At 36.9% G+C, this 72,089-nt stretch overlaps 1 protein-coding gene and 1 long non-coding RNA gene across 4 annotated transcripts; one reads left to right on the forward strand and one right to left on the reverse strand.

Moving 5' to 3' along the window:
• Positions 1-29,576: 29,576 nt before the first annotated feature.
• On the reverse strand, positions 29,577-32,983 carry LRATD1 (LRAT domain containing 1). The gene is made up of 2 exons (XM_086875840.1): positions 32,871-32,983; positions 29,577-32,302 (listed from the first exon to the last, which is right to left on the reverse strand). The coding sequence occupies exon 2, from the start codon at positions 32,263-32,265 to the stop codon at positions 31,411-31,413; it is 855 nt and encodes a 284-aa protein (XP_086731966.1). The 5' UTR covers positions 32,266-32,302; positions 32,871-32,983; the 3' UTR covers positions 29,577-31,410.
• Positions 32,984-33,156: 173 nt separating this feature from the next.
• On the forward strand, positions 33,157-52,019 carry LOC111925973 (uncharacterized). Of its 3 annotated transcripts, none has more exons than XR_002862617.2 (5): positions 33,157-33,699; positions 44,149-44,411; positions 44,526-44,715; positions 48,751-48,876; positions 49,749-52,019. It is a non-coding gene; the product is annotated as an uncharacterized LOC111925973 (long non-coding RNA). The 3 variants fall into 3 exon arrangements; XR_002862618.2 differs by having other exon boundaries at positions 49,752-52,019; XR_002862619.2 differs by lacking the exon at positions 44,526-44,715.
• Positions 52,020-72,089: the final 20,070 nt, after the last annotated feature.

Genomic DNA, 72,089 nt, shown 5'->3' on the forward strand with positions numbered 1-72,089 from the left:
CTGCTGAGAATTTGAACGCAGTATGACCATATTCTTTCAGTGCTGAGGAACAGTGGTCTGACCCAAAGATGCAGAGTACTGCTTCTGTTTCTGTTCCTGATTACTATCTTAATAACATTTAACAAAAAACCCTATGAGCATCTAGTAAAGATTCCTAGCACCACCTTTATAAAAAGACAATCTCCTAGCTGTTAAAAGTCTCATGTCAAACATCAAAATCCAGGTTTAAATTCCAAGACTGAAGGTAGACTGTAACATGGTATTTGAATATTTGTGCCTGCTTAGACAACAAAACAAGATGTAGATGCACAAAGTTCCAAGTAGTTTAGATATTCTAGGCCATGCAGATTTCCAAGCTCTTGAAGAAGATTGTTGATGTCCGTATTTGCTCTGATACCTCTACTGTATAATTATAGCATCAGCTGGACAAATTAAGGATTTAGAAAGAGGCCTACTAATCCCAGTGTGAAAGAGCTAAGTCTGTTCTGAAATCTATCCTGTTCTTTCTTAAATGTTTTATCTTAGGAAAAAAATCTTTCAACATATGTAGAACAAAAACACATTTCACAATATGCTTTTTTTTTAAAATGAACCAGATTTTCTGCTTTATAGTCAGGTCTACCTATAAATATTGCTACATACTTTTCATAGTTTAGCTTCTCAATTCCTTCTGTTTCTCAGATTGCCTGCCAAAATGATGTGGTGTATGTACCATAGAACAGAAAATAATTGATATAATCTGATTGATATTGTTTTAGCTGATCTTGAAAATCAGCGCATATTAATTTATTGTGATTATTTCTAGTAAAATAGATTAAATATATTAATCTCTTTTCCCCTAAAACTTAATTTCCCAAAAGAGATCATCCTGGACTGAGAAAATAATTTAACATATTTAAAGAGATGTTCAAATGACTTTATTATTTATTTCTCCTCCACTGTGTTAATGAACTGTTTCTTATGTAAATGTAAGATGCTGGAGCTACACTGGAAACCTTCTAAATCTTTGTCTTTCCTTTGGATGTAGGGAATGAGGGATTTTGCTATTTCTTCAGAGATTTGGTTCATGGATTTTTGCGAAGCAAGACAGACAGCAATCTTAACTCTGGTGCAAACAAACACAGACTTCCTGCCAAGGCTTAATACAAGATGGCTTTCTGATAGTTCTACAAGTTGCAAGCTCCTGGACTTGAGGGAGAAAGAGAAGTCTGAGGGAAACATGCATAAGAGGTGAAATTCTGTACCAATCACAAGTCCTCCCGTGCTGGCTGAGGAGCTCTGCGTAGAAATATACCAGCATCCACTTTTAACCCAGCAAAATGTAGGGCTACTTGTACTGACAAAGCCATGGGTTTGAGCTCAGCTATCAGGAAATATTTAAGAAATACCCTCAGAGAAGTGTCTGGAGGTTATGATTGTGATTTGAACTTGCAAAGTGATCAATATTGCAAGTAGCTGGAAATAGCTGAAAAACTAAATCTCCTAAAATAGAAACCTAATTTTTAAATTACTCAAGGTGCCTGAGCAACCCATAGCCATATCTCTTTTCTACCCATATAAACATCTGCTGAGTTGTGAGCAGCACAACTTGTGGCCAGCCTAAGCCTATTTTTAATTGAAATTCGGTATGATTTTTAGAGTTAAGCCTTTGTTTAATTGCAGGTTTACAAATTCTCCTAAGACTCTTTTTTTTTTCCAAGGTACAGACAGAGGAATGGCACTGCCATGATGACCCTGACTTTGCACCATGCTCATCATGACACACTGTATTAGCTTGCATGGTAGAATTAATGCAACATGACCTTATGTCATAGTGAATGTCACAGAGACATTTTTTTTCCCTCCTTCATTCTGGGAATAACTGTCAGAAATAATCTTTTATTGTGTCAACTACTCAGACACTTACATCCACAATGGTATATTTTATAAACCACCATCTTCAAACAGTCCGGCACTTGACTCTGGGACTATTTTCTCTAACCTTTAGATGTTTGCAGTTGTCGTGGTTTTAAACTAGTAACTAAAAAACTACTTATTTTTTGTTGTGAGATATGGATTAAAACAAGAGCAAAACAGGCTTAAGACTTAAAAGGAATAAAGACAGTTTATTAACAAACTACAAGAATGAGAATACCAGAATAAACTTTCAGAAAACCTCCTTATCTTTTACATCTTAACTATTTCTTTGTACACATGACAACATAGAGACAAATAACTTTAGGACTTTGGTGGTTAAAAACAGTCTTAATTCTTGCTACAGTCTTTCATCAGTCTTTGTAGAGAAACAGAAGTGTCTTTCTGTTAGCTTACGGAGTTTCTCACGAGAAAACTATTTTTCATCATAGTTTTCTATTTCTCTAATGCCAGCTGCCCGGAAATCTGTCATTAGATCTTCTCCTCCCATTTCACATCTCCAAGGTGTGTATGGGTCACAGAGTTTAGGAATCTTATTTTAAGGATAAGTTATTCAAAGGCAGAAGTCTTCTTCATTTGTCTCTGTGAGCCTTCCTGGAAAACAGTTTTCTCTTTGCCCTCAAAGCTTCAAAATCTTCACTCAACTCAATTCCAGCAACTCACAGTATCACAAGCACTCTCTCTGTCTCTCTTCTGCTCAAAAGTTACACTTTGAATATCTCACTCCTCCTAATACTCTTATCATGAATTAAAGGAGTCTTTTTATACTATTATTGTCCATCTCCATAGCTTTAACAGAAAGATATTTCAGCTGTAAAGCATCTCCTTATTCTCTCTTTCTTATTTAAACTTAACTCTTTTCTTCACTGTTTTTGGTGGTTCTGTGATGTCTCCTCTATGTTGATTGTCTCTCTCTCTCTGTCTTTCTGAGAAAAGGAGTAATCTGTATGTTTATCCAGGTAGTAAAAGAATTAAAAGCTTTAGGAAAACTGCAAGAGTTCATGGTGTTAAGTTTCAGTCTAGCAGCAAAAACTGAAAACCAAGCTCGGCTGGCCAGCGCTGCTTCTCTTCTCCCTCCCCCCCCCCACCCCGCGGCCTTGTAGGCCTGGAGAGGGGGGGAGGAGGCCAAGACAGAGCCTGCTACCTTGTCCGAAGCCGGAAACCAAAGAGAGCAAGAGAATTCTGTCTGTACTTCTTAAGGGGGTGTTTACAAGTTGAATTCACTTTTTAATGGTCAGATCTGCTGTCAGTTCTTGAAAATGACCGATAATTGGTCAGGAGGGAAAAACTCCCATCAGCCACCAGCAGCTTCAACTTCCTCTCCCTCCAAGCTGTCTTAAAGGTAAAGCTACCCCATGACAGCAGTGTTTTCCCAAATGGCTGTATTTTATTTACCTCACTAAGTTGCAACATTCAGTGCCAGTAACAAGCTCCCCTGATTACTTAACCAATCTGTGTCATACAGTAGACTTCTGTGTTGTGCTTTCAGTTTTTTTCCTGGCCAGTCCAGAAGATTTGGAATGTTGTCTTCTGGCAGATCATTATTTCAGGATGTTTGTTCTCCAGATCAAGAGGATGTTTAAAAGTAAATTTCTTTTTCAGTATCCATATGGCTGATTTTCTTTAGCATGTGGAAAATTGTTGACAATTCTCTGAGATCTTAAATGGATAAGAACAGCAGTACATGGACTCAAGAGCAATCCTACAGGTCTCTAAGGAGAACTTCAATGAAAACATGATTAAAGTAAGGAAAAAAAACCCTTCCATTTAAAAGTAAACTTTTCACTAAAAGATTTGTGGGGTTTTTTTTGTCAGATATCAGTATGAAATATTATAGTCAGTGAAAATTCAGTGGTTTTGTGTCCCCCGTCCTACTGTACTTTGCTCAAGTAAACTGCTCACATGAATATTAGACAGCTGATGATTACCTAATTTTTGTGTTGCGAGGAATTTCTTTTCCAGTAATTTGACTGATACGTCAAATACTTGGTGCAAAAATTTGGCTTTCATCACTCCACTGAAATAATGCCCCCCACTGCAAAAATATTCCTATTTTGGGACCACTGTAACTCCCATTAGAGCCATTTATTGAATTAGAGGAGAATAAGTAATATTCTCATGATGACCTTTTGCTCTGGAGTACAGTGAGCTTATGTCTGTCACTTCAATTAATTTATTGCTGAGATGGTCCTGTTGAGTTTGCTTCAGTGTTTTCAGTAAAAAAGAGCTTGCAGTTTATTCAGGAATTAGTCCATTCAGTGTGTAATAAATTTATCCCTTCATTCTATAAGTGAAACAGTTTGGAAAGCTTAAGAACATATTTGGTTCATTTTTGAATTAGGAAAGAAAAAAAAAATCAATTTTTCTTAATTAAAATGATGAAGATTGATGTTATCAAGTTCATCTGATAGAAAGAAAGGTGAAGGGATTATGCCATGCTGCCCAACTTTGGAAACCTTGAATTGTTTTCTTGGTTAAGACAAGAGTCTCCACAGTCACAGGAGAAAGATGGATTCCTCCTTAAGTATGATGACTTGTGAATTCTTATTTTCCATGTTTTCAGTCAGCCTTTGGATGAACACTTTTTTGTGTTCCCTTGACAACGCTAGTGACCCCACCAAAAAAAAAAAAAAAAAGGCAAAAAGAAAAAAGAAAAAAGAAAAACAGTATTAGAAATACTGGAGGCATTAATCTCCTTGGAACAGTGTTTGACGTAATTGCTGAAGTGGATTTTTAGTGTGGCCCACTAAAAGAGTCTTAAATAGTTATATATGTTGGTTTTGTTTTCTTATGTATTTATTTATTTCTATTCACTTTTTTAGTGTTGGTCTGTGCTTTAAGAAATAATGTGTGGAGGGCTCGTGATGCAGCTGCACACAGTGTAAATACCAAGTTTTCTGTTTTGCTTGCATTTTCTTTGTTAAAAAAATTTCTTAACTTTATATTTCCTTTTTGACTTCTTTTAAGCAGGCATTTCCTTAAGAAATATCTACAATGACTCCAAAAATCTGTCCTCTAACTGATAATAGCTAATTTAGAACATATCATTTTATGTAGTTTTCCCCATGTTTTTTACTTTGCATTTGTCAACTCTGAATCTTTTATATCTTTTGTTACTCATTCATTTCTGTAACTCTGTAATGCTGTAATCAGCATTAGCATTGGCTTTCTTCCTCTATGATTGTTTTTTGTTCTGTTTTATTGAAATTATTTTCTTAATTTAAAGTTACTTATCTGTAACTGAAACCTGTTTCTGACCAATGATAATGCATTTTTCTAAGAACCTTTTTTATCAAGTATATTATGAAAAGCTTGTAAGAGCTTTGCGTATAAAAGTCTGAATGGATCACCCATGCTCATGTGCCATTTCACTTCATCACAAACTTAATAGCTTTGTGAGGCACAGCTTTTCTCTGCAAGAAAACCATTTAATTATTGATATTGAACTCTGTATGTCATATTTATCTATATATCTATATATCCTCCTACTTTTTCAACTGTCTGATCCTGCACCAGCTCACTAACCTTTTCTTAAAGATAATTTTCTTATTCTATTACCAAATTCAGCTACAAGAAAGTAAAAGTTACCAATCACCATTAGAGTTTCACATGTCTAAATATGAAGTATTTAATCATAATTAAGTTAATTTAGAACTCTTGAGTGATTCCATGTGGTTCTTGAAACTTGTTTATCTTCAATTTATTAATTGAGTCTGAATTCAGCTCTACATTCATAAAACATATAAACAAACTCCAGTCTGTGAAATTCTCTTAGCTATTTTTAGTGTATACTGATCTGAAAATATATGTAATTTTACCAAAATATCCAGTGAATGCTTTTTCTATTCTTGATCCCATATTTGTACTATAGACCCTATATCAGGCTTCATAATTTTTTATTAAATTTCAAGTCTTTGACAGAATGCATCTCAAAATCTTTACATTTCATTTTCCAAATGATACATTTTTTTTGGGGAAAAAAAGCATCAGACCCTAATTTAGGCACTTATCTTCGGTGCCCTACACTGGCTGAATAATTTCCATCTATAAAGTAATTAGAAGCCAGAAGCAGGAGGAGTGGATACAAGTGCTTTGGATCAGCTCAGCAGAAGTAACCTTCTGTTTGCTCAAGGTAACCAGAATAACCAAGTGCATAAAGGCTTATGCAATGCTGTTATAAACACTCAATGTAGGATTCAGTTACAGCTGTATATGTTATTTATTTAATCAAAAGTACAGTTTCTGCGTATTTTTTGCACAATAGAAAGGTAGAAAAATAAAGTTGTTGCTGAACTCAAACTCATTTTGTAGAAGCAGGAAGTAAACACTTTGAAATCTTTCAGTGATGCTTCATAACCTGATTTTGAGGCCTCAGTGATCACAGCCTTGATCTATGAAATGTAATATTGACAGTGTCAACTCAAATAGTTCAGACTGTGGAACTTATTTAGGTCTTTGTTTAATAAGGGAAGGAAAAGTAATTTGAAGAACAATAGCTAAGACAAAGACAAATCTGTATTAACTGAGAAATCATAAGTAAAAAATGAAAAGAGTGTATTACAACTTTAAAGCCATTGTATGCATGAATTATAAAACTTGTATAATGAAATATACATACCTTCATGTGTACATAGCAGATAAAAATGGATCCCAAAAGGATCTTTACAGTGTAGAATTTCTTATTATTTAAGTTAGGAAACTTCAACACTATCCAGGTGTGGAATGCTACTATTTTAACTCCAAACCCAAGATTATCTATTAATCTTCTCTCCCAACAACAACTCATTCTTTAAAATGCCTTAAATAAAATTAAATTTTAAGTTTATTCAATAATTTAAATGTGAGATCAAAATTTTGTGCATGGATGGCTAATATGCTTCAGCAAATAAGGAAGAGGCTATCAGTGTGCTGTAATCAGCATTTGTGATGTTTACTCAGACAATACAATTATGATTTATTGTCTTGTTATTTCTGTCATGTCATCTCTTGAAAGTAAAAATAATGTGTCTGGTGTCTGAGTTTGGCAGTGAATGACCATAAAGAGAATATTACCATGCTCCTCAAAAACATAATTTCAACACAAAATCCAACCTGCTACTGTACAGAACACAAACATGGCATTTTTCCAGATATCTATAACATACATATTGAGGAGTGGCAGCTGTTAAATAAACAAGCAGCAAATGTGTGAAGTGTCATTTATCACTAATTGGAAAGCATTTGCAGAGCAATGGATTTGAATTATTAGCAACAAGCTACAACTGAACATTAACCAAAAAAACCTAAAAACGGGGGAAGGGCAGAGACAGAGAGGGTGAGAAAAAAAAATAAAAATACAAAGTATAAGAGAGAATAAGAAAGAGAACAATTCACTGCTTTATAGGAGCAGTATGTAAGAATTACAAAGGATAGATATGGGGACATTTCTTCCATTAATTTTAATCTTTTTTTCTTTCGAAAAAAAAACCAAAAGGAAAGTTGCCTTGCCAGTGTTATTTTCTCCATTTGCACCTGGCCTGTTTGTTTTTTCTGTACCTTGCCTTGCTAATGTCATGACTTGTAATCCTCCATTCAAGGACTGCCACAGAGTGCTGGTCAGCTGTACAGCAGCCTGCTGCTTCTTGTCTGAAATGAGACTGCAAATTCCTCAGGACTGCTTCCTCATGCTTCAGATTTTGTGTCAGCACAGAAAGACCCTGGGCCGTTTGTGAATATGAGTGATATTCAGGCAGTGAATGAGAATAAAGATTCCAGGTAGTTAAAGAAAATTAGGGAAGGGATAAATCACACTCTTCTTGAAGACATCTCTCCATAGCTTGGTGGTTAAGGTAGGAGAAATAAATTAGTTCATACTTGCTGGAGCAGGCTCGTGACCCACCTGAGAGTAGAGATGTGGATCAAGAGCACGATGGCTCAGGCTTACAGGTTCTGCTGCTCCTCAGGGTGGTGTCTACATAAAACATGGATTGTATTTGCACTTTCCTAAAGTAGCTCATGCTTTTATTCTCTGTCAAGAAAACCTGGATTTGTTTCAGCTCTTGCTCTCTATGAATAAAATAACTTCCAAAATGATTCTAAACATAGATCCATTGAGAAGCTTGGTAATGTGAATAATCCTAAATTGCAGTTTTCAGAGTAAAAAAAATATTCCAGAAGATTCTTGTTATCTTTGTATACTATTTTATGTATACTTTTTTGTTTATGTTCTCTTCAGACAAAACATTAAGAGAAACTTTGAAATCATATAATTCAATTAATTTAGATCACAAGAGGGTCTTAAAAACAGTGCTTTTACTGTGCCATCTCTGATTTATTGGCAGAAGGAAAAACTAAGTGCAAGGCTAAAAATCATGTTGGGTAACATCTTACACTATGGTGAGTTGATTGAAGTCAGTATGATTACTGATGGATGTGATTTGGCTTTCCATCAGCGAGAGTAAAAATATCATCCTAAGAAAAGAGGAATGCAATTTGTCAATTTTGAGATGTGAAAATTTTTAAAAATTCCACTTGTGGTCTTTTTTCTTTCACAAAGCCCAGTGTGTAGAATCTCAAACAGTCCTTTTGGGTGGAAAATTAGCATAGAACACATTAGCACAGGGAGCTTTATTCTGCTATATCATTAATGAAGTTTTACTTTCTATGCTTTGTGTCTGCAAGCTTTGTGTGACAGCTGAACTCTTGGTTAATACAGCAGGGATTGAAGCAGGAACCTCAAGAGCTAAGAACATGAAATGCAACAGCTGGAGCTCAGAAAGCAACCCTTTGTAGCTGGGGGCTGTAACACTTGTGGTGTCTGTGAATAACTCAACAGTATGCTGCTATTTCTTTGACTATTCAGTTCTATTTTACTTTGAATAATTTCAAACTAAACTTCTTGTTCAAATATTTACACTCAAATACCTTATTCATTTTTGCTTGGAGTTTAGATCTTTGTAAATGGCAGACAAGATTTTCAGACAAAAATGGCAGACACACATAAATAATTTTCTCTGATTTCCAGTAAAGCTTACTCTGAGGAGATGAGGTACTTGTAACTTTAGCAGTGTAAAAATCCAAACCAAAACTAACACAAGAGTCAACTAGGCTAGCTTCACAGCCAGTGGAGAGAAGCAAGAAAAACTGTTCATATATCTACTTTATTTGCCTGTTCTAGTGGAATGGAAAAATTCTATAAACTAGAATTCTAGATTCTCTCTCCTTTGGATGAGAGTCCTTCCCACCTGCAATGAGTTTTAGATTCTGAAATATGGATGTTCAGTGCTGTTTGAGACACCAATTCCACTTGGCTTCCAGCCATCACTCCAGAAGAGAGTAGATTTTTGCATAACGTTTTTGTTATGTCTGCCAACTGTGGGCTGATGTCTTAGATACACTGCAACATTTGAAATATCAGTGCACAGCTATGATTAGGTACCTGAATTATTCCCCTGACTATAGGCGATGAGGACTGGCAAGGGAATTAGCTACACTTTAAATCCTAATTTCATTGACATGACTAGCAAAACTGATTTAATTTTAGTTGTGCAGGTGCAGACCATTACCTCCCATGAGCCTCAGATTAACAAAAAATACACCTGAGCAAACATTTTAGGCATAGAGCAGAGATTTTGCAAATAATTTTCATCTCCTTTGCTGGAAAACACTAAGCATCAAAGATAGTTTTGCATGATTATTTTTCAGCAGAAAAAAAGGACTCCTGAGTAAGTCTACCAGCTGGGCTTGAGCATTATGAGTATTAAATAACCAAAAAAAAAAAAAAAAAAAAAAAGGAATGAAAGACAAAACAGTTGGCTCAGAAGATGAGTGAGTAGTGAATTGGGCAATTTTTACATCTCAAGTTGCACTGCTAGGAATATCTTTACTTCTAATCAACAGAACAAAATCATATAGTTTTAAAAAGAAATGTGCATGATTGCATTATACAATCTTTGCCTCTGCAGTATTATTATGGAAAGTTGTTTGCTTTGTCTATTAAGAAACTGTAAAGTGCCTGATCCCAGTGAAATGAATAGATAGTGGAGGGAATGAAATCTCAGAGCTGTTCTCTGTTTTGGAGTTTAAGTCCCTTTCAAAAGAGGTCATGTCTACATAGACTTTTGTTTTAGGTTTTTTTTTACATTCTCCATAATATGATACTCTAGTATTTTATACAAGAATATTTTGAGGCATAAGGAAAAACTTTTGTACTTAATGTACACATTATAGCAAAACCAAAATGATTCACGTGTTAGTAAAAAGGTTTTTGAAAATGTTTTAATGTTAGCAGCTTTGTGACATGATCATAAGAACATGATCAGAAGCCCTTCTGAGTCTAAAGGCTGACTTATGCAGCATCTTAGCTGAGTGACAGCAATGCAGCAAGGCACAGTGATTTACACATTTCCAGTGGTAGATGAAAACCATAAATAAATGGAATTCCCTTGAAGAATCATTGTGTAAATAGTGATCATATATAATTACAAACAACAGTTCTCCAAAATCTCAATAGATCTATTTCCATCCTCCTAGAAAAATAAAAGACAGAAAGTAGTTTACATCTAAGATCCACTGGTTTCATAAAATAGCCCAGTCTTCTCTGTAGATTAATATGCTATTTCACTGAAAATAGAATCAGTGTATTCCAAAATTACAAAGGCTAAAAACACCCACCAGATTCATACAGGAAAAACAGCAGGTTTGCAGAAGAGTCTTAGAGCCTTCAAGCATTTAATTTAAACAGTGAATGTGTGTGTTGCTTTGCCTGTCACCAGAATCTGTTGTTTTTATGATGATACTTTCCATATTCAAACAGTTCTAAAATATTGGATATTCATCTTTTCCCTTCCACTGAATTTTTATGGGTTTTTTTTCATATAAGTTACACAGAGAGGATTCTTTCTCAACATGCAGTAATGATATTAAATCTTCATAAATGCATAGAAGAAGAAACAGGACATCAATAAAAAGTACCTGAAGGAGAAAGAGTTTTGACAATAAACAAATTTTTAAAATTGAAACTAAATCACTAGTCTCTAGCCAGACACTAACATGAATCGTTGATCAGACACATAAGTCTCCACGTAATTGTTTTCCCTTTAAATTCTGCAGACATAATTCAAGTCTGGAAGAAAAACACTAAGATATGATTCCCTATTGGGCTTCCAAGGCTCTTTCAAAGTCTTGGAGGGTTTAAATTGAGACATATCTGTTGAATTATTGTCATGTGAGATGCAGAAACCCCCTTTGCAACCATGAAGATTCAGGTCTCTAAAAGAGATCTCGTGGATCTCTCCACACTCGGAGCCATTGGCAGTGGCCAATGTAAGCTATGTCCCACAGGTCCAGATGTTTGTGACTCACCCATCAGTCTGTCTTCTGACATCAGACTGGAAGGGATGATGAGAAAAATAGTTATAATAATGATCTTACACTCGTTGTCTTACTGATCCCACATGAATTTACAGAAGCTCTAGATTTTCCATTTTCTTCACAGTCTGAGACTGATATTTAACATCTTCATAGGCCAGATATTAAAATCTTAATATCTGAATAATATTTCTGCCTAATTCTTACTTCATGACTTAGAGCTAAATCTATAAACCTCTCCCTTCCTGAGCTGTTTAGCCCTCTAACATTCTGGCAGCAGATCAAGGTTGACACTTGCCTGGAAAAACAAGAACTGTGTAACTCCCAAAATGGGCAGTTCTCTGAGCACAGATGGATGAACAAAGTATAAAGGAAGTCAGTGTTGAACATTACAAACTTCCACAGTCTGGCATGTTCTTTAACTTCAGTGAAAACACTTTCTGATTCCTCTGCTGACAGGGAAACATTTTACCTGCACCAGATTCAATGACTGGAGACAGCAGTGTCACATTTAAGTGATGCTCAGCCTGTGTGTAGAGCAGCTCACAGGCTCTCCTAACGGCTTTTTAGCCACTACCTCTGACAGCATCATTCCCACTAACACATAAAAGTAAGTTATCAGCTTTTGCATGTTGTGGGCTGAGCTCTTTCAGTTCTGTAGCTATTAGTACTGCCATTATGACTTTTAAAAAAACTTACTATGTAATTGTGGATAATGCTGATCAGAACAAATCTTTATAAGATGAAGTTCTACTTCTATTTACCTCCCTAATGACTGAATTTCACATTATTCTGCTGTCAATTTGCTCCTTAGAAGACTGTGTTTTTAATTTATTTATTTTACTGCTTTCATGAGTGCTTAAGACAGCCTGATTCAATTGCCAGTCAGTTTAGTGATAATTACATGTTAGATGCTATAAATGGACACAAAGAATATATTTTCCTAAGAATCCAGAAGAAGAAGAAAAAGAATAAAAAAGAGCAGGCTTTGGAAACACTTGTAAGCCACTTGTCTATTCGTACCAGCTGTTTGACACTAGCACTCTCCTTGAAATCATTTTTAGACTGAAATCACACAGTGATGCTGCTTCTGAAATGTTAATGTTTTTATGTCTGAGGCAAGACTAGATTATTCTCCCCTGAAGTTTTTGAGCAGGCAGTTATGTCCTTGCCAGCACCACCAACATTTTGAACCCCTATTAATGACAGAGTAAAAGAACTGCTTTCTGTCTCATTTCTTTCAGGGAATAAATGCTCCTTGTGACTCACGTGGTCTTACTCCTCTTGAATGCAGCTGTCTTTTTCTCATCAGAGTTGAAGTAAATTTACAAGGGTGCTTTAAAAAAACAAAAAAAAAGAAAACTGAAAAGCTGCTTATTCTCCAAGCTCACTATGTTGTCCTTTTTCTGAGAAACGCCCATTGTTCAAAAATGATATTCCCCACTGAACTTAAAAATTATATATACAGGGAGGATGTTTTGAAGGTTAAATGGAATGAAAAGTTTTATCAGTGTGGTACATAAAGATCATAATGTGCTATTTGTTAAAGTTTTTTCCTGGGACAAAATGTGTCATGCTCTCTCTGGAATACATGCAAGATTTTTCCCATGTGTTTGGAGCCTAAGAGCCCCAGAAATCTGTTGTGGAGAGCCTGTGGCTTTCTGGTGGTCCATAAGTATAATGAAAAAGTCATTATATACCTCTAGTATGGGTTTGGCCACTTCTCACCAAGCAAGGGTTCTTATCATCACTTTATCTGCCATCACATCTCTAGCCCTGTCTGACAAAGAAAGCTGAATTTAATTACAGCTGTGTTGTACAACTCCTGGTTGGTGGGATTGTTGTAGATACCATGAAGGGGTGTCTGGAGAAGTGACCCTATGGATCATCAACAGAGGAGCAAAGACTAAATAACAGGAAAAGTAGAAAAGAACAAAACAGTGACTCTATGTCACTCCTTTACCAGCACTTGGTGAGGTTCTTTGTAAGCTGACATGAACAGAACTGGCCAAGGTTGTGCTTTTCTGCTTTGGCAACACACTGAATGCCCCATTGTGCCAGTCAGCATCATTTGCTACAGTCAGAGGAACAGTAAAGGAGCACCTTTGCCCCATTTTTCTCAGCAAACCTGTTTAATGATAGTTCAAAACTTACGCTGCATTTTCTCATGGCCAGCTTGTTCCTTCAAAGCACCACAAGATAATCCACATATGTATCAAGCACTAGGTGAGTATTTGAAAGAAGAAAATAAAGACTCATTGGCTTAAGTGAACCTGTAGAAGACCAGCCTAGATCAAAAGAAGCAGCAAGTAAAAATTTTGGTTGCATGCTTAGGAGGCAGAGAAACATGTAAGAAAGTGGCAGCAGATATTAAAATACTGTATGTAATGTTTTGTAAACAGAAAACCTGACATTTCAGATGGTTTTGTAGTAGACCTGGTAGAGTGTTACATAGCTGATCACAGAAAATCATTCAAATTAATGTGAAAATAAAACTAGCAGTTTACTGCACTCTTATTTATGAATTTTTAATATTCTAATTGCTCTGTAACACTGAATTATGTCAGCCATTTGAGACTGAAGCCAAACAGCTTATTTAAATAAATGAAAACCTGAAATTTATTTATTGCTTTCCTCTGAAAATGGAACTTCAAAATATTTTGAACTGTGGGAGAAAAAAAAAATATTTATCTGGAAACAGTTTGAAAGTTTATCTGTATTTTACTAAGATTTTGAATTTAAAATTTTACAACATGATGTGGCTGATAGACTCTGAGGACGAAGAAATAATTTGTTTAGAATGTGTAAGATAACTCTCCAAAACACTTAATGTGTCTTTTTCTTACTGGCCCTAAATTTGTGTCAGATACTATAGAAGTCCTGCTAAAAGTATTAATAATCCATAGGAGAAAAGTAAAACCTGGGAGAAATCTTTATAATTATCTCAAGAATTTAAGAATTATTAAGAATTTGCTTTAAGGAAGCAAACTTGCTTTTAAACCAAGGAAGATTTTAAGAGGTATAAAAAAATATCATAGAGTGTACAGGGAGCTTTACAGAGTCTTTCTACAAACCTGTATCCCAAATTAGCAAGGAATATTTGGAGCCTTGTATCAGGTAACCTGAAGGCACAAGAAAAGTTTTACTAAATGGAAAGACTCAGAAGACAGTCAAAAAAATTAGGCCTTGAAAAACCCTTAATAAAACTACAGATTTTCCCTTTAGCATGGTGAAAAAAAATAGGATAGAAAATCATTAGTAATATATTGAAAGTAGATTGGGAAATTCGTGTACCATAGAACAAGAATTGATTTTACATGACAAATGGAGGTAGGATATCAAAAAATGGTAAATTCTGAGACAGGAATTTGATATGAAACAAAGAGGAAATGGGTGTTTGTAAGTTCTCCAGAGTGTTTGTAATTATAATCAGTTTTGATGTTGTGGAAAGGATATTGTGCCTTTTTTTTTTTAATTGGAAGAGAAAAAAATAATTATCTGTATATTCTCTTACAGCCTCTGGTGTTGGTCACTGTAAAAAGATGCTTTAGTGAGTTAGAAAAACACATGGATTAATCTAATAAGAAAAAAATGCATTCAAAATCAAATGTTAATAATGTAAAATTTGTCTTTTAAGGTTTGAAATTTTAAACTCGATTTACAGACTCAAAAATTCATTGATCAGAGGAAAAAGGAGCCCAGTTTAGGGAATACAGTTGGACAAAGCATAAAAGTCTAATAACCCAGGGAAGTGCCTAGTGCTTATTTGTTGATTTGCATTGTGTACCTACAGAGGGAAACTGAAAAGATAAATTCCTAAGACTTTTATCTCACTGCCCTGAATAGTTTCTACCTTTCAGTTACACAGATATATAAAATTTATATTAAGCCATTGGTGTCACCAAATCATGAATAATTGCCACGGTCAAACTAAAACTCTAATTCTCTACAGTAGCTGATATAGACGTGCTCAAATTTTCATCTGACATTAACTTTAAAATGACCCTGAGAGAGTGCACTGTTTTATTTCTGCAGCAGAGGACAGGATTTAATTTCCCTTTTTATTTTCTCCACCAACCACTTTACCCACTGCTGCCTGATTCCCATCTGCTGTCAGTGTCTGAGGTAGCCTGTAAGAGTTGAGGCAAGACCTCCGGAGTAGTAAATTTATTAAAAATTTGTTTGTCCATTCGCAGATCTATTGGACTTTAGTAGGAAAAGCTGTAGATGCTGGGAGTCAAAAAATGGGTGTCAAGGCAGGGTGGGGAAGGTGGGGTGCAGGGCTTGGTTTGGGTTGTTTTTTCATTTGCTGTTGATATCAGTACTTCAGTATGCTAAGGCAGCATTGGAACAATCTACCCAAGGGTCAAGACAAAAGTCAGGATCATTTTTACAACCAAACCCTTTTCTTGTTTGGTTGGGTTTTTTTTCCCTTCTGGAAACTTCTAGAACTTTAAGATAAGTCACACATGCACACAGAGAAGGAGAAAATGAGCAACCTTGGCAAACTTAATAGGCAAAAGTGAGTCTCCAGTGTTAATATCATCATGCAAAAAAATAAGGTATTGGTAGGAAACCGTGTCTGATGACCATTCCACTTACGTTATTTGGTCCTAAAAGGTACATAAAGTTTCAAATAATTACTTCAGTAATTTTGGTCTCTTCATTAGAACTGGTATTGCTATTCCACCACTTCTACCAGGAAAACTTCAGGATAGCTTAGCATAAAAGTTACAGTTACTCTGCTTTTTACTTCTCTCCCTCCTGCCTCCTTCTTTCCTCCAGTAGAGAAACACTATGGTTCCTAATAATGAGAACTTGAATGCAGGTGTATGGAAATAAAAAATTCAGCTCTAATTTGATGTTCCACAATGGAGCAATGTCTTGATGCAAGTCATTCTGAGTCATGAGTTGTAAGGTTGACTGCAGAGCTGAAATCTGCTGCATTTTAGAGCCTGAGAAGCCAAGTGAGCTGACCAGGTAGATTATGCAGACCTCTGAAGAGAACTGTTGGATGAGGACTTACAATAGATCCCAAAATGTAGTCTGCTCTCATGTTTTCTGCTGAATCAAAGAACAGATGGTATGGCTGCTTCAGAATCTTAAGCAGGCACTGTGCCCTTCACTGTTACACGTTAAAGTTGATGGTAATAGGCAACTTAGCAAATAATTTATCTAAAAGTACTTCTACACATTTATGAAGAGTCCAGGACCTAGCATAACTACAGCAGATGTTTGTCCTTTTGTTTTTTGGTTTTTTTTTTTTGGATGTAAATTACTGTCGTGTGGTATAAAAAAGTAGAACATGTCCCAAAATCCAAATAGATTTTACTGTGCCATTGGTTGCTGCTTATGTCTTATGGAATAAAAGATACATCTTTGAAGATCATGTATGAATATTTACACAGTTTAGTTTTTGATACCATGACCAGAGTCACCAACCAACTACCGTTATTTGTCCCGATCAAGAGATAATCATATTTTCAGAACTTATGAAACAATTTGATCAGCCAAAGTTTAATATGATATCTAAAAGTATGAGAAAATAGATTTATTTTGGTTACCCATTAAAGTGTTCTAATTTTCAGATGCAAGCTGGAAGTAAAACTAATTATATCTACTTACAGCTGCAAAAGTGTTTTCATAAAAGTAATGACAATTTCTGAAGTATTTGGATTTTTATATGCATTTTCAAATCTTATTATAGAGTGTACTCATAATGAGTGAATTAATAATGGGTTTAATTTAATAAACTATATGCTGACTACTACATCTTTACAAGAATGGATTTTATAATTTTTTATTTCAAGATGGAATTTTTAAAATATATTTGTAAGTTTTTCAGTTATGAAAAAAAAAAAGTTCAAGCCTGCAAATAAAGACCTGGTGCAAATTATATTACTGTAAATGATATTTCAGTTTCAATCATGGCTTTATCTCAGATCATTTTTCTATCCTTCTTGAGGAATAACTGAAGCAGAGACTAAGGAATGGTGTTGGGATTTTTCAGTCACTAATTTTCACTTAATTTTCAGTCAACTCTGAAATTCATGAAAGGAGCATTTAAGATTGCTGCCTATCAGTTTTTAATCTGGGTATCCTTTACTCATCTGTCTTTCTAGATAGGAAATGTCATTACTTGATGGGACTTGATAAAGTGATTTATGGCATCTGATCAATCAGAGCATATACCATTACAATAAACTTGAATAAAGTGCAGTTGAGCAGTGAAGTAAGGATATACAAATGTCATTGTCTTGCATTGGTTGGCTATGAACTAAAATTCAATACTGAGAAACCAGGAGGTGAAGAAAAGAACTTGCAGAGATATAGCTAGAATTTTTTATTACTTAAATTCACCTTTGATACTTTGAACTGTGTAGTATTAGCACTTCAATATCTTCCTCATTTTAAGGAGTTTCGTGTTCTGTGCCATGGCAACTACAGGCAGACTATAGCCATGAAATTGAGTCTAGAGAGAGATTCAGAAGCAAGTCTGGCCCTCATTCAAAACCTTTTGAAACAGATGAAAGAGTGTCTATTGACTTTGATGGGCTTTGGCTTGAACTCTTCCAGCTTCTACAGGCAGCCTTGGGTTCTGATTACGGCTCCAGATGATGGCCACATATTTTATTCAATTGCTCTTCAATTACATGTATTGAACAGCACTGGGAAAAGGTCCAGGAATGTAGGACATTTGCCTTCAAGGATGATTTTATAACTGAATGCAAGAACATCACCCTTTTTTTAATGGTACTGAATTTTCTGTGATTCCCTGCACAGTGCCACACATTTTGCATTTGGGATATCATCCATCACACTATACCAAGGGTGGGTGACTATAAAGGTGAGGTAAGTTGGAATGCTGATGGACAAAAGAGCTCAGGAAATACTGTCCACATCAGAACTACTTCTGTAACCAGTCAGGCCTAGAGCAAAATTGCACTTCTCAAGTTGTAGCAAAACATTTAAAATTGCATTTTCATCAGATTCAAAACTGCATGACAAGCAGGGAAAGGCAGGACTTCAAGCACATCAAGCATTATATATAATACAATACATGTATTATATATTATAATTACATATTATAAGGAATTGTCTACATTATAAGGGACTGTCAGACCAAGAACAAGGTACCTGAGAAGTAACAGCTCTTCTGCTTTAGAAAGGACAAAGATGTGACTGTTTCTGTGGTTTTACAAAGTAATATTGTCTTTGAAAGTTTGTGGCCTTTCTCTCCACGTCTGTGAGTGGAATGTGCTGATCTGAGAACATGAGAAGCAGGACAAATGTTTTAGCACCTGCTGGCTGAGCACTCACCCGCAGGTCTCCAGTCTTGTCAAAGAGATTTGCATTGATGGAATATGAAATGTCATTGCCATCAAAACATATAAGATTATCTTTCCTTGGAAGAAAAGCAACAACTACTGTAACTTTGAAGTTCGAGGACAGGAAGGCAATTAGTTTAAAAGTACTAGACACAAATGGAGAAATGAATTTGATGTTGCATCAAATAGAAACTGGCAGTCTCAAATCCTGAAAGATGGACTTCTTACAGCACTTTTCAGTGACAAGTCCCCAGCTAGCGAACCGAGCTTGAACCACGAGTGGTTCACTTGAAAAACCATGTCCAATCCTCAAAAAAGTAACTATTTTTGCTATAAGTATATGGATTTCACAGAACATCTACTCTTTGTGCCACCATACCCTCATGAGCCACAGGCATCTCCATAATCCACATGCCACAGGAATAAAGCAGAGGAGATCGTGGGAGTTACATGAATTCTTTTAAATAAAACTTTGCAGATGATGTAAGAAAGTGAACTACACTATATGCTAAAGAAGATCAAACTACTTCCTCTGCTTGCAAATGACTAAACAAGTGTCTGGTTAATGAATAAATCATTGAACATATAAACAAAATATAGCAATTAATCACTTGAGGAATTACAATGTTATTAAGGGTATCAAACTTGGGTCTTCTGTCTGCCTTTAATTCTGTCTTAATTTTACCTTACTTCAGCTTACATTAGCTTAATATCAGGACCTCAGCTTTAGAATCTGAGATTTCTCAGAGCTCTGGTAAAATGCCTTGCATCACTTTGAAATAATTTTTTGTCACTGTTCTGAGAAACAGTTAAGGTAAGTTATTAATCTTAAAGTGTGCTAACTCAGTCACAAGTTGTTACATTTATTTCTTACAATTCAGTCTCCTGAAAGCAATCTGCTGTCTCCTTGCTGCACTATCACTAACACTATCTAACTGAGTTTTGAGGAAGACAAATGAATATACATCTGGCTGACTGGACATCCTGTCATCTATAGAAATTCAGAGCATAATAAAATCTTTACTAGTAAGGTTATCTAGCTAATATTCTAGAAGACTATGAGCTTTTTTTTCCTAGCACAAAGCATCCTTTCAAATGTAAACTCTATTATTTATCCATGTCTTTGTCTGTCTCCATGTCTGCTACCTGAGATTAAGGTAAAACCAATGGCAATAATAACCTGAGAGTTTTCAGCAAATACAGAATGTATCTATTCTTTTTTTTTTTATTTCCTTTTTTTCAACAGAATTTGCTGTAATTAGCATAAAACAGGAACTTATAAATATGTGCTGATTTTTTTTAAGACATGCTTGAAGATTTCATTAACAATATTTAAAATTTCAAGTCTTACGGAAATAATCTCTTATATCGTTACATTATGTACATTAGAACACCTCTCACATTGTATCACCTCAGAAAAGTTATAATCTCGTAGAACGAGACATCAGATTAACATTTTCTAAAATACCAGTGCTGGGTTCTCACAGTGAAAAACTATTCCTCTGGCAGGCCACCAGAATTTAAACTTGGCAGGCTGTAGTGTAGTATAAGGTTTACTTGTTCAATCAAGCATTCAATTAACTAACGTGTCAGTATGTTGGTCCTTTGTGAGACAAATAAATGGCAGCTAAAGTGCATTGAGCTGTCTGAATGGATAGTTGTGTAATTAATATTTGCTTTTAATTTATTGTAAGATGTCCAGATGCTCTGGCAATCAGTTCCTGGGAAATCCTTAAAATAATTGACTGAGTTCTGTAAACTTACTAGAGGGCAGCAGGTTTTCCTGTCTCTCTCTCTCTCTCTCTCTCTGTGATTAGAATTGGGCAAATGATTCAGCAGATCTTTTAAAATTCTTAAAATATTTTTATTAATATATTGTTTATAGTTCCAGCATAATTTCTGCGTAATTTAGTTTGTTTAATAACAGGGTTTATATATTATCTATAATCTCTCTCAGGCTGTCATTGTTTTGGGATCACATAGCATTCTCCAACTCAGCAGACCAAGATTTATTGGTTTGGCAGAGAAGAAAGGATGTAATTTCAAGAAAATATTTTGCTCAGTTACTCTCATCTTTGTGATCTACTCCAGTAGTTAATCTTAGTTGTGTAAACATGGAACAGAGAGAGAGAAAGGTATTTTCAGTGTGTGATTTTATTACATATGTGTTGATATAGGATGAGTTGTCCTCTGAGCATTGTCCAGATGAGTAACTTAGGCTCTATGTACAACTTTTATGTGAAAAACTGGAGATCAGAACCTTTCAGTGAGTTTTTATCCCACTTCACTACAATATGTAGACTAAGATTACAGCTATGCTAAACTAAGATCGTGGCTATGTTAAACATACCCCGTAGCCATTGGAGATCCAGGCATCTTCAGAGAATGACTTAGCTCAGACATCCTGTTCTCATTAACTACTGAAAAAGCCTCAGTCAATATTGATAATTGAAATCAGGTGAATCAGATCTTTATGTGGCAACTCTGCATTTCACCAGGGATTGAGAGAACACGGAGTGCTTCTCAGCAATCAGATGAGAGCTAGGTTGATTTGATATACTGCATGTTTTATATTTACACATCACCTGGTTGTTGCTGTTGGATATGATGTAGAAGTGTGGGATCTATGCAGCACACTGCAACGAGTTTCTAGGAATAGCCTTTATTTCCCTGAACTTTTCAGCCTTTTACAGGGTATTACACTACAGGTTTAACATGATTGCTAAAGGGAACACCACCTCTTGTCCCATTGGTGGGATAAGAGAAAAACACACTATGTGCAGTTGTACAGAACTGTTTTGAGAAAACGAAATTGTTTACAGAGATAGACCTTGAGCAAGAGCTGCTCCCAAGAGACTTTCCCTTGGGAACAGATCAGCCACTGACAGGCTGTAATTCTCTCAGGCTTAGAAAAATCAGGTCCACACCTGGTGACACTGACACCATGGGAATGGCAAGGACATTCCTAAATATCATGCCATTAGTGATCATTTGTCAGTTTCATATAATATTACAGACCCTGATGGGAGGTCCATTATGTGGTCCACTGTGTCATTTCCAACACTATTTTTTATGTCTGGTAAGTCACAGAATTGATTTTTATCTCCACTCTCTCTTGCATTTGCATCATGTGTTGCCCTCACTCAAACACTGGACAAAATGTCATTTGTAGAAGGATCATTCCCACAACTCTCACCTCTGGCTTATTTTTCCTCTGACCAAAGTTGTATTGATTTTTCTACTGCTGTCTTCCTGACTAGCAGTTAATGATCACACTCAATGTACAGATAATAGAGATGCCAGTATCCTTGTAGGGGTTAGCTGTGATCACACAGAGCTGTTCTGCAAAAGTACAAAAAAAACCCCAAAAACAGAGATCTCACAAGCATTGATCTATATATACACATTTATTTGTATAATAATGGAAACCTCACCCAGAAGGGGTAGATTAGTTCATAAATCAGATTTAAAGAATGCCTTTCCAAACTTTACATCTTGTGTTCAAGATATAGAGGGTTCATTTTCAAGACAAACTGCTTAGCAGTTATCTTTTTTCTTTTCTTTACATGTAGTACACTATGATAACTTGTATCTTTAAACATCCTAATATATTTAATATTTAGTATGAAAAAATATTCTATTCTATGTTATGTAACATTTATTTTATATAAATAAAAGCTTTTTAAAATAGTTGAGTAATATTTTCCAAGTTTCACATAATTGTCTTCAGTGTTCAGTTTCTATCTGGAGTCTGCTTGGGGGCTTTACTTTCAGCAGTAATATTTGACAATATTTGGAAAAAATCACCAGTTTGACAAGTCTTCAGTGAAATTCTGAGAAGCTGAGGTACCAAAAATGCCTAGTCATATTTGTAAAACACTGAACATTGACCAAAAAAAACTAATGAACAACTCTTTCATGTTTTTGAGCTATTCAGTCTAGAACTAGTTCATATAAAGATTGGAGTAGTTAAAGAACATGAATTGAGTCATCCTGCCAATATTGCAACTCTTTTAAACTTGAAAAGGTTTGTATTCCTTTTCCTTAGAATTGTTTGTTTCAGTAAAGCACACCTGATTTTTTTTTAAGTCTATGAAGGCTGCTAACCAAACAGTTCCCTAAATATCAATAGGAATCTTATCCCTATCTCAAGGAAAAAAGAAATATATAACAGTCTACAGATGAACATGAAACAAATTCTTTCTTTGACATTTTTGGTTCCTACTTTATTTCTTTTCTTGTTATCTTGGACATTATTCTTAGGAAAGTCATTAAAAGTTCAAAGGTATGTATGAGATTAAGGCTTTCAGGAGAATGAAATTGAAGATCGGTTTTCAGTACTGAGATCTCTTGCAGTATGCAAAAATTTGACATTTCTATTGTTCTTGGGGTACCTTATCAGCAGACAGTGAACTTTGGGTTCTACAGATTAAGAAAAGTTACTAGCATGCTGTGAAATGGAAAAGCAAAAGATTAGCCTCTTTATTCAGTGAATGTATGCAAGCTTCTAGCATGGCAAAATTTAAAGGGTATCATTTCTATAATTGGTGCTTCTAACACAGAGAAGCTTTATCTGCGTGTTTCTATCTGTATACAAAGCACAAGTATAAAAGAGCAGCCCAAGATTGCAGTTGAGTATGACTTTTCTTTTTAGAACCCTTTTTTTCTACCAGTCTTTTTTTCCGCTATTTCTTCAGCTTGAGAGATAAAGTAGGAAACTCTTCTACAGCCCTTAGCTAGAGCTAATGGCAGTATTCTAGCAGTATTACTGCCAGGATGAATCTGCATATTAACTAACCCTTCATGTAGGGGTCCAGCACCTGACACTCTTTTATATTGCCATAATTAAAATGAGTCGATGGGTCAATCAAAGTGAACTTTTCACTATTAATGACCTTTGATTACCCCTAACTGAAGAATCAATGGTATGAAGTCAGAACAGGCTGCAAATACTAATGCAAAAAGCCTGCCAGGTAGGCTGACATATCATGTAACAAGGTCTATGGCCAAAGCAGGACATAAAGCAGCTTCTGTCATATTAGCAGTTGTATCATAAAGTCTCTCATAAACAGGTCCTTGCATTCATCTAAGGTACTTCTGTCAGTGATGTCATACCTTGCCATCTAAATTTCTTAAAAGAAGCTGTTGCTGATGCTCTGTCCAATGTCTTAATTACCAGCAATGTTATGGTGGTCCATGATCTGTTAGACTGGATTGACCTTTAGTAGCAATATATTTACTTATTTATTTCAATAAAATATTTTTATTAAAGGGTTTCAGCTTTATAGATGAGTGAATTCTCTTAGTTCCCACAGCCTCTGGAAGTGACAGAAACCTCTGGGCAAGGATTCAGTTTGGGTAGTCCATGTAACAGTGATTTCTAGCCACTGACTAGACGTGTTCTGCCTATACACAGAAAAAGGCCTTGATCACCCACAAGTGGCTTGATGAGGACAAAGAATTTGGATAGGTATAAGATTCCACAGTCTTTTACCATGTGCAATAAAAACTTTGTGGATACAGAATAACAACAATTATAACAGAAATAACACAAAATAACAAGGCTATTCTATTTCTTGAAATGAAATCTCACTTTTCAAGGTCTCAGAAGCATGACAATCAGCCATCCAGTCCACAAAAACCACTCTTCAGACAGAACTGATTTTCATCCTCTACCATTAAGTAAAGTTTCTAGATGCTAGTATAAGCCTAACTGTGGTCCAAATAAGTCTGGTGAAAAATCACTAATGAATTCAATGGAGAGTGTCCAATCAGTAGTAAGTGCTTTCCAAAGTCACACCATTTAGCCTTTGAAATAAACTTATCAATGCAAAGAAGGATGAGAAAAATCAAGAAGTATCAATGCCAGCCACTTCTTTACTTTAGAGCAACTACACAACAATAGCTGAGCACATCTGAATAACACTACTTATTTCAGTGATATGATTCCAAAATATTACACTGAGTGGAAGCACATTCAAATTATGAAAAAAAACCCTTGTGGCACTATCCATTTAAAGATGCCAAAGAGAAAGATAGATGGATTCTTCATTGGATCATTCTTTTATTTATAAATACACAAGTCAGTAGCAGCATAGTTCATTCTAAAAGGGTACTTCATTATTGCAAAGTGTAGTGTTTCTTGATATTTTTCCTCCAGTAAGTAGCAATATGTCAAACCCCACATATTTAACTCACTTGTCTTGATGTCAGAAGACCATGGCATACCCTAAAGAACAAATATTTGAACAGTGCTAAAATACTGTCAGCGAAGTCTTGGGTACCCATCTGTTACACAGATAAAATACATACTGAAATGACTGACATTTGTTACCAATACGAACAAAACAGTCAGGACTTGTCATGTGTTTGTATGCGTAACACACGGGATGCAAATCTGCATGTCTATACAAGTACATCTATTAGTTTTATGTCAATATGCATATAAATTTCTGCCTAAATATTTACAATCAATTAGTATATTTTTCAGGCTTAGTTTTTGTATTGCTTCCAGCTGACTGAAAGGGCATATGGAAACAATAGGAACATATGGAAGAAAAGATCTGTTTTAAGACCAGATTGCCGTATGTTTACTCATATTGAATAACATACACGGAATATTCTTTCTGTGGCACAAAATAATCTGCTGTGAAGAAGTGTCACAATACAGAAGTTTGTATTTATTCACAGTTAGGTACCTGCAATTTATTTACCTGCAGTAGTGATGGTGTAACATCAGAACTAAATTTGGAGTTGGATTGTTTCAGTTATTTCCAAATTCTACCCCATGATAATTTTCTTGAATCAGGGTTACTCTTTTATTTACACAAACCGGGAACAAAATCTGCTGTATAGATTAACAAGAAGGCTTACTGAGGTTTCCCATTTATAAACATTATGCTGTTTATCAGCTTAAAAATGCGACTTTTCGAAATTGATTGCCAATGCCACAGCCACACTGTATCCAAGTAGTGTTTAAATTGTGAAAAATTGTTTGCATCTTAAGGCTGATGAGACACTGCATATTTTACCCTATTTTGCCTAGGCAGTAGCATGTATCTCCAGTGTAATGGTTTTATGTGTGAGGGGTGCACAGTTACTAACCCTCTTCCACCATGGAGAAGAGAAAGAATGGAATCTCAAACTTAGCTCTGAATATCCTCCTTGAACAGCTTGAAGTTTAACTGAAAATTCTTCCACCCTTTCCTGCTGTAGCCACATCGGTTCCAAATTCCACCTGAGTTCCTGTCAAAATAGCTGGAGATATTGGGTCTACAGCACTAAACTCCAATTTTTTATTTGTGCCCAACAAATATACCCACACAGACACACAAGACGAAGTCCAAGGGATGTTTGAAAAGCATTAACCCACTTTACATAGGAAAATGCCAATTGCATAGATGATTACTGTATGTACAAGTAAGAAAATGTAATTAAGGCCCTTATGGTAGACGTCACACACGAGCCTTCCATTAAATTCCATTGGAGGTTGTTGCTGAGGTCTTGATCCTGGCTAAATCCTACTCCTTGATTTTAGCCCAAAGTTAATGCCACATGAGGGGGAGAGATCTTTTATTTTAAAAATCCTGATCCTGCAAACAGTTTTACATACATGCATCATCTGCAGAATCAAAATGCCCCAATGTTCCATAATTAAAACATGAAAAAAAAATAAAACAATCTGAATAGACTCTGCTAATGGAAGTTCTATCATTCCTCTGGACATATCAACTTAAATACATTTGTGCTTGATACAAAATATTTAAAATTAAGAAATTAAAGTGCATATTACTAGCTGCTCAATTATAATCCTTTTAAAAAAAATCCATTTTATTTCTCAAAGGCAAGTATAAATAAAGTAACTGTTAACTTGAATGGAATTTCAATATAAAAAAATAGAACTTCACTGGGGATTTGGATTATTTAGACAGATAATAGTATTTTGCAAAAGAGAAATGTAGAATGCCAAACCACATTAGAAAAATACAGCACTGGCACTTTATATCTGTATAGATTATATCTATATAATCTGGAACAAATCTGTAGATATGCCCAGTAAGAGGACATTCTTAGTTCATTCCCTTTTTTCAATCTAACATCTACACTACTCTCTTTTTGATTTACTAGCAGTTCAGTAAAGTATCTGTTCCCAGTCAGTATCCATTAATTTTCTTGACAATAAACTTGTAAAAAACTCTGACAGATCAAACTAATATTGAGTCAGAAGATCCATGAACATAGAGCACGTAGAGCAGCTTCACATATCAAATCTGAACTCACAGGAAAGTTAAGTATTTTGTAATAAAGTAAGCAAATAAATTCCACACTTGCCATAGAAACAGTGACACTCAAACTAACAGCTGTACTTGATCACACTCTGGTCATGTAACATTATCCTTTAGACCTTAATTCTGCAGTGAAACTCCCTTAGCATGGTAGCCCAATCATACCTCCTAAGTATTTTCTGGATTACTTCTTTGGCACTGGGATTTCTATCCTCCTGGGTCATAGAGCGGGAAGCAGAGTGTTTTCATCCCATAAGCAGCAGCACACAGAATGTTTTAGTCACATCCAAGTATAATTATGGCCAGGATACTGTCCATACACTACTCTAGTAGAAATCTTTCACAGAAAATAACTAAATCTCAAAATTAGCAGTAACTTCTCCAGATCACTACTTCCACCGTAGCTGTAGACAGAGGGTAGGGAGCTTGGCAGGCTGAGGCACCTGATCCCACAAGATGCTCTGTGTGAGACAGTGTTCCCTCAACTCCAGCAAACACAGCTGGAGTTACAGATGCTCAATACATCGCATAAACAGGTCTATAAACTCTGGCAGTTTTGCACATTACTTACCTGAATATGAAAGACACTTAAACAAGATGAGGCAAGATAATTAAGAATGTGCACATTCTAGCACAGACCAGGGGCCACTTCTTGTCACACCCCAAAGGCCATGTCTTGTTGAACCCTACTTTTAACCTGAAACCCACTATACGGATCAATAGCATACTGCCATAAAAAGCATGCTATGAGAGTTTTGGTTTAGGTTGGTTTTTTTTTTTTTTCATTTTATACAACCTTCCACTTGAAAGGAGAAAAAGAATCCAAAAATATTAAAACAAAGTCCTCTGGAGACATAAGATGAGGATGGAGACAAAATCTGACAGTAGCAAAACCTATTTTGCTACCCATCTTTAGAGTCCTCTCCCAGTATGCACAGCCAATAAGCAGTAAACATTCTGGCCATGACAGGAAAACATTTCACAAAGGCTCTCTATGTTTCTAGAGGACATGAATTGAATTTTTAATAAAATGTTTAGTCTCAAAGCAATTCAAAAGATTGCATTTTGAAAAGAGAATCACATCTAAGCAAAAGAAATTCTATAGAACTGTTACCCAAATAGCTAACAGAAAGCTTGAAACATGACACGGAAGAAAGACTGCGAAGTATCTTGACATTGCTGTCATACTACAAGTCAGTACTTCAAGAGCAATGAACGAGATGTAAATATTTACCCTCGGTAGCTAGACCAAAGAATGCAAACAGATTCCACAGATATAATACAATTTGTCAATATCTTTAGTGCTGGAAATGGAAATGTTAACTCTGCCAGGCCCACTGATCCTGAATGATGAATACAATCAATTACATTTTTTACCTGACGGTCATTCACATCATTGCCTTTGTTGCAGCTGACTGCTCCCTGTCTTCCAATTCTTGTTTCAAGGCACCGAGCAACTTTTTATATCCACGTTTCATTCAGTCTTTTTAACAGATTCCCTACTGCCATCTCAGGTTAACACTGCTTGTTTCAGAACTCGTCTGTTTCCTTCCCTTATTTTTTCAGTGTTGCCTGTGTCCATGGTCTCCCATCTCAGAAAGGTGGCCCTTCTGGTCTCTGAAGTGTCATCTTAAATCTCACTCTTCCTCAAGCTCCACAAATTTTAAACACCTCCTTACCATCTGATCCAAAGTTCATTGGTCATCAAGAGCCATTAACTGCAATGGGCTAAGAATCAAGACCAGATTGCTGCCAATAGCTCTGGACTGAAATCTAGCTAAAGAAAAATAACAAAAGAAACTGTATGGGCACCCTTGTTGCTAATTACAGAATGCTACTTGAACACAGTCATGGCAATACTATATCCTAGGTTAATACCAGCTGTTATCATCTGGTATTGGAAAATATATTTCCAATATATTTTCTCTAGTCATTATGAAAAGGACTAAGGCCTTTTAAAGGTACAGCATTGTACCTTTATTTGTACAAATTCAGAGTGATGCCAGAGGTCTCTGACAGAGCTTGAATAAATAAGCATACAGTAGCTCCTATAATTTCTTTTATATACTACAAAATACCATTCTACATCTAGCTGGCTAAGATAAGGAATATAGTCATGCTTATGAACCAGGTTAGTAAATCATTGCAAAAAAATCCAAAGTTAAAATGGAGTTTTTAGCACAGTGAAAAGTTTAAATTTAGTATATTTTAAATTCTCACAAGTGACAACCTAAAATTATTTTCTTCCAAGGAACATCTGTCTAATCCTGTTATTAATCTAACAGCAATTTGAATAAAAACCATTCCGGAAATCAAAAATAATACTATGACTCTATTCTTCTTGCCTTCATTTATAAAGCTTCTGGTACTTATTCCCTCTTCATTTAATTCTCCCTGCCTCTTGCAACCTCAGGTCTCTAATGCATATTTCTGATAAGGAAAAAAAAAAAAAATCAAATAAATTGCTTTTTCCCACCTTTCCTTCTCATATCAGTTTCTGATGTTTTGCAAGTGCCTTGGTGTAAAGCCAAAGCCTTTCTGCAATCCCACAGTGCTCCCACCAAGTGGTACAGGGAAATCAGTTCTAACAGACAATTTAGGCAATCTAATGTGCAACAGTAAGATACACAAACACTAGGTAGAAGATTCTGTTCCTGTTATGGGAAAAGTTAACATCATCAGACAACCACTACTGCCTATATAAAGCTAAAATATTACAGATTTATTAAAAAAGTGTGCTGTGGTTTGAGGCTACTTCAACAGCAATTTGACAGTAATTACAATTCACATTTTTACCCTATATTGTACTAAATAAGGTACTTTAGGGAAAGTGATAAATTACCTGCTTATTACCACATAATTTTGCCACATATATTAGCAAGAACAAATCCAATTATATGACCTTCACTGAATAGGAGTAGTTTTGGGGGTGCAGGTTTTTGTTAGTTTTTTCTTAAAGATATTTATACTAACAGATTAATTATAATGAAGTACACTCCACCCTCGCAGCTTCAGCTACAGTAGGCAAAAGCTTTGTAGAAATGGAATTACTGTTGCAACAAGGTTGCTTATGACATTGTTTAATTAAAAAAAAAAGAAAAAAAGAAAGAGTTGGGACACTCTTGTACATTGACAGGCGGTGGAGTGTATCATATATATACAAAAGAGGGCTATTACTTCTGTTAGCTGACATTGATGTGGGAAGAGAGAACAAAACCAAGTGCATTTTCTTTCCAGCACTGAAACATGCAAAGACAAAATTACAAGTTGTATGCAGCTCAGAATAATAAAAAGAAATGCCCCAGTATAGTTTAGATTTTTAAAAAATATATTTAATTCTCTGATCTTTCACTTCAAAACTTAGAATTAAGCAATGAATGAACAGGATCTGAAATACAGACAAGGCATTGCTCACATAACATTAAAAGGCATCTTTTAAATGCTGCTGTGGATTTCTAAACTTACACTGAACAGAATTTTTTGTTGCTGGGAATTTGAAATGCAAGATGACCTTGGCCACATTACATCAATTTCTTTAACTGGAATTGTAAATATGCAATAAATTGCTGTTCCAAAGAGGTAACATGCAGAATTCAAAATTGTTTCTTGCAGGATTCTGTTGACCTGTGTATGATGAGATATTGAAGCAGTGGTACAAAATCCACAGCTCAAGCATGAAATCCTAGTGGCTCTGATATGATCTCTGAGAATACTGCTCCTCAAAATACACCACTTCCTTTTAACCACTGAATTTAGTTTTAGGAAAACAGCTGCTTGCCAACTTTTTTTTTTTTTAAAAAAAAAAAGAAAAAAAAAAGGCAAGGAAGGTGGGAGGAGGGAAGAGGTGGAAAGAGCTTATGCATTATGATGACATTTAGCAGAAAGCTGCAGACAGAAAGCAAAGGCAAATATTTTAAATGTGACAGATTTAAACCAGAAATGAAAGTGTTTTTTCCTAGTAAACAGCTTGCCAGAGTTGGTTGGGACAAAATTTGGGTTGCAGCTACAGGCTGAAACAGCAGTGTAGAGAAACAAAAACAGGGATTTACCCTCTACCCCAACACCCCCTTTCTCTCCCAGTTAGCAAAGTATGACTGATGCTTTTGGTTGGCCAGGCAAATATTAGCTAGAATCTCATTTAGCTACATCCACGGTCCCAGATGCTTAAAACTTATCATGGATTAAAGCCATGAAATAAAAATTTAAAAAGAAATTTCAATTTGAAATTTTATTGGCATGTTGCTAGAATGGTCAACATCAATTGATAGGAGAGACTTTGTCCACATACTCCGAGAACAGCCTTCCTGCACCTCCCCCCTCTTTTCTTCCTCTCTCTTTCAGCATTAATGCTATTAAAAGCCAAACAAAATACTGGCTATGGGTGTAAAGAATGCTGGTTTTTTTTTTTGGAATGTTGCCATGGATCCTGCTTCCAGTCGCGTCCCACGGAAGGAGGGTGCAGCCTCCTGACTCTACGGCAGGCTGGTCTCCCCGAGCAGGGCAGAAGGAAGATAGCCACGTACTCCTGCTCCTCCCTATTCTTTCCCATCCACTATAGCCAGGTCTTTGATCACCCTCAGTTTGCCACTGGCATCGATCCTGCGCTTCTCGCGTATTAGATCCTCCAGGCTGTGGAACCTCACCGTATGCACCTTGTTCTCTGCCAAGTGGATCTTGAGATAGTACTGCTGCTGGTGCTGGGTGCCAGCAGCCGCCTGCAGCTCCCCCCCGGCTTTGAACTCCCGTTTCCCGAAGCGGCACCAGGCGGCGAAGCTCTCGGAGTTAGTCCAGCAGATCTCGTCGCTTTTTAAGCCCAGGTGCCCGCAGGCGTTCTGCACCACCAGCTCCGCCACCAGCGGGCGGAAGCGGTACCAGCTATTCACCACCCGGCCCACGTTGCCCGCGGCCGCCTCGTACAAGCTGTCCTGGCGGATCTGCCCCTGGTGCAGGTGGATGATCTGCCCGCCGCCCACGTACACGGCCCAGTGCGGCGGCGGGTGCTCCGACGGCCCCAGGTAGAGCAGCTCCAGCAGGTCCCCCGGCTTGCAGAGGGCGGGCAGGGCTGACACCGAGTAGACGCTGAGGTCCCCAGCCTGGGGGCCGCTGCTGACCTTGGAGAAGATGCATTCCTGGCCGCGGAAAGCGGAGAACTGGGTCTCGTTCAGCACCAGCTGGTGGTGGAGGTGGTGGGTGGGCGTCTCCTGCCCAGGGCTGCCGGAGCCCTTCACGCCGTACTTGTCTGGCTGGCCTCGCTCGTCCAGGTCCTCCTCTTCATCCGAAAAGAAGTAAGCCACCCCGACGCGCAGCTCGTCCTTCTCGATCCCCGAGGGGTCCCCGGTCGGCAGCTCGCTGTAATTCAGGTGGGTGATGCGATCCAGTTGATTTCCCATCAATGACAGGGCGAGGCGAGGGCAGGAATCGCCGGATCTAAGGGAGGGTGGGGTGGGCAGAGACAGAGAAGAACAAGAGATGGGAAGGAGAGCGCACGCAGAGAGAAGGAAAGAAAGAAGAAAAGAAAAAAATCAAGGCACATACAAAAGATTTCAGCGATTCCGCCCTAAGCCCTTATCTCTCCCCGACTCCTTCACTCCCCTTCGTGCAAGGGAGAAACTCCCAGTGCGGACCCTTCCCCCTACCCCAGGGGTGCGGGGCAGGGCAGAGCCCCGACTCCGGAGTGCCGGCTCCCAGCGCCACGAGAGGAGCTCCGTGCGGGGGGACGGAACTGCCCCAGGAGTCTCCGCTCTGCGAGGGGAGATGGCTCCGGAGGCTCGGGGAGGCTCTGGCCGGAGGGTCCCGGGCCCTCCCTCCGCCGGTGCGCAGCCGAACCGCGCCGGGCAGCGCTGCGTGTGGGGGTCGGCTGCAGGAGCGCACGGCCCCGGAGCTGCCAGCCCTGCCCACCCAGCGCCCGCAGCCCGGCCGGGACCCCGCAAGACACAGGCAAAGAGCAACGATCGGCACCCCCCGCCCGAGGGGTCCCTCCCGTCCCCTTCCGTACCCGTGGTCGCCCAGCGCCAGAACCCCCCCAAACTCCTTTAAAGTCGTCCTGTCCCCATGGGCGCCGCAGAGGAAGCGCGACACCGTGCACTCCACCGCCACCCGGCTGCTCCGCCCGCGCCGCTCTGGGCAGCCCGGCCCCTCCGGCGAGCCTAAGTACCGGCGGCGCCGCTCCCGAGCCCGCCCCGGCCGCGCTCATTGGCCGCGCCCGGCGGCGGCGGGGCTGGGCCGCGGCTCTGCCCGCCCGGGCCCCGGCTCTGCCCGCCCGGCCCCGCTGCTGCCCTCAGCACGCCGGCCCCGACCCCCGGGCCGCTCCTGCCGAGCCCCGACCCCCGGGCTACCCCCGCCGAGCCCCGAGCTCCCCGACCAGCCCCGACCCCCGGGCTGCTCCGGCTGGCCCCGGGGCTGCGGCAGGCGGGGCGTCCCGGAGGAAGGAGGTTTGAGATCGTGTCCACCGTGAAGCCGCTGCCAAGTACCCCTGGACTGTACAGAAGTAAAAAAGAAAGAAATAAAAGCAAATTAAAAAAAAAAAAAAAAAAAAAAAAAGTCTATCAATCTTACTCGCCCGGAAGAGACGGCCACGAGTTGCTCTGTCCCTCGAGGCTGGACGTGGGTGCCCCTCACCTCACTTCAGCAACCTCAGGTTGCAGCTGTGCGGCCTGAGCTGATACCCTGGGCTTCCTTTCGCCGAGGAGAAAAACGCATTTCCAGAGGGCTATTCCTCTCGCCTATTGCACCTCCTATTTTAGCACGGCATGAAGTGTCTTAAGGAGGTGACTGTCTCTTCGTCGCCTAGATGTGAAGTTGGAATGCTCGATGGATGGCAGTAGGTGAGACGACTCTGTCTTTCCACATCTGGACAAAGTAGCAGTTGTGGGTTGTCCTCAGGTGTAACTAGAAGACACGCTATGGCTTGTCCTAAGTAAAAAGCCGAGCCTGTCTGGCAGTAGCAGTCCATTTCTTCCGAAAATATATGAAATCTAAATAGTTGTCATTTGTAGTAGCTACTAACAATACACAGTTTTGTACCTAATTTTGCACATTTTGGAAATGCAGCTCAGAAATTATTTTTTCTTTTAACCACACTTCCCCTATGAGGCTGTGTCAATGATGGGATTGTAACCTGGTTCTTCTATGTTCTTAGTCTTTCTCTATAACCGTGTGAACTTCTGAGAAGTGAGAATTTAAATATTTAAGACACTTCATGAAAAAAATCTAATGACATTCTTTGGTTCAGATGTGAATCATATTAAAGTACCATTTTTAGCAGGAAGTAATCTACTCATTTCTTTGCAGTGAAAATAGTTTTGTCATCTAGCCACAAGTATTTTTGCTTTCAGTGTTTATGGATAATATCTCTCTTCACTGCTGTCCTTTTGCCAGTCTTCAGGTTTAGTTAACTGAGAACAATAATGCCATCACTTTATTCTCATTATAGAGAGACATACATCCTTAAATAAAAATAGTGAATTTCAGTTTTTCAGGGTTCAAGCTCTAAACCTATATTCATATGGATCAAATGCCGAGTTTCTTAGATAAATGTGTTTACTTTGAATGATCCTTTTCTTTTTCAATTCAAGTATTGATACAGCTGTCTTTGTAGGGTGGAATCTCCTTGTACTCACTGTTTTTTTTTAACATATGCAAAGGCATCACATCATAAATGGAGGGAAAAAAAAAAAAGGTGTGTTTAGTAAAATTCGAAGACTGACATCAGTTATTTTTTTACTGTGGCAATTATACTAATCTATTGATGGTTACAGACTTCCCATGTCTCATAAACTCAGGGGTTATGGCCTGAGACTACAGGAATTAAGCTGATTTGCAGCAGTGAAGGATGCAACATTTATGGCCTGTAGAATCAGAAAGATAATTTGAAAACAACAAAAAAAGAGAGTGTTTCCTAATACATGCATTTTAAAGTTTCAGAGGACTAAACATAACAGATGGATGTTATTTATCTCTAGAATTGTGTAAATACTTTTCTACTGATTGTCAGAAATTATATGTTCTTTTACAGCATGACCTTCACCAACTGCAACATTTTAAATTAAATTATGAAGACACTCTAATAGATCTAGAGCTAAAGCTGTAAAACATTGTTTAAATATTTTGACTTTTATTTTAATAACTGTTAATGTGCTTCATTGTTAAAGATAGTCCAAGTTGAAAGCCATTTTCCGTAGACCTTCATCGACAGTTTCTGTTTTCTAAACGCTTTACATTTTTCCCGTTTAAAGTCTGCATCTTTTTAGGTTGCACTCGCACAGTTCACACTTCCCACGTTTGCCAATCATCAAGGCTATGTGGAGTAATTTTTAGATACTTCTAAACAAACAAAACATTATTTCATCCTTTCTGTGCAAAACAGTGGAGAACAGACTGCTTCACCAAACTGCAGGTGCAGAAGGAGTCTGGGTATAGGAAAGGCTCTGCCCTTCGAACTAGGAGCATCTCCTGCCAGATTTTAACCATTTTTTGGGCGATCCCCTGCAGTTTTGCAAGTCTGCTCAATGAGAGAATTTTGTCTCTTGTTGAAGGACTTACAATCCCTTACAATTCACCTCTCCTCACGACCTCTATTCAACACACCTCCAGCATCCATTTCCTTGTTTCATTTCAGTTCTCTGTACGCTGTCTCAGAGCTTTGTGCTCTACCACTGTCCCTCAGGAAGAAATTTTCCCTCCGTTTCTCTTCAGTCACAGTTTTATGATAGTGTCAAGTTAAAAAAAGAAAACACATACAAAAAACTCCTATCAACCAACAAATAAACAACCCCCAAACTTTTATATAAGTTTATATACACTGCTGGAGATGCCTGTTTTGTCTGAGCTAATTTGATTAATGAATTTATGATCTGCTTTAGATGTTTAACTTCTGGGTGCTTCCTTAGCACGGCAGTGAGTGCAGGCTTGGCTGCTCTTAGATGATGGCACTGGCAGTGCAGCATCACTGTTCACACTTATTATTGACCAGCTTCAGCTTCATTAACCAGGGTCCATGCTCTCTCCTTGCACCTGGACATGGGTATTCACAACATTCCTAACATGTTATTACTGACCCTTACTATTTTTTTCTGCATTCTGAACATTGGAAAGAAACCCGATAACTTCATAATCTCTGGCTCTGTCCTGGTCTACTCTGAGAGAGTGAATTTATATTTTTCCATTGCTATTTTTTCTTTTTGTGCCTTTTTCCATACTTGGCATTTGGTAACTGTTGCATTTATATTTAATTTAATATGGTGAAAACCCTTAAAATATGTGGCAAAATAGATACTCAGTAGCTTATCTTTTAAACCTTATTTTTTAAATGTTCTTTTCATCCTGCCTTGAGCTGAGCTTTGGAGTCTTGGACCTCTGTTGCTAAAAGTGGAGCTGAAACTACCATTGATTTTAATGAGTGGGGAACATTTGTGCAGAAAAATTTAGGAACACATGTTTCAAAAAACAACCAGAGATAAAAAAACTGATGATAAGGCTGGAAACTTTCCTATCTGTTATGAACTTTAGATTGTAGAAATCTGTCCATTACAATCCTGTTAACATCGAATCTCAAAGGCCCAGAAGCTCTTATCTATTTCAGGCACACTGCAATTGGTGGAAGCTAAATACAATTTCTACATCTAACTAGTCTGGGAGAGTCCTGAGGCTTCAGATAGGGAGTTGGGCCAATTCAGCCTCGAGATTACAGAGGGAGACCTCATCAGTGTCTATCAGTATCTGAAAGGAGGATGTCAAGAGGATGGACCAAGGCTCTGCTTGGTGGTGCCATACAACAGGACAAAAGGCAAGGGCAAAAAAGTGATGGACAGGAAGTTCCACCTGAACATGTGGAAGAACTTTACAGTGCAGGTGGGCAGACACTGGAACAGATTGCCCAGAGAGGCTGTGGAGTCTCCCTCTGGAGATATTTAAGAGCTGTCTGGGCCCAATCCTGTGCAAATGTGCTCTGGGATAACCCTGTTTGAGCAGGGAGGTTGGACCAAATGACCCACTGTGGCCCTTTCCAGATTTTGGCCCTTCAGCCTTGGACAGCTTTTGCCATTTTTATCCCATAATGCTGAAACTATCAAGAAGATAGTTGTGGTCACAGTTTTTCTTTTCCCTCTTTTCTGCTCTTCTGATGGCTTCTGGTGATTTTATGGTTCTTACATTCACAGAGTCACTTGTAAGTAAAATTTTCCAGGACTTGTTGTTTGTCCCTGAGGTACAGTATAACCACATAATTGTCCATTTGGATGTTCTAAACTCCAAAGCCAAATGGCTGCATCAAAACTACCTCAGAATAGTTATTCCTAATCTGTTTTAATCCCTAAAATGTATGGAAGAGTAGTATCTGACTTGTGCTAAAGTTTTTCGAAAGGTCATGCTACCAATTAATTGTATGATTCACTGATCCTTGGGCTGGGCCTATGTAGCCAGTTGCTTAGATTCTACCCAGCTCCTTTTTATCAGGTAACACTTGTAAGGACTCCAGACTTAATTTCTGATGAAATGATACAACCAGAAAAATATTGTAGGAGAAAAGATTTTGAGGAGGAATGGGAAGAAATAGCTTAATTTGAAAGCCTTTGGAAGGCTGTTATGTTGACAGAATCCCAAACGGGATAGTCACTTTTAAGTTCTCAGGGAGCAGCAGGTCAGGGTGCTGGGCAGGGGCAGGGTTTGGGGAGCTGGAGCTGCACCTAACTGCAGCCTCCCAGTGCCCTGGCAGGGGGAGAGGAGCAGGAGTGCTGGTCTGGGGCCAGGTGAGGCCAAGCCAAGGGAAGTCATGGCAGTCATGCAAGGCCATCCCAACTCCGCAGCCTGGTCCAAGCATGGGCCAGAGCTCTGATGCAGCTCTCAAGTCAGGGCATGAAGCCCCATCCTAGCTCCACAAAACTCTTCCTCATTTACTTTGCTTTTCTTCTGGACATCTTATCCAAGGTTCATCTCATCAGACCTGATCTTGAACAGAAATAGCAAACCCTGAGGAAGTGATGGAAGAGTTTGTAGATCTTACACTCAGATCCCTGACAGTAGCATCATTATTCATTCATTGGAGTATGAAAGAAAAATAGCTGAGGGACTAGATTTTCATTTAGATGTCTGTCTGTACACTAAATGGAATCTGAACTGAACACATAGGCTTTTTTATGGGGGGGAGGGGAGGATGTTATAGCTTAAATTACTACTATAAGCAAAGAAGCCTTCCCTATGATTATAACAATATCCTTTATGGATGTTTGAAGAATTGGATGTTGATGACTGTGAAGTTAGATCAATTATCAGTGAATTTTATTTCTTGATCCTTCTATTTCCTGGATTATGTCTTTCTCAAAGTTATTCTGAGTGTTCCAGAGTGCCACTATTTTCATATAGAGACAGAAGAAACTAAACAACAAAATCAACAACAGCAAAACCCTCTAAGCAGACATGACCACAGTCAAATAAAGAGAATTTGCTTATTCATAGTAGAATATTACTCTTATGCAAGCTTTGTATTCTTTGGTTTGCGAATTTTATATAAATTTTATTTTATTTTTTGTCTGTGTTACAAAATAATATAAAACATAGTCTTGCCTTGTGGTGAACCTGACCAAGTAATTGTAGCCACAGAACAGTGACTATGTGTTTGAAATATCTTGGTAAAGTAAGCTTGATCTTAAATTTGTTAGTTTAATCATATACAGCTCTAGGTAGATTCAGTATAAGAGAACTTTTGTTCTTTTATTTTGATTTTATTTTTATTTATCCCATTTCACCCTGGGTTTTTTTGTTTGATTGATTAGTTGGTTTTTTTGTTTGTTTGTTTGTTTTTTTTCTTTCAGTAAAGACACAGTTTCATATTATGTTTAATAATGAGTAAGAGGATTCCAATTGATAGCAAACTTTCACCCCAACTACCTACTCCCTCAATTTCTTTCATAGCTTATTCTGTGATCATGTAGTAACAGGGTGAGCTTAAATCCACAGCACTGCTATAACAAGATGTTGAATATTTGCCAGAAGAAAAACATCTTTTTTAAAGGTGTTGGCACTCCAGAGCTGGTGCTCTGAAACTGAAACAGTCATGAATATTGGTCCCTTCTGAATATAGGATTTTGACATGGCTTTAATAAAGTTGGTTACATTGTTCCTTCTGTAAAAGGAGGATAATAATGGCAGTCTGCAAGGAAAAATTCCACAGTCTCCTCTAGCTCTTGCTACAAATAAATCTAAAATAAAAATGACTTTGTAATGTTTATACAGGGAAAAAATATCTCCAGAAAGTAGTACAACTTCAAAAAAAAAGCTCCCAGAAAAAAAAAATTCAAAAGTGTTTGTAATTGTTTTCTAATGAAATCTTGTTAGGTGGACTATTATCACATGGCATATCACATTTTGATGTCTTTCTTCAATTAACATTTTGCAGTTCCTGACAGGGCTTCCCTAAATCACTTTTAAAGACTGGAAGCCTTTTCAGAAATATCAGACCATAAGGAATAAAGTAGTGTTTTTTCATAAAAATTGCATTTTCATTTTATGACTCTCCACTGATGATGTGTTAACTTTGTCCCTAAATGACTTAACAAGAAATAGATAATAAATATATTTCCAAGTGCACACTGGTTACTTAATTATGTTTATCTTATTATTAGTTCTTTCCCAAACTACTGAAAGAGAAAAGGCAAAATGTTTTCCTAAGTATGATATGATATTTTCTTGCATTTCCCCTTTAAAACTAGACAGATTGTCCACTATATTTTCTTTTCTTTAGCTTTTTTTTATTTTTTAATTGGAAAGCTGTATGCAACCTAATATCTGCCTGCTTCTGTTATAACAGGGTTATTTGCTTGACTTTTTCCATTTTCATATGTGCTTTGGGATCCTTTATTAAGTCATTGTTCTGTAACTGCATTCTATTATAATTTTGCTCATTTTTAATAATATGTATGATATTTCTGCTGCCCTGAAGGACTCCCATGAAAATTAAACGTTGAAATAAAATGAGCATTCAATGCTTCTTTCTATTAGGCTAGTTAATATTTTATAAAATATATTTTATCTGTGAGTCTTTCAAAACCTGAACTCGAAAATTACTTTCTAAATATTATAAGCACTAACAAATACCCCTTGACTGAATAGCAAAGCTGAAATTCAATTTGTGTGACACTTGCTATTCATAAACAGTTTGAGCTTCACTCTTATAGTTCATGATGTTAGCTGAACCCTTTTGACTGAGTAACAGAACTAGATTCAGTAAGGGAATCATACCTTGCTATATATGAAAACCTTTTGGACTGAGCTTCTCTTTTTCTTTTTCAAATACAGAGCCCATTTCTGGAGACTTAAATTGTTCAAAATGCATATCAATTTTAGGGCCAGACCAGCATCATCCTGCCTACAATAAGAAAAGGCTGTCAGAGATACATGCACACAGTTTTCTTTGAATCCAGTGAGATTTCTGTCTGCAAAGAAAGAATACAGCTATAGATGCTTAGAAATTACAAATGCATACAATTAGAATTCATTTCAATTTTCTAAGATATAAGTATTGAATAAATTCATTGAGACTGCACTGTGATGCCATAAAAATAAGTTTCTGCTCAACAAAAATTAAGTAGCCCAAATTTGTAAATTCAATACTATTTCCAGTAGTAATTTCCAAGCAACATTTTCCCAGCCTCAAGGCAATCTTGGATCCATTGGGTCGTGTCTATTCATGTATGTAAGTCTTTCACCTAAAAGTCTGTCTCAGCTAATTGGCTCACAGGTTAACCCTGTTACCTTCATACTCTTTTTCTGCTGATTGTGTCTGTACAAAACCATTGTTTACAGAAGGATTTTTTAGAGTTGTAGCATACTAAACTGTAACCAGCTACTTTATGTATAATGCATAAATGAGTGTAGACTACAGCTCATTTTACTTAGCTGTGTTGTTCCTTCAATAATAATGGAAGAAAAAAGCCATGCAAAATTTATGTTTATCCCTAAGTTTGAAGATGCAGCATGATTTGAATATACTTCAGACAAGTTGCATAAGGTATGACAGTAGTACCTTAATTTCATCCTTCCCCCTTTAAGAAAAGCAGAAATTAATTTGATTTCAGTAGAAAAAAGGTCTGATTGAAAGAAAAGAAAAAAAATCTGACTTGAGACAAGACTGGATTCATAGCTGTTTGTTTTACTCTTAGCTGTAGTAAAAAGTTTTTTAGTGATCCTGGTCATATCACTGAGATGTAGGCTGGTGCCATCAATTATTATTTAAAGAACGGTTTAAAACATGGATATAGTACTCATCGTAGGTGTCAGAATTCCGTGTTTAGTTCCTTATGTAGCCTCAGTGGATAAAAACTCTGTCATTCCTTTTAAGTGTGTGCCTATTATTTAAGACACACTACAGGCTGTCTGGATATTCTCCAGTTGCTATGTTGTAACTTTGCCCTTGTTGAGAAAATTATTCAAAGAAACTTGAACAAAACTTTTAAATAAGGGATTAGAGTACTCACTTGAAGGCAAAGGAACCTGGGTTCCTATTTCTGTTTCCGTAGTTCAAAGACTATTTAATGGAAATAGCCTTAAGATGAGAATGTTCATCCAAAAATAGGTGCTTCATTCTTTCCTACAAAACAGAAAAAAAGAACTGTATCCTACTTTCCTGGTGCCATGGTTTCAGATTTTGCTGCTGATTATGGAATGGGTGGTCAAATGCATCACAATTTGTGGCAGGCATGTCTTAAAACCTCCTGATTTTGTGTTGAGCTCAGGCCTGCGCTGGATGGTTGGTGTTGCAGAGCAGAGGAAGATCCCCAGGGATTTAGCAGGAGTTCACAGCAGGCCCCTGTTGATAGGTGCTGTGCTGCTTGCATTCAGGAAACTTCAGGCATGCCTCTAATGAGAAGCACTAACCTCCTGCAAACTCAAATCTACAGTTTCTTCTGGGTTTAAGTGCCTCCAAGTTTAAGCGGCAGCTGTTGCTTTGCTTTTCTGATTACAGTTTCTGCCTAAACATCTCCATTTTCTCCAAATCCTTCTTTAGATGTTTTAATCCATTACTTGCTCTATCCCTTAATCTCTGTTCTGCTCACCTTCTCCTATGTAAATGGGAATATTCTTGCTTCTTTCACCTCACAGAAGGTATTCTGTGTTGCCTGATAGCAATTATATAGGACAAGGGCTGCCTCCAGGGGAGACATCTCTCCAGGTATAAGTGTAATACAACGAACATGGGATGTGGGGGTACTGTTAAACACAAATAAACTTCAGTAATATGACTGCATATTCATTTCATTTCACTTTCCTGATATGTTGACCATCATTGATGTTTTATATACAGTGCTATAAGAATGGTAATTTTTTGTATGTCATCAAGTTTGGAGGGTAATAATCCACAACAGAGATGAAATTCTGTGTGTGAAAGTGTGGCCCATGAAGACTCTGTGCAGTGTTGGAAGAATATGAGAGGATTGCTAATGATAAAAGGCCTTTGAAGAGACTTTGATCCCCGGGATAAGCTTGTAGAGATTGTACTGTGGCCATTTCATGGGGAGATAATCACCTGAGGCTGAGATGGTAACCTATGTCCAGAAAATGGTGAAATTCACAATTATACAGCCCTGATTTGGCCAGTGAGTCTTTTAGCTCAATTAAAAAATAAAAACAAAAAACAACAGAAAAAAACCAAAGAAACAACCAAAAACCAGAAACAAGACTGTTTATAAATTCTGAAGTTTTTTAAACTTCATCCGGCATTAAACCTCCCCCTGCACCCCCCCCAAAAAAATAACCTATGAAAGTGTAATTTTCTATTAAGGCAATATTTTTGACCTGAAGAATGTTTTGGGTTTTTTAATATGCACTTTTTAAAGTGGAAAAATGAGATACTTATATATGAAGCATAAGTAAGTGGAAAGTGAAATTTTCTTTTGAAAGATGAGGGTTTTTTTCTCATTAATTATAATGAATAAATGCTAATGTCAAAACAAAATATTTAGAATCTGCGAAAATGCTGAATATTTTTGAACTGAAAAGTTTTTCTGAATTTAACTTGAACTTGAAAAATGTTTTGTATGACTGAGTAATATATTTCTTGGTACAGAAATTATTTCCCCCTCCAATAAAAAAAAAAAAAGAAGCTGTTTTAAATAAAATATCCTGACAGCAGCACGTGAGCTGGGTTTATAGCTGAAGTCATACATAGTATTGGATGCATGAATACTCTTCCAAACCAGAAACAGATAATTCCTTGAAACCCCAGAGATACCTGTACAGGGAAATTTGGCTTCGATAACCTACCCACACCAAATATGATTAAGCCTTATTATGTGTTTAGTTGAGGATTAGAGATAAATGAAGCTAATAAAGAAGAAAGAGTCTGCAAAGATACGGTGGTAATAAGTTAAACTGAAAATGGTGTAAATCATATATGCTCATCTCAACTCTGGGCTCATGATTCTTAGTGCATAATTTATTTGACACATTATTTCTTTCTTGTCTTCCCCCTCCCTCCCTTCTGTTCACAAATAGCTTATGAGAAAATAGCTGCTTTATCAAATGTATTAATTGAGCAAAACTGTTTATTTGAATAATTTTCATTAATAGAAATTGCATCTTGTTTTCATATTCACTTTCTAGATTATTACTTGTGCTCACAAGCAAAGGCTTGAAAAAGTATTTATAGTATGGAAATGTTTCTGTCAGATAACTCAAACTTCTAAGTTCTCTTTGTAAATGAAACAGTGGGAATTTTCATGGTATCCAGATAAAACCCATCAGTTCAAGATAGCTGGAAGAAACCAAATCACATCCAAAGGAGAGATAAAACACTATATTTTTTTAGACAAAAATTTTTAACCCTTCAGAAAAAAAGAGAGATTAATACAATCTAATGCTCAATGTATTTTTTGGAATAAGCAAATAAATTCATTACTTTCCATATATGGAAATAGGAAAAAAATTTTAAAAAAAGCACTTTGGTATATTCATTATTTAATCTGCACCATTCCTGAGCAATATCTCTGTGAGTATTGGTCGATCACAAACATCCTTTTGAAGTTACAAGTCTTTAGAGCTACAGAGTCTATAATCTCCCAGAGATTCTTACCATTTTATTACTGCTTTCTAATATTCTAATCCTAATTTCAAACATTGTTGCAGTCTAAACACATAATTTCTTGTTCTATATCTTGGGTCATGGAAAATAATTTATTCCTTCTCTCCTACCTGCAGCCTTTTATATATTTGAGAAATTTCTGCTTTTCTTTTTTTTCTAGGTTAAAGAATCATAATTCATTCATGTTTTTCTTTCTCTCCAGTTATGTTTTCTAGAATCCCAGTTGTTCATACTATTCCACTGAGCTCTCTTCAATTTTAAATCTTTCACAAACTGCGGTGTTCAAAATTGGAAAAGAAACCCAGCTGAGGCTTGAACGGAGCAGAGTAGAACAGAAGAATTGTTTATAGGCTATCTGACTGTTTCTAATTTATTAGTCTATGCCTTTTTGCATCACAGTGGCATTGTTCACATTTAGATTGTCACCCAACTACACCCTTTTCTGTGAAACTGTTGCATTATCAGGTAATTTCCCACATTCCTGTTTCTGACCTTAAAATTTTGAAATCTGTGAATCTTGTGAATTGCTACAACTTATTTCCATGGTGATTATATTCATAAATTCTTTTGTCTTAGCAGAACTCTGTATCAGTAAGTCTCTTCTTGACAGAACAGTCCTTCCATAAAAACTGAAAGACCCTGGAAAAGAAGTTAAATTCTGCAGAGGGAGATGGAATAAGATTTAAGAAATAGATGGTCCACTATAGAGGAAAAATTTATTTGCCATAGCTGATGTCAAGTAGTTAGAAGTCATTGAATCTTTTTCCAGGTATAATACATTCGTAGAAATGCAACGAAAAATGAGTTTTGTACATAATAAGAGTGGACTGTGGAAATTGCTAGTAATGTTTGTTCAGCTTTGTTTTTTTTCCTAGACAATTCAGATTTCCTGAATTAAACTATTTGGGTGGACTAAGATTTAGCAGAAGGGAGTTTTTTTCTGGGTTAGACTCATAGAAGTGGTAGCTGGAATGGGTGTGTGGCAGTCCATGTAATGCATCTCCTGTTCAAAGTGAGTCAATCCTGAATTGGTATCAGGTGTGGCTTTTTCTTACCTTGTTTTAGAAAGGATGATGATTTCACCACTATAGACTGCTTAAGTGCTGTGCTATCTGTATTGAGAAAAACGTTTTCATAATGTCCAATTTGAATTTCTTAAGCTGCCACTTTCTATAGCTGTTTCTTTTTAAATTGTCTATCATTCAAAAGTGTTTGGTCAGGTCATGTTTGTAATGGCACTCCTTCAGGAGGCTGGCTGCTTTTGGGCTGTGCCTTAGCCTCCTCTTTTCCAGACTAACATTTACATGTTTCTCCATTTATTGTAGGCCATATACTCTAGGCTCCTGAAAAGCTTGTTTGCTTTCAGATGGACTCTTTCTTGTTTCCTGACACTCATTTTGAGCTGTGGAGCCAAAAACTGGACATGTTACTCCAGCTGTAGCCATGTCAATACTATGTATAGTGACATGTTAAGTACTGGCCTCATTTCTAATAGTGTAGCCCATTGTACACTTTATCTCGTTCATATTGGTGGTGCACTTCTGCTCATCTTCAGCTTGGTAATTACTGCAACCCCTAGGACCTTTTGGTCAGGTGCTACTCAGCCAGCTCTGCTTCATGAGGTCATTCCACCCCATGTGCAGAATTTAAGGCTTCTCCCTCCTGAGTTTCACAAACCTTCTGTTGACCCAGTCTTCACTTTTCTCAAGGTTCCTAGAGCTGAATCTATATAACATGGTGTGTCAAACAGTTTTTCAGCAAATTTTCTGAGGGAACATTCTGCTTCATCATCCAGGATGAACTATTGGATTGCTTTCCAGCCCTAGAGTATTTGTTTCATTACCAACTGTTACACCTCAAGCCATTGATGATTGCTTTGGAACCCAGTGCTGCAGCCACTTTTCAGCCCAGTTAAAAGACTTTGTCCCACCACAGTTTCTCAGCCACAAGAATGTAGGGGAAGCCATTGCCAAATGCCTTAGTGCAGTAGAAGTTACAGGAATTGTCACCATTTACCTTCTCAGTCCATCATTTTGTCATAGAAGGCAACCATGGAAGGCAACCAGTTGGCCAGGTGGGATTTGCCTTTGTAAATTGGTGCTGATCTTGTTTGCCTTCTTATCTTCTTGCACGCTCATAAATGGACAATGTGCATCCTCCATCCCACCAGGGATTGCACTTGCTGTGTTCAGCTTACAATTCCCAGGACTTTCTTTCTGTTTTTTAAAGGTATGATCTGTTATTGCAGTGTTTTCCTAATAGCTAGGAAATAGCTTTATAATTACAGTGGCCAATCTTCCACAGCCTTAGGGCTATTTTCAGGCTCTGCAGATTGAATAATCTAGTTTTACTAAATAATCCCTCTGCCTGGGAGCAGAGGGCTGGGAGCAGGCTTTTCTGGTAAGGGTGAGAAAAACCCAAAGTATTTCAGTTTTCTTTGTCATTCATTGCCAGGTTATTATCCCTGTCCATCAGCATTCACTCATGTAGTTGCTGAATTAATTTTTCTCCATTACTGTTATGAAAATTAATACCCTAGGTTCATCAAGCACATTGAATGCTGCATTACTTATTACATTAGTAATCATGTAGCATCTCTTTACCCATAGTGGTCTTATTATCCCAAACAAATGACCCTGCTGTTGTGTTCTGTGGCAGAGAACTATGGTCAGTAAGCTTTATGATACTCTATATTTCAGAAATAAAGAGTTGGTATTTCATATTGGTTGACTACATTTAGTGGATACTTTTTACAGTGATGTCTTTCAGTTTCTTTTTGCCAGTAGAATATTAATTGACCACACATGAGATTCTGATTCTTCTCCTTCTTTGGTGCCTGGTTAACATCATCTTTGTCCAGCTTTTCCCTCTAAACCATGAACAAACCACAGCAAAAATTGTGCAGAGATGTGGTGTGAAGGAACCACAAAGGATAAAGTGTGCTCATTCATTCTTTTGGGATGACTCCTACGTGGTCGAGTGATGTGCGATGCCCCCAGTCTCTCTGAGGCCTGGAACATCTGTAGTTCTATGCACAGCACAGAGAATGGTGTTAGCTGAAAACAAATTCTAGCAACCTTTTGTCCAGAGTATGCAAAAACTGGCTTATAGTTTTCTATTCATGTTTAAAATTGGTCAAATTTATTTTCAGTTTTAAAAAGGTGGTAAAAATCACCCTGAGTGCAATTGTGATGTCTAGGCTTCAAAGCATGGTTTGTCTTTATAAAATCAGTTAGCTGACACTTTTTAATGTTAATTTTCTCCTAATTCAATTCTCCCAAATGGTTGAGTTGTTTGATTGAATATTGCCCACCAAAGAAACAGCCTCAGGCAGCATCTGTCATAGAAAATTTTATCCCAATTCATTAATATTCTGCAAAATTATAAGCTCTGAAAACAGGTATTTGTAATTTGAAGTATCAGGGAGCCTGAATAGTACATTATATTACTACCTTCCTGCACAAGTAAGTTACTGGTATGTGAATGGGTATTTATTAAAGCTGTTAAACTATTATTTTTTTTCATAAATGGATGCAATAGTTTGGCTCAAAAATGCTCTTGAATCTATGTAATTCTTTGTTACACACCTGGGAACAAAAGATTTGTAATAAAAGTGAAATGGCAGTCTGAATTCAGAATGCCCATGCTTTTGTGTTTTGATGTCTCAGCTTTCATGCTATTTTTATGTTGTTTCTTTCATCTTTAATTTTACCAAGAGATTCATATTAGATGCATTATTAATCCCTGTAACACTGCCTTCCCTTCTTCTGCACAGTGTGAGAGATTTCTGGCTTCATCAGAAATAGTAATGTTTGAGATTATTTTCTACATTTAATATGCGAATAAAAAAATGTGTATTTTCTAAAATCTCCATGCACTGTTATTTTCTTCCAAAGATTTCACTGATGCATTAGGACTGAGAGGCATAAGCAATCACCAAAAGCTTTTAAGCAATGATTTTGGTTGTGTACTTTATAACCTGAGAATTCTCAGCATGCAGCATGTTATAACACATACTGCACTGGAAAATAAACAGAAAAGTGAAGTATGGTAACCGGACTTTCTGTAAGGGTTTCACATAGAAATATGTGAAATAAAACGCAATTCCAATGTGTTGACCAACTGCATAAGAAGCAATTAAATGTCTCACTGATGATGGATAATGAGACCAATTACAGAATGTGTTTTAAAACATGACTGGTACAGTTATGATGCCTGCAACAGTGAGGGGACGCAGGGGAAGGAGAGCAAGGGATTGTGAATGTCTGATGGAAAGACTGATAATTTTGGAGCTGAGGTTTTTTTTTTTGGCTATTGGGTAAAGGGAAAGCTGACTGCAAATACTCCTCCACTTTGTATTAAAATGTGCATCATATTATTTTGATTGTTATATTTATTCTGTAAACAGTATCACAGCTGCACAAACTGGTCAAGGAAAAGGAGCATCATGCATGGTGAAAGTCTGGCCATAGTAAATCTATGTAACTACAATAAAGAGGGAACTCATAGGCCTTCTACATTGTTGATCAATGTTAGCAAAATCAACTGATGGTCATCTGGCTTCCAGCCAGGCAGCAACATCAATAATCCACTTAAACAGAAAATTATTATTGGAGTATTTGGGGCCCAACCCAAACAAATTATTGTTTTTATTATTATTATTATTGCTAGCATAGGGCAGTATGTTTCAGTTTGAGGTAATGTAGCACCTTTCTAGCAGACTACTTCTATTAGAAATAACAATAATTGCATGGATTAATATTTTCTGAAATCTAAGCAATTTGAAATCTCTCATTTACAACAGTGCTGCAGGTCTCCCACCAGCCTTCCCCAGACAGAGATGTGGTTCTGCTCCTGTAATGCTGGTCCCAGATGTGGATTCAAAGCCAATTCAGCTGCTCTTCTGTGAGTCAGACGAAAGTACTGGGAGGTATGGTGGAGCCCCAGTGAACATTCCCCTTCCACAAAACCCAGTGTGGATCTAGAAACAGAACTGACACATCCTCAAAGCACTCTGGCTACACCAATAATTACAGCCCCTCTATGCTTCTGGGTCCATATTTTGGTTCTCAGCTTTCAGTTCAGGTCTCTCTACTCTTGGTGTTCATAGCTAGAAATGAGAAGGGCCCGTGTTAGCAGTGTAGTCCTGCTCTTCTCAGAGTAGTGCATACCCTAAGGTCTGACCTCCAAAGAAGTCCAGTCACTGGTGCTTCAGAGCACAGCACAGAACTCTGAGGTGTGTTCCATGTTCCAAAAATATCATGAAAACCAACTTAAGCTGTACTCTCAGTGAACGTGTACTTTCATCTAAAGACAGAAAAAGCGCTGTTTTCTTTAACAATGCTAAGGTATACAGAAATTAAAGTGTCCAATATATTTCATTTTCTGTATACATGTAATATATTTCCAGAGATATTTGACTGTTTTATTTCCAGAACAAGTGCCAGCATGATTTGAAAGTGATAATTCCTCCACAGTTTGATTAGAAACAGGCTAATAGGGGTTTAAACTGAGGAGAGAGAATGAATGTTAATTGTTTTCAAATAACATAGTTTAAGCACCACAGTTAGTTTCAAATAACACAGAGGTAATCATTGAAGTGTGTAAACAAAATTTTTTATTTCAGTTACCAGTCATTAGAACTCCAGCTTAAATTAAAAAAAAAAAAAAAATCAGACAAATTATGCCAATTTATAATAAGGCAGTTGTACTGAGACTGGCTAGGATTGAGTTAATTTTCTTCATAAACACTTACATGGCAATCTGTTTTAGAACAGAACTGACAATACACTAATTTTCCAGCAGTGTTTGCACAGCATCATGGCTTTCTCTGGTTCTCAGTGTGGCCTACTCCAGAGACTAGACTGGAGAATGCACAATGGAAAAGAAGGGGAGATAATCTCAACCATCCAAAGACATCTTCCTTGCCCTATAAGATCATGCTCAGCAATAAAAGGGAAAAGAAAGGGTTTTAGGCAGGTTAGCAATCTTTTGCTTGGGAAGTGGTTGAGCATTGTTCTACTGTGGGAGGTGGTGAGCGATTACCTTTGCAACAGTTGGGATTTTTTTGTATTTTTCTCCCTTCTTCCACATATCCTTCATTTATTTACCTTTTTTTTTTTTTTTTTTTTCCCTATTGCTTTTATTCTTTCTTTTTCCTCTGCGGGCAGCTGCGCTAATTACAGAGTAGAAGCAGTCTTGGCCTTGATAGGTCACAGCTGTGTCCAGTAAGGATGAGTGTTATAAAAGAGGGAGTGGTTGGGGAAGGAGTTGGTGCTGCATGATGTTGCCCATGGGATTACACGGGGGAAAGGTGGGAAAATTTTACTGTAAGATAATAAACTGCAGATGCTTGCCACCATCTTCAGTGTCAGTCTTTTGAATCCACCGTCAATTGGTGCCCCATGTTAGGAGCAAGCACCGACATTCCCCATCCAGCTGAGAGCTGGGGAAGTGAGCAGTCAGCTGTGTGGTGCTTACCAAACCACCAGGGTTAATCCATAACAGGAAGTACAGAAAGACTGTGGCAGAGCTTCCTTGTTATTAACTTGTTTTATTGACCAGTACTAAATGAGTATAAAATGTCCATGTTCTGCTTTATTTATCCATTACAAGGCAACAGAGATCACTGCTGTTGGTTTCAGTAAAGCTGCTTCTGATTCAAGCTGTTCTACTTGAGATGATTGTCTATTAAGGCTTCAATTAGGTTTACTCTTGTTGGACTCCTCCGTGAAAAATATTTCACAATAGAAAACAAATGTAATTGGGTATAAATCATGATTCACGGAACAACACCTGCTGTTCCAAGTTGGGACTGAAAAACACTAGGAGAGGTGTTAACACAATGTGAGACAAATGCTGAAAAGGTGTAAGTGGCTGTAGCACCATTGTTTTCCATGTGGGTACATGCATTCAGCCTTGTTTATGTGTATTTAGATTGGGGTTTAGCAGAGTTAATTATAAAATTTTTAATAAGAAATATAAATGTGAGGCAGCTGGAGTGCATTCTGCTCTTCTTGGTTTTGTTGTTGCGGCTGATATTTCTCATACAATAAACAAGCTCTGTTAGAAATAGCCTCTTCTTGAAATTTTAATAGTATTTAATCCATAAATACTTCTCTAAATACCTCTGTTTTACTAATCATAATGGAATATGTTCACTGCAAGAGTCATAAAACAGATGAGGCAGTGAAAATGTTTAGTGAACATTAGAACTAATAATCATGATGATGCTAGAGCAGTTGGAGCACAGCACACAAAGATGCTACTGTAAACTCTATGCTCTCTACACAGCAGCAGTGGTAATAGAGGATTGTATAACTGGAATTACAGGCTGCACTGGAATTGGTTTGTGTTAGCAGAGCCAAAAATGACATAAATGTTCATTTGATGTTCAGAATACTTCCTCTTTTTCTGCATTCATTTTATTTCCTGACCCTTTATAGTGCTTAGCCTAAAGATTTTTGGTTTATTATCACTTTCTTCTTTAGTCTTTAGCTTCAGTTTGTGAAAGAAAGAAGGTTCATCTTTTCTATCACATTTGGAGGTGCAACACTCAGTAGACCAGCAGTGTTATGCTGTACCAGGTCTGAGTACATCACGCAGAGCTGAGCTGCTGACTCACCTGGCTGTGAGGTGTTAGGTGCTCGTACAGAGAGGCACACCTGATATGCTGTCCTCTTTTCACAGGCAACCCAGAAATAGAAATAAGTTTCTGAGTGTGTGAGAACTGAAAATTAAAAAAAGTCTAAATGGAATAAACTCTTGTCATGAAAGAAACAAAACTCTCATTCAAGGCCGTATACATTTAATTAATAGTTGGTCATTTTGGATGACTGATTGTTTGTATATTGCATGCATGAGTATGTGTATTTATGTCTACATGTCTTAGGAGCCCAGTAGAATTGCCATGAATTTGGGATGCACTTTGGTCTGGAATAGCTCCAGAAGAACTTACTAGCTAAGCCTTGCTGGAATTTATGGATAAGAGCAACATTAAGAAAATTAGCAGCAAGACCAGTTATGCTGCAAGAGGGAAGATGGTAAAAAAAATTTAGTAGGCTAAAGGAGAAATTGAATAACTTCATTAAAACAGAATTACAAAGGAAGTGTTTGCTGTGAATTAGATATGTTCCCAGTCCCAGGTGTATATCTTCCAAAATCACCATACCTACCCAGTTGTTCCCCAAGTATCTGTATTTACTTTAAGCTCAGACATCTGTGTATCTGTTGTGAAGTCTTTCTATACAATGTAGAAATTAATTCTAGATTTGATCATACATAATTAACTAATGGTGACCTATACTTCAGAAGATTATCTATTGATATTGTCATAAATTACTGATAACCTGACAAATAATACAGTATAAACTTAATTAGTGCACAGCACGATATGCCTCAGGAAGAGTGTTTCAAATACTGTTTTCCTAGCCCTGATTGATGATTCCTTTTGAGCTTAATAAGTGCTCAAAGCAGGGATCAAAAATTGTGTCCTTGCTAATGTCTTGAATTTATTGAATTACTGTGTAGATTATTGTAACTACTCTAAAGGAATTATTGGCCATGGGTTTATCACTCTTTGAGTGGTTTTTTGGGAAGTTTCTTTTGTCTCAATGATATTCTTCATCCATGCGACATGACAAAAGGTTTTTTGAGAAACTAACTAATCAATTAAAGTGTTTCATATAACACTTCAAACAAATCAAGGGATTCTGGCAATGAAGACAATATACATACTCAGAAAGGACCTGTAAATAAATAGAAAATAAAGGTGAGGCAGGCAGGGAAATTCAAATCTAAGTAATAACACAAAATAAAGCAAAGCATCAAAACACACTCAGACAAGTAAAATCTAACTAGAGAATACCTTGTTTTCCAGACTGCAGTGGTGGTATTTTGTATTTTGTATTTTCTTATCTTTCAGTCTCAGAAGTGACTATATTTAATGCAAGTTTCTGTTCTAATAATTTAAAATATGTAAAATTATGAGGTTTCATTTTGAGTTAAATGAATCCATCCTTTTTTTTTTTTTCTTCCTAGGGCCCTCTTCTGCATCTATCGCAGTCACAAAATTCCTGAATAGCAAATTGTATTGGATTGAGACTTGGAAAAAGAGTACTAAATAATGTGTCTTGAATAAAATTCAAGAGTTAGTATTTTTAGCAAGTCACCTATAATGGGAAAAGGGAGAAAAGCTTTAGTGTAAGAAGAGGAAAAAAATTAAGCAAAACAAAACCAATTTATCTTGTGTTTGTTATGAAAGTTTTCCTCCTTCCTTCTTAAAAAGAGTGGATCTTATGTTCTTTACTGTGAATGAGTCCAAAAGTGCATTTGTTTTGGTGGGATAAGAAGTACTGAACCTCTCAGTCTGAGTTATTGAGCTGGACAGTTGAAAAGTCCTCTGCCTCTGCTACTGTCCCTCCTAAATGTCTTCAGGGTTCCCTCTGGGGGGTGATAGGTGACAGGGACAAAAGCTACACAGTGACAGTGCTGATAATGAATGTGGATTATGAGAATCCAGTTCTAATCTCAGCCCTCCCTGTGTTTTATTCCTTTTTATAATTACAATCAATTTGAGGTCCACTTTCACTGCCCAGGAGAGTGGTGAGTCAGAGGGCTGTCCCAGCTGCTGAGCAGCAGTCTGGAAGAATCCCCTGGGGACAAGACAGGAGCTGGCTCTGGGTAGGGGGTGAACATAGAGAAAATGTTCAAGACATCCTTCAGTCAGTTTTCTGTCTGGTGGCTTATCAGGGGGCAGTGAAATGAACCTCAGAGTAATTGACAGGGACTTTGCAGATGTCCTGGGAGCCCTTGATCCAGCACCCTGGCACAGCTGGCAGCGGCTCTGTCACCAGGTGAGAGTGGCAGTGTGGCTCAGCCTCTCTGCAGCGCTGTGCTGCAGCTTGCAGAGCCTGCCCGAGCCTTCAGGATGGTCTCAGGAGATGGAGGGAAGAAGAGGGGAGGGGTGCTAATATTCTAGACACTTTGAGAGGCACAGATGTAGCTCCAGCATGAAAAAATACTTAGCTTTTCCAAACACAATGATATTGGACATTCTGTTTATAGCTGTGAATAGATTTTTTTTTTTTACTTAGTAGTTGAGCTGAAAAGCTTGTCAAATAAATAGTTTAGTGTTGATCCATTGGTTATCTGTTGGTCAAAATTATTTTTGCTATTCATTAGCTGTGTCAGACTCAATATGATTTCAAAGTAATAATAATAATAATTAGCATAAAAATCTATTTAGCAAAACTGTTTAATTAATGAGTTTTTTTAATTTAATGAGCATTTTTCCTTCTAAGGTTTTAAATTTCCAGGTGAAATTACTTGCTGTAGTATAAATAAATTGTAAAATGATTTTTTATCTCTTAAAAGTACAGTTTCTGAAAAATTTTTAGGAGCAATGATCATGCATTTGGACTTGAGGAAGATTATGACATATCAGCAAAGACTGAGTTACATGGCATGTAGGCACTCAAAGTAAATGCATATTTACTTTGAGAGCTATTACCAAAGTTAATTTAATTTTGGTACATTAAGAATAGACTGTTGTACAGGTTTCAAATATCATTCTATTTGCTGTACTGTGCAGTGTGTGGCTGCTAAACACTTCTACATGGAGATGAAGAAGAGTGGCTGCTTGCAGTTCTACTTCTGCTCTGTCTTGAAGTAAGCAAGGACTTTAAGCTTGGGCTTACAAGGGCTGGAATTTGTCCTTTCAGGTGACTTGTGAAAGTGGTGTATTATTCCCAGCTAAGAATCCAAATAGGCTGGCCCAGCCAAACTATCCTATTATCAATTTTGTGTTCTGTATTTTCTCACAACTCTCATGTGAGGACACATGGCATGATTAGATCTGTAACATGTAACTACTATTTGTATAATAACCTACAATTATTATTTGAATAATATGTAACTAATATTTGAATAATATGGATATTGTCTGTTTTTATAAACAATAAAAAATTGTTTTCTGGTAGATCAAAAGAAACTCTATTTAAAATATTTTGCTCATGTCAGCAGAAGATGATTTACCCATATACACCTTGCCTTTTCAGAGCTTTAAAAACAGTTTCTGTCCTAGAGAAAGTATAGTAAATTATTTTGGCCATTAAGTGAAAAGGCTAATTTCTTTTTCTTTTCCTTGGACTTCTGATAAAAGGCTGAAGATTATGAAAAGTCCATTGGGAAATTAGTATTTTTTCTCGACTTGTATCCATTCTACATTCCAAAAGGCTCCTGGGTCCACCTATGTTAATTTACTTACAGTAAATTTTTCCTCTTCTCAGTCTTTGATACTTCATGTGTAAGCAGAACACACCTATGCAAAAGTTGACAATCGTAGTTTGTTAGTTCTTTTATGCAGGCAGAATGTTCATGGTAATTAAAGATAATTCAGCACTCAAATATGAACAAAGGAAATGGTAATATGTCTGTCAAAAATTCAGTTCAAGATAGAAAAAAAGAACTTTTAAAAGATACTATAAAATTTTTAATTTCAGTGCCAGACAGTATATGTCAGCTTTTCTTTTTAAACCATTCTGTCATGGTTTTTACTTGGTTGTGAAGATTGACTGAAGCTGGGTTAGTTTTCAAGAGCTTAATTGGGAAAAGATAATGCTTCTTCCTGGGTAAATTTTCAAGAAAGAAACCTAAAGAAACAAACAACCCACATGGCTGAGATCAACATTTATTTTTACAGCCACAAAGCTTTGAAAAATATTGAATCTTTGACTTTTGTATTACTCTCTTAGCTACATCAAGAAGTGAAGAAATTTTTTGTCCTTTTTCTTTCAGTAGTAATGCACCTATTCATGCATTTTAAAGGTCATAACTTTTCACTTTTTCATACCTGTATAAATAAAGCATGAGGGCTGCACAGCTCAAAACTGAGTGTAATAGCCACGCCTTGCTCTTGGAACACCAAGTAGTCATAGAAGTGTAATCTCTCCCTGAAGTGATGCAAGATGGCTAAAACTAATGTAATGGCTTTTCTGTTTCACTGTTTTACTGAAATACCACAGTTCTGAGACATTTTATATTTTAACAGGCCATCCAAAAAATTGAATGACATCCAAGCAATGCACAAGGACTACATAAAAAGGAAAATGGACAGCAAAGGCAGCAAGTTAAGCCTCATTCACTGGAGACTGATCTCATTATGACCAAATGTTAGCTGTTTAGAGAAGCACCTACATTTTGGGAAGCAGTCTTACCTCCTGTTGTAGTTTGGGAGAAAAAGACCCTGGAAATGAACAGTTTCTCATGCCTGTTTTATGTATTCACATCAGAAAATTATGAATGGCACCTATTTCTCTTCACTGCCAGGGGAGTCTAGGCCACTAGTTCAGATGTCAACTCCTCTGTTAATGTCTGCAGTTACTCCCATGTTTTTAGCTTAGATTAACTTCTAAGTGGGATTTTCAGTTTCCTGAGTAGCTTTCTGCAATTGTCTTAAGTTATGAGGATACAAACTAGGAAACATTAAAGTAACTTCCAAGCTCTGTGGAAGCTCATTTAAGGCTGGAAGCAAAGTTAGATGAGGAACTATAGTTGGTCGTTGTGTATTATATTGCTATATTTCCTATGACTTCAAGATGTTTGGTTGAAAGTATGAAAATGGTTTATTTTCTGTTGTCCCAGTAAGATACATTCTTTTTTTGAAAATCTCGTTAATACTAAGCCTACTGACCACCGCCTTACAGGCAGAAGTTGAGCTGACCACTGAAAATGCAGCTCCAATAGGAGCTCCGTCTGAGCTTTCAGTGAGAAGGAAATGGCTGGGCTGTTCCTAACCCTGCAGTTTCTGCCTGCAGAGGGCCCGAGGCAATGGGCAGGAGGGAGTCAGAGCCACTCCTTAGCTGATCTATAGGAGCCTGACACCAGTTCAGTCCTTCAGCCTTGGGTTGTCCTTCAGTCCGGGGTACCTGCACATTTCCCCGTCTCTGAAATGTGTCAAGTTCCTTCTGGATCTTTCTGGGCATTTTTACACAGTGCTCTACAGTATTTCTGTGTTCCCCAGTGTTATTTATCCCACTAAGTGAAGAATTATGTACAGGCAGGCTTCTAATTTAATTTTTTTTATCACATAATGTCTTTCCTCCATCTCCCCACTAAAGGCGCAGAGTTTCAGAGCTTTCCTTAAATGACTTCAAATCATGCTTTCTAAATTAATTCTTATTCCATGATTAGCAGAAGCTTATTTGCTCACTGGGTTTTCATTTCTTGCCTGGGTGTGCCTGTGTTTTCCCAGGCACAGTTATGCAACATGGCAAAGGTAGATTAATGATGGACAAGGGCATGGTTACTCCATGTTAAGCAACAGCTAACTGGATGTTATTTGTCAAGATTCCTGTTAAGACATGTAGCTCAGCTTTCATTTTGAAAAGATAGGGACACTTTTGGTAGTGATAGCATAGGTTACTGTCAATCAACAATTTTAAATCAAAAAATGTATTTTTCAAACCCCCACTTCAATCAGTATGTTTGATTGTTTTTTTACTCTTTTCACTGAAATTGAACTAAGTATTCCCTACAAGCTTGATTTGACTGTAATTTACTGATTTCTAGTAATTTTAAATGAAATTGCTAATAAAACTTCTCCACATTTTTGCTACACTTAAGTAATCTGAGGCATTCTTCCTATTGCCAAAATTATTTCCTTCCAATTTTAAATCTTATTTTAAAAACAGTGTATTTAGAGAAAGAACACCACTCCCAAGGTTTTATCATACCAAAGGAATCTCTACATAAAGGCACTTAAATCACAAATTTCTCCTGAGGCTAATGAGAATTGGAGGTATTTTGAGTCTTAGATGCACAATAGCATTAATGAGAAAAGTAGCAGCAGCTATAATAAATACCTTTTATGGGCAAAGACCAAGAAATTTTCATGGAAAATTTACTTTGAGACTTTAACCAGAGACATTAAATCAGCTTCTCACCTTCATGGTTTTACTTTGGCATTTGTTTCTGGAGTGTATTTTGGAATGGAACCTTCTAAGATTCCTCATAGTCCCTGCAATCTGGAAATTTAACTTTGCTGATGAATGAGGATGATAGGTCGAAATGATATGACTGCAGCAACTGCAGATGCTCAAGCAAGAGTAAACACGTTGGCACAGACAATGATTCTGCAGTGCAAGCCCCAACAGGAATGTGCCTCTGACTCAGAGGGAAGGCAATATGTTCACTGCAAAGTTTGGAGGACTGTGGAGTGCATTTTAGCAGGTAAAAATTATTCATGGGCAAAGAGTCATTAAGCCCTGTCAGCTTCACTGGCTGTGGAAGCCCTGGAAAGGATCTGTCGGGTTCCCCCAAACTCTCCAAGCTGGGTGTCAGGGAAGAATAAATTGTGATCTCATATCACATATAATTAATGAATCTAAAGCATAAAAAAGGTCTAAAGAAAGATCAATGGTACACAGACTTTCCATCTGGGTAAGCTTCACTCCCTGTTTTTTTTTGGAAAGAGGCATTTTTCTCCCCTGCAAGATTGGATTGACTGTTCATACCTCCAGAATTAGCCTGATGTGCAAAGAAGAGGGGCTTCAGAAAGATTAAAAAATATAAAAGGATCTATGGATATTCATGAAGCTCACAAGTTGGTTCCTAAAGACAAAAAACTTTGTCTACTAAGGGATCACTGAAATGCAGCTGGCAGAAGCCCACCACAGGGTTGCTGGTTAGGAGGAGACAAGCACAAGTTGTTCAATTGCTTTTGTATTTTGTTGGATCTTGAGTATTTCCTCTCACTCCATCTGTGGAAATATACTTTTAGGGAAACTACACTGTCAGAGATTGTTTGGAGAAGAGAGGACAGATGCCCTAGCTCATATATGTACTTCTTCTTGAGCTGTTCTAACTAGATGGCAGTTCCCAGAGAACTTTTCCCAGTTTTTCTTTCCCTGTGCTTTGCAATACAGACTCTATCTGAACTTATACTGACATCATTGACAGCCTTATATTAAATTGGAATGGGTTTTTACTGTCTGTTCAGGAATGGAGAGGCAATCTGACATGAGGTGTTTGAACATGTGGTCAATTTGTGCCATAATTTTCATGGAGACTTTAAACATTATCGCTATACTATCTATCTATCTATCATCTATCTATCTATCTATCTATCTATCTATCTATCTATCTATCTATCTATCTATCTATCTATCTCTATATAATCTATATCTATATCTATATCTATATCTATATTATATATATATACTCTATATATACTATGCTATACTACTATTGCTATACACAAAAATAAAGTTGTGTACTTTAATTAAGACTGAATGTTCCAATATACCTTGTAGAAAAATATCAGAAAGTTTTCTTCTGAAATGAAAAGATGACCTTACTGAAGTTATATGTCTTTTCATCCACATGTGTGCATGTCACCTGTGTCTCCTTACTCCTTCATTCACACAGGTCAATAGCTTGGACTGGAAGCTCAGCTACAGCATTCAGGAATAACCCATAAAAACAGGAAACTTTGGGGTTAAGGAGGAACGCACACAATGGCATGCCCTGCTTCCTGAGCATGCCTGGCACTCTCAAATGCCCCTGCAGTCTACTCTGCATATCATGTAAGATCTCAGAAAAAATATCCAGTCCTTTCACTGTCTATCATGAGCTTTCAGCATGAACAAGATAATAGGTTTTTTTTCTGCTACATAGACAAAATTTTGGATTATAAATCTTATTAATGAAAAGAATTCCACCTTACCAATACAAACCAAAAACCAAAAAGAGGTAATTCTAGAATTATAAATTACTTGCCTCAACTGTTCCATTCTGAAACAGTGACAGGATCAGACAGTAGGCTAATAGAAATGAGACTGTTTTTTGTTGTAAGTGTATATCTTACAAAGCATAAAGGTAGAAAAATAATCATTTTTAGAGCTTCTAAAGTTTATATTCAAATATGAAAAAAAAAAAAATCCTTCAATATCTAAACAGGTAAATAATTCAGACAGAGAAAAAACATAGTAAATATAAACCTCAATTCTACAAAGTGCAAAATTCATAATTCTCTGAGGATTAAGATGTCTCAGAGACCTTTCCATTTGCCCTTGACTTTGGGCAGGTATTTCAGTCACAGCTGTAGAGTTGGCCAATTACTCCATCAAATCCAGGCTGCTGTCAAAGGAATTGCTTAGTGGGAAACCTGACAGAAGCACAATTCACACCATCCTCCAGGTCTGCATCCATGTAGCCAACACAAACCACTGGAATTCATAGAGTGATTCATAGGGATACGAGTCTGAAAAGGTTATGAAGAAAAGGAGAAATCTATTACTAATGCAGCTGTGAAAAATATAGTGTCTGATAGACGTATTGCTTTTAAATATAACCATATCTGCTGAGAGAAGTAACACGTTTCCATGTTAGACACCCCATGAAAATGTTTTATTAGACTTTTAATTAAGACCAGGAAATTGTACATTTAGATGTTCTAAACAGGTACTGAAAACCTCTGGACTGTTAATTTTTTTTAGCAGGACATGTGGGGAGTAGGAAACTCAGCTACTCATTTCACTGTGCTAGGTAATTATGATACATCATTAAAAATTTTTAAATCCACGCACTTCGTCAAGTACTTTTCCTTGTATTAATTATCTAATCACAACAGACTCAATTAAATAGTCCTTGTAAAATGTGGTTACAGGCGGTTGGAAAGGTCCATCTGGTTAGAAAATTTGTCCTTATTATGGGAATTGTTGTGAGAAGGTCTACTTATATTAATTGCTAGTAGAGATCTTTTTAAAAAGGGTTTCTACAGACTCATTGTGGAGGGTGACAAGAAAACCATGGAGAAAATGAGACCTTTTTTTGCATGCACCCTGTCTCTGAGGCTCCAGGTACACTATCACAGAATAAATGTTTGAATGAAATAAATTTGCATTCACTGTCAGAAGTATGGTATTTTAAAAACTACAGGGGTTCCTACATGGGTTTTTCTCAATGGTTCTGGTAGTCTGATGGTTTGCAGAATGTCCACAGCACTAGAAATGTAAGATTAATTAAATTTAATGGAAAGACTTGATAATAATATTGTATATAATAATTGTGAGCAATTCTAACTAACTCTGGATCAAAAGATCAACGTAGACAGTAATTGAGTTAAACAACTGTTTCCAAAATTAAACTAACAAACAAGCATTTTTAATACTACTGGTATTCCTGAGCATGAGATAGATTTTTTCACCTTGTCATCCACTTTAAAAGATATGGCATTTATAAGCATATGTGTTCACAGCTGTCAAGGTAGCTAGATATAGGTAATGCATATATAAACATTTATATATTCACATACACATAAAATTCATCATCTATAAATTGACAATGATATATCTCTATCATGCATTAGGATATGGACAACCAGATAATCACATACATGATTCATGTAGCCCCATCATGACCTGTTTTTATGAGACAGTGATAGTGCCTCGAGACTTCAAGCAGTGTGAAGACTCCAAGCCTCCTGATTTTTGAGAAATTTAGTTTAGAATCCAAGTTTGAATCTTTGAACCAAGGTAAAACGGAATCAAGTGACATATATTAAGGTTTCCAAAACCATGGTTAAGCACTGAATGAGACAAAAACAAATTAAATAGATATCTATAAATATCACTCCAGTCCAGATGTTAAAGAATGCTACTAACCCAATGTACTGTGACAAGTATCCCCTTTCCCCCCTCCCTAAATTCTTATTTCTTAATGTGAGGCAGAGAAACTTACTTTATTGAGTAAAAGCAGATTTGATTCCAGTGGCTGTGGCTTGATTTAAGATACCCTACACAGAGATTCTCACACTGAAAATCACTACAGCTAGCAATATTGTAAAGAGAATGCCAAATTATATCAGAAGTAAAGGTTTATTAAATTAATACTGCAACTTCAATGCTTATCCTCAAAAAAACACTTTGTTTTTTATCTGTACACAAAATGCAATTAATAGAAATTAGTACAATATCCCTCCAATTTAGAGAACAAATAATTATCCTAAATCCATAACACTTTGTTGGAGTTTAAAATTAAAGTATCTGATAATTTATAAAGTGAGAATATGCTGATTTGAGGTAACATTTCTTTCCAAGATATTAAAAAATCTGTTCTGATCAGCACAACGAAGACATTGAGATGATTTCTGACAGTACTGGATGAGACACTTGATGCTGAACAAAGCTTTATGGAAAAAATACCCTGTACAGTAGTGCAGAATATCAATTGTTCATCTCATTTATTTCTTCCTATTGGGTATATGTAGAGTGGCATCCTAACTGAGTGTTAATGAGGAATTAATAAGAATTAAGTGCTTCAGTAGCAGTTGGGGATTATTAGCTTTTTTTAGGATTGGGCAATTTAATTTTGAAACAGTTGCCTCACGTTTCCAAAATGGATATAAAACAAATAGAAAGGCTGTTCTCCATTCTCCCCTCAAGCCTTGAATTTGCATTCCTTCATACAGTAACATTTTTAGGTTGATTTTTTATGGCAGCATTAGAAACCTGTGCCTCCTGCCTCTCCAAAGACAAAGGACTGTCCAAGTTTCAGCGAGTGTTTTATACCTAGCTTCCATCACCATGTTTCACCTCTGCTGTGAAGAAGCCATTTCTAGCAGAGCAGAGGTGTTCAGTGCCTGTGCTCACTCAATTCTCAGCCTGTCTGCTTAGCTGTCAAGCCTTGCATCAGAGACATGGATATATATGAAATGCAGCATTTTTTAGGAGATGAAGTTTGAAAACAGACCGGTTTCCCATAGGTCGGAAGACATCTGCCAGGTGATAATGACTTAAGGTCACGATGGAACTAAGCTAGATGTGACCCAGAGACCACAGCTGAGACTTTTGGTATTCCTTCAGCCTGAAAAAGATTAGACTTTATGTGAGAAGCATCTCTATGCATTTTCAGATGTCAGTGGGACTAGTGATTTTAATTTAGTCTTTGTCTATCTGATATGAGAACATAAGTTTCTTAAAGAAGCAATTTCAGGAAGTTCTGGAAAATACAAGAAAAATTAACAGTAGATAACTCAAAAGCAGCACCAGAAATTACAAAGAGGGAAATGTCTACAATTTCTTTTTTTTTCTTTTTTCTTTTTTTTTTTAAATGGCTAACATTTCTTTTGGGAAGCTTGCAGCTGGATGCAAATTCCGATATTTTTCTTCCTTCAAGGTATTTTGTGGATATTATTGTTATGGAAGGAGGAAGATGATGACCCTCTGTCTTGTATGAAAACAAGATAAGGTAAAAGCGGGTTGCAATGCTTTATGATTTTTCCAGTTACTCAGTTTCCCTCGTGAGGATTCTGTCTGAGGTTTCCATGGCAAGCCAGATCTGCTGAAGTGTGTCACAGGATTTAGAGCTTGCACACTGCTCCAGGTGGTTCTGTGGGGCAAACAGGGCCCTCTTTAAAAATGTTGCTAAATCTGCATATGCAAATGAAAACTTATTTTAAAAAATCAGCATTTTTAAGTCAGCCAAGTTGGCTAACAAAGCTTAATCATGAAATATAATTTAAATTTCACTAATTTCATATCACCAATAAGTGAAAAAATGTCTACAATGATATTTGAAATAATAAAATGATACGTACTCCCAGGCAACATAAAATGAACATGTACTGGACAGAAGGTGAAGGGAAGAGTGACCAACATGGGTTTATAAAAATAAGACGACAAAAATGATTAATAGAAGCAACAGGGTTTCAATAACTTACAATTCTTTGAGTTATTCACTTGGTCAGGTACTGCATTCTAATACAAAATTAACATGGCCTTCATAATATTAAAATCTGGCTAATTAACAAACCCAGCTTTGAACTTTGACAGTCTCCAGAGCTCCTATCCAAACTCAGCTATTCTTTGTGATTCTGTCATGAAAGGGAAATGTAATCTTTATCTTGGACACAAGTGTGACTAGATAGAGTGGAACTGAGTCTACTCATGCTGAAGTATTGAAGACAGAGATAAAAATCCAGCAAGATTCTTCTAAAAGTATCTCCTTCTTTTATTTAGCTTAGGCATTGCATGCTATTCAAGCTTGACAAAGAAAACCCAGTAAAGTCATGTTATATCCACACAGAGTTCAAGATTACTGCTAATAATATCACTTCTCTTTTTTTTTAATTAGCATGTATCAGCAGAAGTAAAGACCAGTGTCTCCTACTAATGTCTGCAATTCTACATGGTAATTACCACTCATCTTTCTAGCTTTTAAGAATATGCAAGTTACTTAAAATTTAAAAGGTCTCTTTATGAAATAAGAAATGTTTGCAGCACTGACTGAAGACAGCATGGCTGTGTTGACTCAGGCTTAGAAAGAAAAGAGCAAAGTATATTGCATACTAATAAGTATGCAGTCTCTAACACAGAGCTTGAATTTAGTCAGAGGATGAAAAGTCATGTGTATACAAGTTTTTTAAAGTTCTACCTCAAATTCTGCTCATCTTAGTGAAACAGAATGCAGAAAATGACTGTTGAAAAGTCTGTAATATCATAATAGTTTCATAGCACACACAATGTACATTTATTTGTGCCCTTATATATATAACCTCTTTAGTGACAGAGGACAACTAGAAAATATTTTGTTCTAGTTAATCATCTTGCTAAAATAGAAAAGATATTTGTATGTATAGAAAAGATCCTCCCGCTCAGAATGGCTCAGCAGAGGTGCCATCTTTGTAAGGGAATTGAAGGAATTTTTTAAAATCCTAAACATAACCGTGAATTTAGCTCAGAGAATTCAGTAGCCATTTTGATTAACAGAGGAATTTAAAAAAAAATGTAAAAAGAAAAAAAAAAAAGAATGGAAAAATAGAAAGCAGTCTGGAAAGATGATGGTCAGTTATGCTGAACTGTGTCAGAAATAGAAAATGAACTGTTTAAAATAATGGACAATGTCAATTTGAGGCCAACAAGCAATTTTATTAGCAGCCAAGATCAAAAATCGTGAGCCATTTATGGACAAACTGTCAAAGCAAAATTCATCTGAATTGGAAAATGAAGGAACTCTTGCTGAAAGCCTGTTTTGTTGAAAGAGTAATGGCATGTCACGATCCTGTGAGAATATGTTCCTGTGGCAAGGACATCAGTGGGGAAGAAAGGACAAGTTCCATAGGTGCCTGAAATAGCTTTTAACTGTTCCTGATACATGACTGAATCAATGTCATGTAGAGTTAAAGACATGAAGGAAGAGATCATCCCTTCTTTTGAAGATCTACATAAGCAAGGGTTTGGTTTTCAAGATCTGCAGTATAAGGCTCCACTATGAAACATTTGTCCAATGCTGAGACAGCCCTTGAAGAGCACATTCACTGAGTAATATATGTATTTACTATAGAACAGGATCTTACTTTGAGGCATTAAAAATAAAAATGATTTACTTGTGAAAGGAAGCACAGCACCATGGGGTCAGACTCAGAATCTACCAGCATCCTGTCTTTGACAGCAGCCAGAAACTGATGCTTAGTAAAAAACTGTAAGAATAGAGTGAGCACACTATAATGCTTTCCTGTAATAACCTCTCACCTTCCAAAATTCTGGACTACAGCCACCTAAACTGCAACTCTATGGTTATAGCCAAGTGAAATATTAAGAAACACACATAGCACTGATGTATAGAGGTTTATATTCGTATGTGTTTCTACATAAGTACGTGAAAAATTGTGTTTACGTGTAGACAGATATACATGCATATACAGGCAGCTTTATTTTATTATCTGTACATATAAATGCATGGTATAGATCCATTTAACATTTTTTCCTGTTTTCACCACAAATTTTATGTTACTTTAAATATCAGGAATTAAATATATATTAAATATATTTAATATTATTTAAATAATATTAAATATATTATCAGGAATTTTCTGTTGTGCAAAAGACATATCATATAGTGGATCATCAGTCCAATTTAATTCAATGGAATAGCTTGTTCTTGCCTTACTGCCTTCTTATGTGCTCATGAGAACATCTTTGACTTAAAATTCTTATAACATTATCAATTTTCAATAAGCTTTTTGTTTAGGGGATTTTACAGCTGGTTAAAGCCCAGTAAGTGAGCTGTAAGTGTGACCAAGACTTAGCTCTTCCTGTCTTCAGTGTTTGGGTTTGTAAATTACAGGGTTTTGCATTAATTTATTTATATATTTTTTTTTAAATGGAAGGAAAAAAAAAGTTTTTGAAGTTTTTTGACTATATTTCTCTGGAGAATAAAACCAAATGTATTACATTTGTGAATTTGATGTTTATCAAATTGATCTTCCTAGTTTATAAAAAATGAATCATGAAGTCATAAAACATCTCCATGCCAAATATTCATAGCTACAAGGGTCAGTGTTGGCTGTGCATGTGGGTATATGTGTAGGAGTGCATACAAAAGCAGTACTTTATAAAGCTAGAAAACTGGAGCATGCATAAAATCATTCACAATACCAGTAGCTATACAATCAGAAAAAAAAAAAAAAAAAAAATTACTAAAAATTCATTCTTTTAATCTTACAGCCCCCACATCAACAACACTAAACATTTCACATTTAAGAGAACGCAGTCTGACATATTAAAATCAGTACATAATGTGCTTGACAAATTGCTGCTCAAAATCAACTATATATGTCTTTTTTCAAATGCTTTTGACTGGTCTATCAATAGACTTTCCATGGCTCAGTATCTGATACACAATAATCAATGAGGATAGATCTCCTACAGCAAGATTTTTCAGCAACACTTGGAGAACAATGGGTGGAAAACAAAGTAGTTACTAAATGTTTTTCATTTGTAATAATAGGTATTTTTCCTAATCCAGCTGGTGCTGAAGGGATGGCAAATGATGGCATTAATACCAGAGCAGATGCCAGGCTTTCTTTGCACAATTCAGCAGAAGAACATTCAATATCTTTATGATCTCCATATATCCATGAGACTTCATTGGCAATGCTTTGCTCTTGGAATGGACTTAATAATATTTGAAGATAAATGAAGCAAAAATATAAACAAAAATTGGCACCTACTTACCTGACCTCATAAGAAGGCTTCTGAGCTCATTTTTTAGTAAAGCCAGCAAGTGGGTAATCCTTTTCTTTCTTCCATTTCAGAGAGGGATGGGTTTCTGGCATTAGAATAGTAGTTGGCCAAATACACCCCAAGAATCTTACACCTTTGCATTTCACTCAAAGGTCCTAGTGCTGAACTAGGGATCAAGGGTCTGTAGGGTCAGTAGAGTAAAGGGGAGGATAGGTGAGAAAAAAGGGAATATTTTTTAAGAGATTTTGAAATTTTTGAGAAATTTCAGTTCATGCCATGGACACTTTTCATACAAAAATTGTGCAGCTCCATAAACAGCTGTCTACTCAAACTATCACTTGCAAGAACATACTGCTTTTTTTAACTGCAGCACAGATTGTGTGGGGGAAAACTCCTACAGATTAAAGCAATAAAGGAAAGGTGGAGCATAACTTCATACCCTGGCACTGTTGACACCTGTAATGTCCATCCTGCTGTAATTCCACTACAGGATTTTTAATTAATTTCAGAGTAGAGATTTATTTATTCTTATATACTTCCATTTTGTGTTTTAACTTACAGTGTAGCTTTGTTTTTGTCAGCTGCAGATGATTAGGACCTTTTTTCCTAAGCATGTGAATGACAAAAGAAGTTGAAATGTCTCAAAGAATTCAAAGTGAATTAAAACTGATTTGTATTACAGAAAGTATGTGGCTGGTATCTACAAAACACACACAAAAAAAAATCCTTTGAGATTAGGAAAAAACTCAGTTCTAATTATTGTTTGGTTTTGGTTTTTTGGTTGTTTACTTTACTCTGATAAAAATCCTATTTATTTGAATATTAATATGTGCACGGACACACTTGAGTAGAATTTCCAAAAGTGCACGAACAACTTGGGAGTACATTACTTTCAATTTTGCTCAGATGAATTGTGCTAAGTGTGGTGGTTTTTTAAAATCTTAATTTATATTTTCTTCTCTCTTAGAGTATTAGTCCAGCCTTGTACCACCCCTCTAAACATCTACTTTTAGTAATGTTTCTTCTATCTGATTAATACTGCTTACAGTGCACCTCATATATTCCTTATCTCAGTATATTTAATATCTATGAATGAATTTGTTTCAGCACTCCTGTATGCCAAAGATGAGCTCACAGACATACCAGTTTTAAAGGAGTGCTTCCTCAGCATTTTCACAGTGTCATAAATAGTGGGTGGAAGGCAAGTTTCCAGAAGATTCGCCACATCTGAGAGTAATTTTCTATAGCATTGAGCCAGGAAGGTTTAATTCATAAAGAAACTTTGCTCTATTGAGTAATCACTCCCAGGGACTGAACTTGCAGTTAGAATGTTCCCATCTAAAGCTGTCTTGGTTGGGTTTGGTGGTTTTTGTTTGTTTGTTTGTTGGGGGATGGAGAATACTAAGAACTGTGCACTCGCACGGGTGTAAAGAGATGAAGACTTCACCTTCTTTTCTTGACACATACCCTGCTCCTTCAAGTACACCAGCCTTTCTAAAACACAGATTACAACCTCTCTTTTAATATGTTTTAATGCCTTCTTTCTAACTTCCTTCACAGAATACCTCCAATTTCCCAGTGTCCTTTCCAGGTAATAGAACTTCTCCCAGGGCTTTTCTTTCTTTCCTCTCCTGATCCAGGCAGCCACTCGAGGCCCATCCATAGCCTGAGTTTCTGTCTGTTCACTCCCTTAACTCCCAGGTGCAAAATATGAGAAATTGAATACTGCCTATTTTACACTAAATCCCCATGAGCTGGGGCAGGGTCAAAGCAGCATGGCCAGGAAACAAAGGAGTTGTAAATATCAAGAGGCATCTTTATGTACATGCTTTGGACCTTTTTCTGGGGTTAGATATTTGTTATCTTTGACTACATTTCATAATCCTGCTCATTATTTATCAAACACCAATTTGTTTATTAATAAGTGTTTCTAATTGCAAACAGATGTGCTGTCTCCTGAACACTGAACAAACTGTGAGTTACAGTTGTGAAATACACTCAAAACCCAGAAAATAATGCAGTCTACCTGCTGCACTGCAGTTCTAAACCTTGTAGATACATTCTTTAAATGAGTGGCTTTTTGAGCAAAATTTGGCCTGTGCTGGGGGTCATTCCTTGAGTAATTAGTTAATCTGTCAGCCATACCACTTCCCAGACAGGAGAGCGAGCCCAGATCTAGGCTGCACATTCCATGGGCCATTTGGAGACGGATCCTATTCCAAGGAAAGGCTTGAGAAATTTCAATTCACGCCATGGATGCTTTTTGTAGAAAAATTATGCAGACACTGGCAACTGGCAACGAAAAATTGTGCACAGACACTGGCACTGTGGCACAGACGCTTTGTGACTACCGCTGCACTGAATGATGTGGATTTGGTCTGCAGTTGAAGTCTACTGCTTGGGCAAATGGGTCAATTTTTAATTACTATTATCTAATCTGGAATTTGACTAAAAGGCAAAAAATACCGTTCTCACACATCCCAAATACACAGAAGAACCTAATATTTCCTATTGGTTCCATTACTTTCCACGAGAAGGAGTGGATGTATATATACATCAATTTCTGATATAAAGGGAAAAGAACACAAATAGGGTGGGAGATCCCCCTTCTTTCAGCAGTTTCTCCATCTGTTGAGAATATGATAGGGAGACTGGAACATTAAACCAAACTCACCTTCAAGACCTAGGAGCTTTGTAAGACTGCATACCAGTCAGGCATCTGAATTACCTGGGCTGAATTACACCCAAAATCTAATCTGCTTTTGAGTAGAGTAGATTTTAATATAAATATGTTTATATTACCTGTGGTATTTCCTTTCACTTCTTTCCTCCTTGAAAATGTGTTTATTTGCTGTTGTTTCCATTTGTTGTGACTATTAACAGTATTTTAACATGCATTTGAAGTATTTCTCCTTAATGGTCCCAAACACTGAAGCTAACAGTGCTATTAAGTGCTGAATTTTTTTTGTATTTTATTAATGTTCTCTAGAGTTGGATAATCCCTATGATCCTCCTGTCTAAAACTGCTCTGGAACAGATACCTGATGAATTTCAAACAATAAAAAATTCAGCACTTTAGCTAAATTCCTGATCTATCTCATGTTTAAAATTCATGAGTTTGCTTTGCACATTTGCCAGCTTCCTGATTTAAGATTGTGAGAAAAAAGAAGCAAGATTGAAAACTCCATGTTAATATGTTGTGAGACTATAAGATAAATGGGAATGAAAAATAAAGCAATGAGGATTGTATTTTCTACTGATTTCTGTATTTTTTGTAATCCAAATTCCAGCTGAAAGACAAAAGAAAGAATTGTTTTTTCATTCTGAACCATGAACTGTTCAGAATACTTTCAACCAAATATACATAAGAAGGGGTCCCATACTTAATTACACTTTACTCTTTAGACCACCATTAACCAAACAACTACATATGTTTAACTGGATGCAAAGGAGCTGTTGTTTATATCCTTAGTTTGTAATGGTGTTTGCTCCATCTCAATAAACATCATTCCATGTCAAAGGGCTATGTCTAATATGTAAAATTACTAAATGCAGCTCTAAAACTTAAAAAGTAAGTTATTAATTAATTGTTATTAATTGATAACAATTAGTATTAAATAGAAGTTGAATTTCAAGACTTCTAAATGTTGGACTCCATTTCAGTTGCTGCTAATTTTGCCAAGCTTGAATTGCTTGGGCTAAAATTACCCAGAGGTGTTCATGCAGCCAGTTTTGTTTGGTATGTTTTGTTTTTTTCACTAGAAAAAGGCAATGTTTTTATTTTTATTTTTTAAACCAGAGTATTTTGCTCAGGATTGCTTCCCATGAAGCAGTCAAAGAATGGCAGTGCTATCTTAATTTGTCTTCCTAGTGACTAGACTTTTTTTGATAGTTGCATAATTACATACTAGTTTTTTTTCCACTGAGCATTGTGTCAGGGTAGAGTAAGGAGGCCCCTCAGGGAATAGCCCAGGTCTGTGCAATTACAAAAACCCTCCTTGTCATTGTCACAGGCCCTCTGGAGTCATTAGCTGCAGAAGATGTCAGGGGAGCAGTGAACAAGGCAGGAGGCCATGAGTTGGGGTGAGAAGGTCTTGGGAGGAAAGCAGCAAAATGATGCAGCAGGCTTGAAATACCCTAATTCTCAGAGCTAAATAGTTAATTTAGAATGTTATATAAGCACAACGATGCTGCTTGTTGTATCCAAATTGTTCATTCCTGCCCCAGAAATCTCTCAGATATCTGCAATGTACCATGTAGACACACATAACTGTGTGATCCTTATTTTCTAACTTCCTCTATTGAGGCTCTAGGGTCTGATTTGCAGAAATTGTGTACACTCACAGCTGCCATGACTGTCTGTGGGATGCTGCTTTGAACATCTGAACTGCTGTGTAATTCTAAGTACTTCAAAAAATCAGGTTCTGTGTGTCTTTGATTGAATGAGAAAATTAGTGGGCACTTTGGACGTTTGTATCTGTGTGCCTCAGTTCTCAATCTGTAAAATGGGAATGATAATTTCATCAGATGGTTGTGGAAGTAGTCATTAGTCTAAGAAGAGCACTCAGATACTACACTCAGAAGTACCAGAAAAAAATCCACAGGAAATGAATAACTCTGTATTCAAAGCAGGTTTTAAATAACATGCAGTAAGTAATCTGTTGAACCACTCATTGGGCATAAATGAGAAAACAGCAATTCAACAGTTGCTCATTACGTGGACAGTTGCCATTCTCTGCCCTGACAGCAACAAAAAAGAAAAAAGCTCTATGTGAACCTGTAATTAAAGGCTGCATAAAAATCTGAATGTAAAAAAAAATAAATCTCACTATATTTCCTTTTGAATCTATAAAACTTATATTTATGCACTTCTGACGGCTTCAGTCTTTGCTCTTCCTCACTGTTTCTTTTCCTGTTAAAAATCTGGGCTACAAAAACCTCTATGTCTTTTTTGCTGAAAGTTATATCTCCCTAAGAAACAGGAAAATAACATTTGAAATTGCTTATGTAATGTTTACCTGGTCTCTTGACTGCTTTATTTAACTTGGAAGAGTCATATGAGCAAAATGTGGACAAAATATGTTTCTGATTCATTGAGTCTTATGCCTATTTTTTCATA

The sequence above is a fragment of the Cyanistes caeruleus genome, chromosome 2, assembly GCF_971803275.1.
Source record: "Cyanistes caeruleus chromosome 2, bCyaCae1.hap1.1, whole genome shotgun sequence".
Classification (NCBI taxonomy): Eukaryota; Metazoa; Chordata; class Aves; order Passeriformes; family Paridae; genus Cyanistes; species Cyanistes caeruleus.

What these genes read in the sequence shown, in the direction of transcription:
- LRATD1 (XM_086875840.1), bottom strand. Translation starts at nt 32,265, where the DNA reads ATGGGAAATCAACTGGATCGCATCACCCACCTGAATTACAGCGAGCTG.